Raw genomic sequence first — 57,228 nt, 5'->3', positions numbered from 1 at the left:
ATTACTTATTTTTTGAGCAGCTTTTTGACATTGCCTTGATACTGTCTTGTCTGACATCAGAATTTTATTTTCCACTTAGTCCTTTTGGGGTGGTTATTTGTATATACCTAGGGTGGGGGTTTGGGGGGTTGTTTCTTGCCCTATTACCTTTTCTAAACAATATGTCATGTTCATGACATAGCAGTCCATACAATTATATAAAATAAAACTTTTTTGTCAACTGTATAGATGCTCTAAGCTCTTTTTTGAAATGATATTTTAAGAAAATAAATTCCTGGGCTGGCCGTGTGGTGGTCAGGTTCAACACACTCAGCTTCAGTGGCCTGGGTTCGCTTCCTGGGCACAGACTTACACCACTTGTTAGTGGCCATGCAGTGGCGGCAACCCACCTAGTTCAGGGCAAATCTGTCTCAGCAAAAAAAGAAAGGAAGGAAGGAAGAAATTAAATTCCTAAACCAAAGTGTTTATAAGACCATGAAGACTTTAATTCCAGTGCTGTACAAGATTAGAAATATAATGTTGACTATTTAACACAACCAGAGGAAGATGAGTTTTTCTACAATTTGACTTCGGCTGCAGAGGGCTCAGGGCATCATCCTCCTCAGTTCACATCACATTATCATCACTGGCCTTTGGTACGTTATAAATAAGTAATTGGACTTTTTACAAAAAAGCATATTCTTCACATTTTTCACTTTTTTGCTCTATATGGAAAGGATTAAATGAATGATACGTAGATACTAAAAACAGTAAGCAACATTTTTCCCCCTGTAAAGATCGGTCGAGAGTAATGATTGTATTACTCTGACTTAGGTGAAACCCCTGAAATTATAAATAACACCAGAAACATGTGAAAAGTCTGCATGTTTAATAAATGCCAGTTTTCAGAAAGAGCAGGGATTGTAGTTATTCAAGAAGTTAAAAAATAATCTGATAGATTAGTAATAATTTACTATGTGTGTATCTTGCTTTTAAAGTTAAGTGAGAATCATGTAAAAAAATACTATGTTAGATTCTCTCATTTTACAAGCAATGAAAAGTATTTCCTCAGGAGGTCAGTAAGGTCGTCACTGGGTTTTTGTCCCAGCAACATATGAATTCTACCTTGTAAGCCTCATGGAAGAAATGGTCCCATTGGTACTGCTTAGAACTAATCTGCAAAACTATCGAAGTTTTAAGACTGATTGAAGGTTCTGGGTTTATTCTCTTACCTCGCATGCTGAGAATAACATATACAATAATCTGTTTCCTTTATGACTTCTGGCTTTATAAATGTCAGGTATACATGTACATATATGTACAAATTATTCTATTCCCAGCTGCGTGGTTTTTATAAAAATAAATAAGTACATGCAGGCTTGTATGCTAAATTGCTCATTCAGCAGTGATAAACTGCAAAGCATTTCTAAATTTAATTGAAAAATAAAGCACTATAAGATAGGAGGAAAGTATATTTTCTTCATTAGTTTGTATGTCATTAACGTATATCACTATTTAGAATAAACGTTTATTTGAAGGTAAGATATTTGTTTACTAAAATGTTGATGACAAAAGTAGTGAATGATGCATCTTTCTAAAGGAAAATTCTTTTATCTTAACTTCTATGACTATGGAAAAGAAGGATTGTTACCTTTATAATTGTATTCTTTTGATCCATAGGCCTCTTTAAATAAATGAAGCAATACGAATTCAAAGATTCTTATAGCATTGAACCTGCTTTATACAAAATTGTCTAGACCAAAAAATTAATGGATTCTCTGTGTATCTAAAAGATATTATTACACATTTTTGTCTTTTTCTTCCTTACAAAATATTTTTAAATTGAGGAATAAAATTTTAATTGTCTATGGGAATGTAATTTTTAAAAATATTTTTGGTTATTTGGTTATTTAAAAATAACCAAGGCTTGGTGGCATAGTGGTTAAGTTTGTGTGCTCCACTTTGCCAGCCGGGGATTCACAGGTTTGGATCCCAGGCACAGACCTAGCATCACTCATCAAGCCATGCTGTGGTGGCATCCTGCATGAAATAGACGGAGATTGGCACAGATGTTAGCTCAGCAACAATCTTCCTCAAGCAAAAAAAAAAAAAAAAAGAGGAAGATTGGCAACAGGTGTTAGCTCAGGGCCAATCTTCCTCACCAAAAAGAAAAAAAAAATCAGTAAAAATGGAAAAATCTTAGCGATAAAACCTTCTCTTTTCCCTGATTACTCACTTTTCTTCGTGGCTTTACTTCTAATCTCATTTTCCACACCTTGACATTATAACAGTCAGAGCGAGGCTAACTGGTAGGCTCATAAATGTGGATAATATGAAAACATCCTTGAATAAGGATGCATTCTTGCAGACCACAAAAACTAGTCAGTACATTGACAAACAATGTGGAGAAAAATTCCTTCCTGTGGTCCCAACTAACGTGAAACCCGGTCAATTATGGCATTGATACACCCCTAGAGTCTACTTCGGTGTGTATTTTTTTCCTGTTTTAACCAGAATGGCCAAGTGACTAAAGTGGTGGGACACATCAGCCTGGAGATGGCTTGGACCCAAAAAGCAGATGTCCCACAGAGTTAGGGAAATGATGCTCACAGAGAACAATAATCCTGACTAACATTTACTATGCGTTAGGAATTAAGTTCAGCCTCTAATACTAGAGACACAAAATAAAATTGTTTTCAACAAGATGGTTTTTTCCCACACGTGAAGGAGCACAGAGGTAAGCTGGCATGGTACCTCCACGGTCACCTGAGCTCCTGCTAAGTCTCCCCACCTCCATCATTGCAGAGCGTGCACCCTCAGGCTCGCCACATGATCCAAGATGGTTGCTCCAGCTCCAGCACCATATCCGCAAGAAGGAGAGAGAGGGAACCAGCGTGGGGGTGAGCCTCCCGTCTAAGGCAGCCACTGTAAAGAGCTTTCCCGCCAGCCCAATGAAACAACTTGGCCTGCAGCTCATTGGCCAACCTATCTGCAAGGCAGCAGGGAACTGTAGCTCTATGGTGGGTACGTTATCAGACCCAAGAATAAGGGCTTTCTTTGAAGAAGCGGTGAAAGAATATTGCGAATCAAATGAGGTCGCAATCCTGGCCATAAGGCGCTAAACATTTAGCACATCATCCCATTGTAATATTCACAATATACTCTTCAGGCAAGTTTAGAGAACTTATAAACACTTGTCCCATGTCACCCCAATGCCAAAGCATTTGAACCACTATACTACTCTGCCTCCTCAGTAACAAGCAATAGGAAAGTGTCGAAGGCGGCGTCAGTCATTGTCAAGGAGGCCTCAAGATGGGTACAGACTGAGATAAGAAGTGACAGAAGCTGCAGGATGGCAGTGGAGGCAGGACCCCAGGGCCAGTGGAAATGGTATATCATGTGAGGAAAAACCAGAGCTTGGGATAGGGGTGATAAGGAACAAGCTTGGTTTCTGGACTTAGGTTCTGGTAAGGGTGTATTCGGTCACAGGGTGAAGAAATAAAGTTCCCACTTACTAGAGCTGAAGCCAACAGGCTAGTAGCTGTACTCTCTAAGGCTGCAGTGGAGAGCATGCCCAGCTACTCTCAGGAACAGGGGGGCAGCGCTAGAATTTTAGAGAATTTAAGGTGGCCTGCAATATCACCTCTTTCACAGCCATAGTCATTCTGGCTTTCCGAACAGCCAAGCCTAGCCTGTACACAGCAGTTGTGTAGAACAGGAAAAGCATCGTTGTTGGGGATTCAGCCTGAGTTCAAGAGGCCCACCTCTGGATGCATTCATACTTGCCAAGAGTGGAAATCTGTTGGATTGGTGTTTAAGCCATCCATCACTGCCTAACAAACCACCTCAAAGCTTAGTAGCTTAAAGCAGCAACAGTCGTTTATTTTGCTCATGAGTCTGCAGTTTGGGTGGGGCTCAGTGGGAATAGGTCATCTCTGTTCCACATGGCATCAGCTAGGCAGCCCAACTGGGGCTGGAGGATCCACTTTCAGAAGTGTCACTCACATGGCTGGCAAGTTGGTGCTGGCTGGTGGATTAAAGCCCAGTCCGGTCTATGGGCCAGGGCCCTTGGTTTCTACCATGTGGCCTTCCTCATGGACTCTTGCGCTTCCTCACAACATGGTAGCTGGGTTCCAAGAGCAAGTGTCCCAAGAGAACAAATTGGAAGCGTGTGGCCTTTTTATAAGCTAGACTCGGGAGTCACATACCATCACATCTGCCGTACTCTGTTGAGGCAGTCACAAAGTTCAAGGGGGAGAGGACATAAACTCCACCAATCAATGGGACCAGTGTCAAGGTCACATTGTGGGAAGAGCGAGTGGGACAGGAGATTTGTTGCAGGCATGTGTGGAAAATCTGATTTGCCAAAATTTATGTGGCCCCATGCAATACAGAAGAAGTATATTAGGCAACCTCACATCAAGTGTCCTCAGGAATAGGTGAGCTCCCTTGAGCTTGGTGCCACTGCGGCTGTCTTTGCTCTTGGACATAGATCCCTGGTCCAATAATTTGTGGTAGGTAGAACTGGTTTCACCCACTACATGAGGCACGAGCTACGACACAGAAAAGATTGTGGGTGGGTCAGACACAGAGAAGCTTATGACTACTCTCAGTACTCAAGGTTAAAATGGGAGCAGATTAGATTGTCAGCACCTTGAGGGTAGGGATCAAGTCTCACGTATCTCTGTATCCTGAGCAGTACTTGGCACTGTAGATGCTCAATCATCATGGAAAAACCAATCATCTACTGAGCTAAGAGTCCCTGTACTCCCCTGACTCAAGTGTCTCATCAGTCTTTGTCGTCAGTGAGAACACAACCCAAAGAAAGAACTGTCCATTTTTCCATCACCATTTTCTTCCCAAGTTTCCTGGCTTAATTGTGTTTTTCTCGCCTTCCATCTAATGGATTCCGATAGCATTTTTAATCTTTATTTGAAATCGTCCTATTGTTTGAGTGTTTTATTTTTTAGCTACTTTAAATCCAGCCTGGAAGCAGGCAGAGAGCAATCATAATTGAACCAATAAGCTAGTGGAGGCAGAGGAAAGTGGCCCCGATCTGGAGGGTGAAGGAAGGGTGCGGAAGGAGCCCAGCAGGTCACTAAAATCCTCCCGGCAGCTCCTTCTGCCTCAGTTCCGGGCTTCTCCTCTTTGACCTCTGGAGAGTCCATGGAGAAAAGAAATACAAGTGTTATTAATAAAAAGAGTAAATAATCTATTTTAGGTCATGATCGAAGCCCAAGATACGGATTGTTTCTTCTCTGGACAGGAAGACAGATTAACAAAATAAGAGGTGCCGTAAATTCTTCCCGAAACGTTCCCCAACCAGCACTGAATGTAGATGAAGCCAACCAAGCCAGTTAATTGGGCAAGATAGGAAACTTTGAGACCCTTTCATTTCTCACCTCCATGAATCAGGACAGAAATTCCTCCATCTTGTTACAAGTGGCTACAGATGAATTTTTACCTCATGTGAATATACCTTTCTTTTCAAAACCCACCCCTGTTCCACTCCGGATGGACCTCTAACCTTCCTCTTTGCTCATACTGCCCAACCCTCTGCCTTCAGGGAGCTGGGTTAGATATATCTGGGGAAGCAGCCAAATGAATTAATGTCAAGATTTATGTTTTGCGTGGGGCTGGAGCATGACCAAAGAGAACACAGTGAGTTGGGGGTGGGGAGAATGTGAAGAAAAGCTCTTAGGGAGTTCTCTGGTTAAACAGGAGAAACCAGATTAGTTGTGAAGACTCAAGGGGCAGGAGAGGAGTCAAAATCTGGGACACAAGTGAGAAGCAGGTGTTGGGCAGAAGAGGACTGGAAAGGTTTGGGAGTGAGGTAAGGAGCATTCTGGGTGATTTCCACACTGTTGCCGAGCTATCCAAAGGCTATCCTTTATTGGCCACATACACAAGGAATGGTGATCAGCCTGGCCTAATGGTGGAAAGGTGGAAAGGACATTAGATAATCAATACCTTCTCTTTGTCAGAGTTGCCCGTCCTCCCTTCTCTCTGGAAACCCAGTTCCAGAGAGACAGCATGAATAACAGACCTAGGACTCGTGCTCCCACAGCATCGGGGCACATACCCTGACTCCTGTCAGAGCTATGGGAGTGGCAGGAGCTAGCTGGCTTACCTGGGTAGGGCCAGGCCATCTACATCTCTGGCCAAGTCCAGAGCAAGTGACATGAAGCGTGGACAGGGCAGAGCTCAATACTGTCCTTCAAATAAATTTTTAAAAATTTATCCTAAATAAATACACTTCTCCTAATTTTCTCTCCTTAAATGCAACGTTGGTGTGTTTGTTTAAACAAGACTCTCGGTTTCAGTGAGAAAACACTCCTGGGCTCATGTAAACTGGGCAAGGGCAGGAAGTGGCTTCTCTCAGGGGCAACCAGAATCGGGTACAGCTAGAACGAGGGACAGCCAGACTAGGGATTCAAACGCAATACAGCTTTTTGTCTTTCCTTCATTCTCTAAGACAACTTTCCCTATCGGGCAGTAACTACTGCAGCTAGTGGCTCCAGGGAGCTCGTCTTTCTGTCTTTCCCACCAGAGGAGAGGAATCTCTTTCCTTGCATCTGGTTAAGAAAGGTCTCCCAGAAGGAACCAGATTAGACTGTCTGGGGTTTATGCCTAACCCTGTGAAAATGGGGATTGGGACTGACTAGGATCGACACTTCCCTCTACTACCTCTGGTTGAAGTGCATGTGCCTGTGCGTGTTACATGCATAGGTTGGTTGGTTGGTGGGGTGGGTGGGTAGTTGATTAGTTGGTTCATTGGCTGGTTGGTTATTTGGTTGGTTGGTTGTGGGGAAGAGAACGCAGGGGGAAGCAGTTTCTAAAGGGAATCAGAGTGCTATGACCAGAGGCAGGGTCTTGGGGACCAGCCAAGCACCCTGATATCCGCCATTACACACCTTCCTCTTTCTCCTTCCACTTCCTTCTTTACGTTCAGAACTCAGGATGGGGAGTTTACCAATGTCTTTCAGTTCCTTCTTTGTGCATTTTTAATATTTTCTAAGTGTTCTACAGTAAATATTTAGTACCTTTGTAATACATGTTTAAAAAAAAGAATAGAGTGGGTAGGTTTTCAGTAACCAAGGCAGAAATACTAAGAACTAAAAGATAGAAAAATCCTAATTTTAATTCTAATATTCTTAGAGCATAAATGTCTTTGGAAACTTAGTTGCAAAGCTGAGTGGATATTTTTAGGTGTGTGTGACCAGGACCATTTTTGTAGGAGGGAGAAAGGATTCCAAAAGGAGAAGGAAGAAGCGCCTAGAGGCTTGCTCCATGGTGTGGAATAATCCACATGCCCACCTGTAACCCAGGCTGGACTCAGGCACACTTTTCCCATTTCCCTTTGGGGACCAGGGGAGAATCAGGGCAGTTTCTAGAAGTCTGAATTTACCTTGTGAATCAAGTCACCTTTTAGGCCAGGAGCAGACAGCAGTAAGGCTGTTGTCAAGACCCTGACAGGCCAAATGAGAACAAGGCAGAACTGGAAAGATTTTCTCTCCCCATAATGCATAATATCTAACCACTTGGGTTCTTCTCATTTTCTTACCGTAAGGACCACTTAACATTAAAGAATATTTTAAATAAAGGGCAAAACTATCTTCCGTTTTAAATTCTCTTCCTTGTGCACTTCTGTAGTTGCCAAAGTTTCTACAATTAATATGTACATCTTTCATAGAGTAAAACAGTTATTGAAAATAAAATCCACGGGGCCAGCTCCGTGGCCGAGTAGTTAAGTTCGGGCGCTTCACTGAGGCGGCCCAGGGTTCGGATCCTGGGCGTGGACATGGCACCGCTTGTCAGGCCACGTTGAGACGGCGTCCCACATCCCACAACTAGAAGGACATGCAACTAAGATATACAACTATGTATGGGGGCGGTTTGGGGAGATAAAGCAGAAAAAAAAAACAGATTGGCAACAGTTGTTAGCCCAGGTGCCAATCTTTAAAAAAAAATAAAAAATAAAATAAAATCCAGTTAAAATCTCCCCCCTGCAAAATTATTCTTAATTCTACCTGCCTAACAAAGCAATTTTTATTTTTAGAAGTGTTTTAGAGTCTCCATCTATCTCTCTCTAAGAAAGGGAAAGTAAGAAGAGGGCTGGGAGTGGACCACAGTGTGGGGCCACCCAGGGTCACTTCCTCAAGCAGCCCGTGGGAGCATCGTTTCCTGAACAGAGCAGAAGCACTTTCTGCCCCTATTGGAGGGTTTAGAAGGGTCAACAGGAGAGGAAGCCAGTCAGAAATCCTGGATAGAGGAGATACTAGAAGCCTTCCCTGAAGATGCCACTGGGATCTATTCACTCAGCAAACATTTATTGAGTGCCTACTATGCACTAGGTGTTAAAAATACAGAGGGGAGGGGATAGTGTAGAAAAGCCCATAGTCCCTGCAGCCAGACTGGCTGGCTTTAAATGCTGGCTGTGTGCCTCTGGGCCCTAACCTCTCTGTGCCCTAATTTCCTCAGAGGATTTCTGGGAAAACCACATGAATTGATCCAAGTGAATGCTCTGAACACTGAGTGCCTAGTGTGTGGTAAGGATTGTATAGTGCTGAGTGTTACTATTATGGTCTCTGCCCTTAAGGAGTTTCACAGGTCAGAGGCTGAAACAGCACAAACCGGAAGTCTGTGCAACAAGATGAAGGGCCTGCCGGGTTCATCGTGTTAAGATGTGGAGTGGCTGGGAGGCTCCTTGGTTGAACAGCTTGCAGGAAATCATCCTGCCCAGGACTCTGGCCCCAAGCACCATTTTGTAGGTAACTGGGTCACAGACGGCATACTCACCTAGTGAGGGTCATTCTGAGTGGGAATGAGAAGATGATGATGAAGACTTTTATTGCGTACTTACTCTGTAACAGGCACATTTCTAAGTACTCCATGTGAATTAACTGGCTTAACTCCCCGGGTAGGTATATTATTACCCTCATTTTACAGATGAGGAAACTGAGGCATAGAGAGATGAGATAACTTGCTCATGGCCACACAGGCAGTATGTGGTAGAGCTGGGATTTGAACCCAGGTAGTCTGTTTCCAAAATCAGCCTGCATATTACCAGGGTCACCATGCAGATGTGCCATTTTCACTGACAACCAAGAAATTGTGCAAATTGCTATCTGCCTACTTATTTGAGCATCATTCATTTGCTCCTTCAGCTGACATTTACTGAGCCCCTCGCTCTAAGTAGGGCACAGTGGGACCTGTCAGGTGCAGAAAGGAAGCCAGGATCCTCCCATCAAGCTGTTTCAGGAGATAAGGCTTATGCCCAAATGCAGAAAATGACAAGTTCCCAGTGAGGAGCAGCAATAGGGTTCAGAGACACAGAGGAGGAAGGATGACTGGGTTGGGCAGAGCAGGCGAAGCCTCAGGGAGAGAGTTGCCTTAGAGCAGAGTCTGAGAGGACAGAAAGTTTTGACAAATGGTCAATCAAGAAAATGGCATTCTAGTTCCTAGGGAAGAGCATGAGGAAAGGCCCAGAAACAGGGGAGCCCAGTACAGTATAGTTTGCCTGGGGCACATAGGTATGTGAGGGACAACAGTAGGTGATGCGGGCTGCACTGGGAGGCCAGGGCCTTCAACTCTGCCTTGGAAGCTGGATTTCATTTAGCAGGAAATGCGGAGCTCTTGAGGACTTTTTTTTTCCTTGAGGAAGGTTGGCCCTGAGCTAATTTCTGTGCTAATCTTCCTCTATTTTGTATGTGGGTTGCCCCCACAGCATGGCTGCTGATGAGTGGTGTAGGTCTGCACCTGGGATCTGAACCCACGAACCCCAGGCCGCCAAAGTGGAGAGCACCAAACCCAACCACTAGGCCATGGGACCTGCCCCTCTTGAGGACTTTTGAGAATGAGAGCAGAATGATCAGCGCTGGGATTTGGAAGAATGATCCTCAGTTTTGGAGGGTGAGTTTCAGGAAGAGAAGCAGGTAATAGGGCACGAGCATAGCAGCAGAGGGAATTAAGAAAAGAAAAGAAAAGAAATAGGAAGGACACTGCAAATATGATCAGGTCACTGCCCGTCCTCCCTTTGCCACTTAAAACTCTTCAAATGTCTTCCCACCGATCTTAAAATGAAGCTCAAAGTCCTCAACATGGTATGAACCCTTCCTTTGGCTCTTGGATCCCTCATGGCTCCTAGTGCTTCAGCCAGCAGCCTCCTTTCAACTCGAGGAGTAGACCCTGCCCCTTCCTCCCTCGGCTTCTCACCTTCTGCTTCCTCTGCCTGAAATGCTACCCTACCACCCCCCAGCCCTCCGTATGCTTTGCCACATTCGGTCCCACGCATCCTTCAGTTGTCAGGTCAGCCCAGCCTTCCCCAGCCCCCGCTGTAGGTTCTCAGTACCTTTTGTTTGTAACACTTGCTGCCGTTGCAATTTGACATTTGTTTGTGTGATTATCCAACTAATGCCTGTCTTGATTATAAGCTTCAAGAGAACAGATAAATGCCTTCCCTTGATTGCCAGCATCATGAGAACAGATAAATATCTGTTTGGCTGACCCTTGTACCCCAGCCCCAATCATCTTGTGAGATAATATGCCCTCAAAATGTTAGATCAATGAATGGAGAATCTATAGAGTTTGGTAACTAATTGAATAAGAGAAATGAAAGGTAACACCAGGCTTTTGAACACAAGTGACAGGAAAAGTGGTGTTGCCACTTACTGAAACAGGGAACAGAGAAGAAACCATTTTCCAGGGGCGATTATGAATCCAGTATTGTACATATTGATTCAGAGGTACCAGCAGGTCATCAATTTATCCAGCAATTCGCAGCAAACTTAACACTACAATTTAAGGGAAATATTACAGCCAGAGGAAGAAAGAGTGCAGAGTTTGTAGGTATATCAGTGAGGACTGGTTTGCCTGCATCTAGCAAAAAATCCAAAAGAACAGAGGCTTAAATTTGCAAGTGTTTCTTCTTCTCTCACCCAAAAGAAGTTTGGAGGTGGGAGGTCCAGGGTTGGTACGGTGGCTCCATGGTCATCAGAGAACCATGTTCTCTCTGCCTCTCTGTGCCACCATTCTTAGCATCTGGATTCCATCTTCAAAGTCACCTTTGGTTCCAGATGGCTGCTGGAGCACCAGTCATCAAACCTATTTTTCCTACAGCAGGAAGGAAGAAGGGGGAAGGTGAAATGGACTCCCCAGAAAGCCTGATCCACTTACATCTCACTGGCCAAAACTGGACAAGGAGAGCATCTTGCTTTAAATAAGGTTGGAGACGTAGCCTTTTAGATGGGTACTTGCTACCTTGAAGAAAGTCAAGGATTCTTCTACTAAGAAGAATGTACATCAGGTGGGCAACAGCTGATTCTACCACAGGAAGCAACAGCCTAGATGAGACAGCCGAGGCCATGAAAAAAATGTGAAGTTTCATAAATGGTCCCCCAGCTAAGAGGAATGAATACCCAGTAACAGACATGTGGAATTTTAAAGCAGCAAGGAATTTCAGTAATCACCCAGTCCAGCATTTTGCTGATAAAGTAACTTGACCCATAGACATGAAAGACTTGGCTAATGTCACATAGCAAGAGAGTGGCGGGGGGATGGGGTGCAGAACCAGATTCCTCGGATGAAGTGATGGAACAGTGTGGGGTGAATTTGTCACAGGTCCATCTGAACATGACTGAATAAGGGCTTACTTTATGCAACGTTACAGTGACTCAAAGTGCAGTTTGGCGTGGAGCAGGCTCGCATTTGAATCCCAGCAGTGTGACCTTGGACACATTACCCAGACTCTCTGAGCCTCAGCTCCTCATCCGTGTAATGGGGTAAAGGCACAGAGTACGTACTCCATAAATGGTAGTCATTATTATCATTATTATTAGAAAGCAACAAATATTTTTGGGATCACTGTATGAACCAATGAAATTAGAACAGACAGCTATCCACCTCAGATGGTTTAGCTGTTTGTTTGCTAAGAAATATAAAGTTGGATAAGTAGGTTCTTATACGCCTGAGTCTTAAATTCTATCACTCTACCTTTCTGCATGTGCCCTACCAGCACCGTGCTTCCTTGAACTCACTGTGGCCTGCCTGCCAAACCACGCCACTCTCCGTGACACCTGACCCCCTTCTAAAAACACCAATCCTACGAAGGAACAGTTGGACACAGGCTTCCTCCACCTTTGACTTCATTTTCCTCTCTCACCCTCCCACAGCCCCTCTCTCGCCATTTCGTCTTCTCCTCCACTTCCTCTCCCATTCATCAGGCAACGTATTTTGAGAGTTTACATAAGACTGAGCTGGGTGTTGTGCGACAGTATAAAGACGACAATAGTCAGACACTGACTTTGAATTACCTACAATATGATGACAAATGCATGAGCCATAATGACATTTTCTAAGACATCACTACTTTGAGGTAAAGTACAGATATCTGTGCTGTAGCTATATTTTTCCCACCTTCCTCTTTATCACTGACATTTTTCCCAACTCTGTCATTATCTACTCTCTGCTACTTTACATAGTTTTGTGTTATTATTAGTAATTCTTGTAGAATTGAAAAGGCTGGGAAATAGTTGTACTTATGGTCTTTTCTTTCCTATATAGAAAAAAAAAACCACTTCATCAATTCCATATCAATACTCAAGGTAAAATGCATTAAATGACCAAATGAAATATGCAGAATCCGTGAATGCTCTAAGTGAGATCCTCATTAAAATTAACTTCTTTTCATGGGGCATATACTGGATTCTAGTTTTATTTGGAAATGCTGAATTTATGTCTGTTGTAAAATATGGCAATAAGGCCCACATTGCTGCGGCCAGGACTGTTCGCCGGCTGGAGAGGAAACGGAACTCAGCATTAGCTTTCCTCGGAAGGTTTGCATCCAGAGAGCCTGAAGCCCTCTCTGCAGCACAAACACTCCTGCATTTCCTCTCCTAGGGTTCTGCTTCTACCACTAGCTAGCTAGGTGACTTGGGGAAGCTGCTTCACTTTCCCAGGGCCTCAGTTTCCCCATCTGCAAAATAAAGTAGCTAGATGTAATCATTTCCAAGGCAGCAGTTCTCACACCAAATTGCGCATAATAAGCATCTGATTAGCTTCTTGAAAATGCAAAGTCCTGGGTCACCATCCCGGAGACTAATTCAGTAGCTTGGGGTTTGGCCCAGGAATCAGCAGTTTTAATGAGTACCCTGAAAAACTCTCAAGCAGGGAATCTGAGGACCACACTTTGAGAAATCCACTCTAAGCTCTTCTCCAGCCTCGACATGCTGTTATCCTCTGAAACATATTGCAAATAAATTCTCAAAGAAGGAAGAGGAGGAAGCAGAAAAAGAATAAGAGAGAACCCTATTATCCCTGAGAAAAGACATGTGAGGGATAAGTGGTGACCTGGTTGCCCGGGCTGAGCTGTTCGCATGGCCTCTACCCTGAGCCCCTGAACTCTCCCTTCTCCACCGCACACTGGGGAAGCCTGGCCAGAGCTGCCTTTTTCTATTATCTAACTGTTCCCTGTGAATGAATGCCTTATCTCCTTGAAAGAGTGAGTCCTCCAGTGGGTGCCGAGTCTGCTTTGACGTCCTGGGCGCCTTTCGCAGCCCCAGCACAGCGCCAAGGGAGCCCCCCTAAGGCTTGAAGATCTACCCACACACGTGACGCATGCCCCACTTCGAGTCCAGGAGCAGGAGGTCTTTGCAGTTCTTCGCCCACGGAAAAAACTTCCGCAAGCATTTCTCCCTGAGCCCCAGGGTGCCGTGACCTTCAAGGACCACTACTTCATTACGGATCCTAGAGGGAGAGGCGGAGAAGCTTAATTTCCCCTGACGAGGTCCTCTTTTTCCTAGTTTAGGGTAACAGGTACAATGGAGCATTTTGGGGCATTTACATCAGGGACTGCTTAGTACAGGAAGTTGAAATGATAACAACAGTGGCGAAAACTTACTTTGTGCCAGGCAACGTTCTAAGTAATTTACCTGCACGAACTCATTTAAACCTCCCAACAAACCCCTGAGAGAGGAATTCTGAATGTATTCATTAAGCCACTTGGTGAGGGTCGCGCGTCTAGTAAGCAGGAGACCCCAGATTCCAGACAGGGCAGTCTGACTCTGCGACCGAAGTTCTTAACCACTTGGCACTCCTGCCTCTCCTATGTTTTGAGGAGCCTCAGCCGTGCCCTGTGGCCCCAGAGAGCTCCTTATCCATCCCTTTCCCAATTTTCCATTTGCATCTTTGCTCTGCAGGAGGGCTGTGAGGAGGGAAAGCCAAGCCAGGAGGAATAAATGTGGTTAACAGAGGGCAGCCTCGGTGCCCTATTTCACAGTAAACATTTAGGAAGCTGGAGAAAGCAGGGAGCCTGGTGGGCTCAGCGGTGATGATCAGACCCTTGGGGGTCCTGCTATAAACATACACGCAATTGCAAGAGAGGCGGGAACAACCACAAGACCCTCTCCTCCTTGGCCCTGTATCTTTTAAGAGGAAGGTCTGGTGCATTTTCCTTTGAGGTTTTGGGTTTTTTTTTTTTTTTTTTTTTTTTTTTGTCTCAGTAAGTTTGCTGCTCTTATCCTTCAGGTGATTAGATGAAAAGGATAAAACGCCTTGCGCATATCAAGTTCCCTCCTGCAGGAGGTGAGGGGATGGGAGAGAGTCGCTGCAGCCATGAGTCACCGGCTGGATCTGAAACACACCCACGAAGATACACAGAGTGTAGACTCAGTAAATAACCAGCTGACTGGCCCTTCTGAGACCAATTTCTACCACTGCTTTGTTTTCCTAATTTTTTTTCTCTCCATTTCTCCCCTGCTTTGGAGCTGTGTGAAGCAGCAGCCTGCTTATTCTCTCCATTAAAATGCAAAGCTCTCCTTCCTCCTCTACCTTCAGAGTCCTGGGAACCAGACTCAGTACAGAGGGGAGAAATGAGGGCAGGGCTAAAGAGGAACATATAAAAAATAAATGAGCCATTCATAAAAATGCATATTATTACCAGAAGGAGCGTCTGCCAACAGCTCGGCGTATATGTTAACTCAGCTGCTGAGCTCTGGAACAACACGGAAGGAAGCCAACACATCATCTTTCTCGCGGTTGCTCAGTTGATCCACTATTAACTTGAAACAACCAATTGTGAAATGAGTGCTTCACTTTGCTGTAATGATGATGAGGCGTCGCCCAGGATTGTTTTTTATAAAGTAAGCTTGAAATTTGGTAAAATAAATTCAGCTGTGCTTAGCACCGTCTTACAGCTCTCCAAAGAACCCAGATATCCAGGTGGGGGGAGACTGCTTGACTCAACCAGCTTCGTGAAGTCATTTGCACAAATTCTAAAAACGGACTGATTTTTCTTCAACTTAGCATCTCTTTCCCTGAAAACCCGAAATGCCAAGATGTTGGGCTTTTTGCTGTCTGCCTGAGCAACAGCAGTTGGCTGCTTTCTCTTCACACGGAAAGACGTTGCTATTGATGGCTGTCTTTTCCTCTGAGGCCTGCGAGTGTATCTAGGTGACAGTACGAAAGAGGCCCACAAGGAGCCTTCACATTGATGGCGCGGTCCCGGAGACAGGGAGCACCTGTTTCTTGTTTCTTGCTTGGCGTTTGGCTGGGTGGCAGGAGTCTTTCTGTTCTTCGCTTCTCGCAGTCAGTGTTGTGCTCTGGGCCCTGGTGTAAGATGCGCCTCTAAAGAAAAGTGACTGATTTCCACACGTGGCTTGTAGAATCAGTGTCATTACTTTGCAGCCACACCTTGTAAATCTCTCCAGGCTACAAGCCTTGTGTCTGTCCCCTGCGGTTCCCAGAACAACCCGCAGCAAATGCTGACAGGAAGGGCCATTATGGTCTCTGACGTTCTCGCCATCTGGAATGGTTACAGTTGTCAGGATGGGAGATGACTCACTGTGCCAAGGAATCATTTCTCTAATGGCAGCAGTAATCAGGAGGGGTGAAGCCGTTGCTAAGTGCCGCAGCGTGAAGAAAATACCCCGCCAGATGAAACGGAAGGGCTGGTGACTTGCTCTTGCCCATTTGAAAATAAAGTGGCATGGAATGTCATCCTCGGTTCCATCTAATAACAGCCATCCTTCATGTCAGGAGCCAGCACCCGGGGCCAGCCTTCAGGAGTCTTGGCTGTTTCCATGGGCAGAGGACCTGCACCGAGCTCTCTGTCCTTCATCTCATGGCCAGTTGTGCCCTGAGGAGACTGGGCAATTCTCTGACAGAGGCTTAGCAGTGCGGTGTGGAAAGGGCAGCATAAACAGATGTGAATCTGGTTTTTTATGCAATGCTCTCCCCCCAGCATTTCCTAGTGCTGTTCTGGGTAAACCTTGACCTCGCTGCAGGTACCCCACTACACAGTCAGCCCCTGTGGAAATTCTCACCAGCAGCTGGCAGCTCCAAGGGGGTCACCAGGCTCATCCTGACCCTTACCTGTCGCCTCCAGAAGGAACCAACCCTGACAACCTCTTGACTTTGGATTCCAGCCTCTGGAACTGTGAGGGGATAAATTTCTTTTGTTTTGTGCCACTCAATCTGTGGTAATTTGTTATGGCAGCCCTAGGAAGCTAATACAGTGGGGGACCAGCAGACCTTCTGTATCACAAGAAGAAGATGCCAGATGGGAGCCAAACAGGCTCCCCTTATGACTAAGGGTTTTCATCAGCTTCTTTGACTTGCTGCAAAGGAAGTATCCTTTACAGTCTGTGCTTAAGGTCACTGTATTGTAAAATATAGAAAGTTTTCGTTCCTTAGGGGGTTGATTTGTTTGAATCCACTCCTTTTTTTTTCACCATCAAGCAGTCCTGAGTCCAAGCTGAAAGCTCACCCCTGCTTTTTTCTCCTCTGGGCAGAAACAAGGATACCATGACAATTTCCCCTGAAGGTGACACTTCAGGATGTCCTTATTTATTTATTTATTTATTTATTTTTAGGAAGATTACCCCTGAGCTAACTGCTGCCAATCCTCCTCTTTTTGCTGAGGAAGACTGGCCCTGAGCTAACATCCATGCCCATCTTCCTCTACTTTATACGTGGGATGCCTGCCACAGCATGGCTTGCCAAGCGGTGCCATGTCCACACCCGGGATCCAAACCAGCAAACCCTGGGCCGGCAAAGCGGAACGTGCGAACTTAACTGCTGTGCCACCAGGTCGGCCCCAGGGTGTCCTTTTTAACCATTTCACATCCATTGCCATGTGGTGACCACCTCTTCCTTTTCTCTGATCTTTCCCCCATCCTTTCTTTTCTCCTGGGCCTTGCCTTACACAGCCACTCACCCATTTCACCAGTGTTCTTAAGAATCCTGTTGTCAGGAAATCCACCAGCATCCTTTATCTTAAGATAAAAGCTAACACTTAAATAGCATTTACATGTTACCAAATGAATGTGTTTAATCCTTACAACCAAACTGTTACTGTCTTCCTTTCACAGATAATAACATTGAGTCCTAGAAAGACTATGAAACTTGCCCAAGGTCAACAACCAATCAGTGACAAGACTGAGACATAAACCCACAGAGTCTGGCTCAAAAGTCCTGTGTATAACCACAATGTAAATTGCCTCCAAGGTTGGCAACAGAGGAAGAAACGCCACTGGGGCCAGCAGCCAGATGCCATCTTCTGCCATCGCTTTGGGACTATCCCACTTGAGACTGAAGCTCCCCCTCATACCACGCTGACCTAGGCAAAAGCTCACAACTCCTTTAATTCCTCATGGTACAAACCGCAGAGAGTAACAACATGCTACAATGTTCACCAGCTCTGGGATGTGCCTCCGTGTTGCTCCCAGGCTCTCTCCACAATGGAGGCCATCTTATTCCCTCCCCCAGGGGGATGGGGTTGGAAAATTACCTCTAAATCCTGGTCCAAGGGCAGGGGGAACCATGACAAAAAAGGGTTGCCCTTCCTGTCTGCCTGCCCTGCCCTCCCACTTCTAGCTGCCTACTGAGGACCAGCCTCCTTCCCTGGGAGTGACCACACACACACACTTCAACAGGGAAATTCCTCCCTCTACCCACAGGGATGTGGTTTGACCCTCTGCTCTCAACAGAACCCCCGTATCCTAGTACAACACAAAAAACCTGCCATCATACCCTGAGCTCTGCAGGTCCTGGAGCAGAAGGAGGGAGTGTCCTTTGCATCCTCTCTACAATGGTGGGGGCAGTTTCTGGCCATGAGCATCATTTCATCCCGCTGCAACTTATCCACATAGACTCATTATTATCTCTATTAGCCATTTACTCATTGCTATAATCTAAAAGCCATTCTGTGAAAAAAGGGAACAAGAATAAAGGTACTGAATTTACTGAGAAATATGAGGAATGTCTGCTTCTTGTTTCATGTTTTCACTGTGGTGTGAAGGTGTTGTGGCCACTGTGGATTCACGATGTTGTTCAATTAGCCCAAAACACTTAGAAAATGAAGCTGATAATGACACTGCAGTAAAAGGCGACGCCTGCCTTCCAGGAAGCTGTGCTGAGCCTACCGTGCTTTATTTTATCTGGTCCAGACTTCCAGAAACATTAGGGCTTTGCAGGCGCTGCCTTCTGAGTTCTGCCTGTGCCGGTGACTCTGACAGTTCACCCAATGCCAGAGTGTAGTGTGTTAGAACAGTATTTCAAATCCAGTGACCTTTCAGCGCTAGTCGAAGGCTGTGCACACTGCAGAAGTGAAAGTATGGGTTTTCCTTTTGGGACAATCTGCAGTACACTTTCTTAAACCACTGCCTGATGAGAAAAAGAAGGGTGTGTTTTTTTCCTCCCTAGTAGAAACCTATTTTTGATTTTGAAGTAAACACAAGTTGTATGTTACCTGCTGAAAATGAAGTTATCTATTTTTTTTTAACCACTTCTGGTTCAAAACAGCAACTTGCTGTAGTGATTATGAGAGTGTTTTAGGATCAAGTTCTTCAAAAGACAAATAAGATCTTCCCCAAATGTTATTATATTAAAATATTAAACATTCAAAGCTCAATTTACCAGCAGTTCCTCGTCGGAGATGTTATGAAAGCAGTTGAGTCAACCACAGGGCAGCCTGCCGCAGAATCTAGAAAGATGCTTAGAAAATGGTTACTGGTTTTTTGAGTTAAGGAGCAAGAAGGAAACTTAGTGATTCAACTTCTTACCTTCGAGATGAGGGGAGAAAAAAGAGGTTTGCAGATCAGTTTGGAAAAATTCATCAGCCCTGAGAAGGGACACTTGTTAGCCCTGTGCAGCCATCACGTCTGGGGTGCCTGTGCTGCCTGCAGGGCCTTATTTTTAGCGGCCAACCCGAACTGAATGCCACCATGAACCAGACAACGGCCTCGTCGTCGTTTTTAACACCTCCCTTGCGCTTAGCTCCTGTCCAGCTCACTTAAGATTGGAGCTATTTCACATTTTGAAACCTCAGGGCTGACGGGTTGCACTAACCATGGAGGCCACACTCCGGCTCAGTCTCATCAGTGGCGAAAGTCTAGTATTTACAGCATCCGTTCTTGTTTGCTTTCTCTCTCTTTCTGTTTTTGTTTTGTTTTGTTGCTAATTCAATTCCTCTTAATCTCCTGCCTGGCTTCCTCGTGGCCTATCTCCTAAACTGAGAACCAGGAGGCCTGCTTCTGAAGCTTAATCCCGCTGCCACACAGAGGTTTGAATTTAGAGCTGTCATTGAAACGCCTCTGCAGCACATCTCCTCATTTGTAACACAGAACTCGGGGACCAAAGAATTTTTAATCCGATGAGATGTAGGTGCTTTTCAGTACAGCAAAATCTTTTCTCTCTCTTTCTTTTTCGCAGGTGAAGAAATTGAAGATCAGGGAAGTTAAATGATTTGCCTGAAAACTGCCACCTCACAGGATTGAGAATAAAAATGAGGTAACAAGCAAAGAATGTTATAGTAACTCATTTAATACTCTGAATTCATAATTGCCTTTGGCAAAATATTGGGGCAGATAAAGCCTGTTTTCTTATCTTGCCTTTCAGCTCCCCGCTTATCTGTGAGTACCACTTAAATTTGCAGCCGTGGGTTGCCGGGAGGGACCGGTAAGGCAATCATAGCCTGTCCAGGTGGCTTTTAATGTTACACTTAAGGACAGCTGTATTTGTATACTTCAGGAAATGTATTACGAGAAGTATTGTTAGTTAAGCTACTTTTAGGAATATGAAGGGACATGCTGGTAGCCTCCCTGTCTTAGCCTGTTATTACTGCTACGGAATCGAACATAAAAAGATTAGTGTGCGATGAGACAGTGCCTGGCGAAAAATGGACAAGACGTTGGCAGCTTAGAAGCCAATTTCTGGGTACGAAAATCATTTTCTGTTCTTCCTTCCTGAAAGCTTGATCGTTTGGAAGGCAACCCATTGTGAGACAAAGTTAATTTAGAATTGGATGTGAATGAAATGTGATTAACTTTCAAATACCTTCATTTCAATATACTTCGGCTATTTTAGTTCCCAAACGTTGGCCTAAATTCCTAAAGCAGACCTAGAGCTACATCTTGGTTCAGAGCCGCAAACGAGAATCCCAGTGCCGGGCGTTCGGGTTAGACCTTGTACCGACTGCATTAGAATCACTGGGGAGCGTCTTTAAAATGAAGAGTTTCTGGGTCCTCACTAGATATTTTGAATCAATTGAAGTGGAATGGAGCCTGGGTGTCTGCATTATTTTACATTTCCAGATGCTTGTCAGTGTCTACTGGGGGCATGCATGGACACATGCCCAGGTGCCCAGAGAGGTATTCAGCTGTTTGAGGCCTAATGTGGAGACAGTTTATAACAAAGGTTCAGTGAAAGTCAAAATCCTGGCAGGGAATAGATGGCACACTCAAGCTGGGTCATTTGAAGAAAGATTAATCAAGAAGAATTACAAAGACATGGTTAGGGTGTAGGGAAACCCAGTACTGAAAGATTAGCAGCAGGAGGGATCCACTAACTCCCTAAGCCCAAAGGGCCAAGGAAGGGCATGGTTACTGGAACAAACAGAGGAGAGCCAATGGAAAGAGCCACTTGACAGAATTTATGGCCTTGAAAAAGGACACGACCACTGTACACCAATGTTCATAGCAGCTTTGTTCACAACAGCCAAAAGGTGGAAACACCCCAAACGTCCGTCAACAGATGAACGGATAAACAAAACGTGGCATGTACATACAACGGAATATTATTCAGCCTTAAAAAGGAATGAAATTCTGATACGTGCTACAATGTGGATGAACCATGAAAGCATTTTGCTAAGTAAAATAAGCCAGACACAAAAGGACAAATATTATATGATTGTCCTTATAAGACGTGCCTAGAATAGGCAAGTTTATCAATACAGAAAGCAGAATAGAGGTTACCTGGTGTCAAGGGGAGGGGATAATCAAAAGTTATTGTTTAATGGGTGCGGAATTTGAAACGCTGAAAAAGTTCTTGCAAAGGCTTAGTAGTGACGGCTGCACACCACTGCAAATGTACACAACACCACTGAATTGTATACCTAAAAATGGCTAAAATGGTAAATTTTATGTTAGGTATATTTTACCACAATTTAAAAAATGCAGATAAGGGGGGAAAAAAGAACAGGATGCAGCCAACCCACAGCATTCTTCAGGGAGCTTCTGGGGCATAAAGCCCTGACTTCTTTGTGTTTCTACCCTCCAGTCCTTGGCCAGAATCTCTCATTGGTTGAACCAAGCTGAAATCCACAGAGCGAGGGAACCCAATGGCGTAGTTCGTGAAGATTAATCATTGAGAGCGCAAAACAGGGTGAAGAGAAGCAGATCTGAAGGGACAAAGGAAGCTGGACAGCATGGGTCCCGTCATTCAGTCATCTGTTCTCTAGGGGAAGCATCAAACCTACTACCACAACAACATCAAAAGAGTGCTGGAATGAGAAAAGCTGACGGCAGGTGTTTTTTCTTTACCCGGAAACAGCCGTACACAACCAGTAAACACAGTGGTGTGTTTTCCAATTAACCCAGAAAATCCTTGTTTAAATGCCATGATGTTCATTTACGGCTTTGAATCTGGAAATCCCACTTCTAGGAACCTTCTATCTTAAGGATACAATCAGAAATGTAGACTAAAAATTATATACAAGGAGATTCTCTGAAACATCATTTATAATCACAAAGAAGAAGCAACTCCAGTCCGATGTGCACAGTATAATGTTAAGTGAGAATTACGCGCTGAATACATGGTGTAATGCCCAACGTGTAAGAGGCCGAAAAGTACACAAAAACGTTAGATTATCTGTGAATGATTGAATTAAGAATGATTTTTTTTGAAGCTTTCTTATTTTTCCACATTTCTGTCTTGAACACAGTTTACTTTGATAATCAGGAAAAAACAACACATTATTTTTCAAAACCTTGTGTCTGCCTCATATGATAAATACTTCCAATACAGAGACCTACAGAATCTTCTCTGCCAGCCTGTATAAAAGGCATTGATTAGATGCTGGCTGCCTATTAATTTGAAGAGAAGCAGGCAGGGGAAGGGCAGCCACCTCCCTCGAAACAGACAGCGCGTGTGGCTGAGGGTGCAGCTTCCTTTGATGGAATATTGCTAAATGATGAAATTCTATCTCCTGCAAGAAATGATTTCTGCTGGCTGTGCAAACGTCAGGCTGGAGCCTGCCCTTGGAGAGGCGGCTGCATTACTATGTATTTGTAAAATCAGCAGAGCCTATGCATGGACGGTCACAGTGGCTGACTTTACAAGCTCCTCACGACAGGCATCTGCACATAGAAAACCATTGCTCAGAGCAGATTTAACCTGTTATGATCCCTTCTTATTTCATGTTTTGCCATTTTGAAGGGGTGCCGTTTTAACCATGAGAAAATACTCTTTGTGTAAAATGACTTTATAGACGTATGAAAACACAATATATTAGTCTAAACTTGGTACAGTCTAGCCTGCCTTTTATGCCTGGTTTAACCCCTTCTCACCCTTGTGCCACTCACGCTCTGAAGAAGCAACCTGTTCATCAGCAATGCCAGGGGTGTGCAGGAACGTGTGCGTCCGGAAGGAATTGAGTGCTGCTCCGAAATGACACCTTTGGGAGTCCTGCTCCCTGGATGTTCAGCCCAGTTCTCCCCAAGGTATCAGGGGTCCTCCCCAGGAAAGGGGACACCTACACAGATCAGAGGCCCTGCTAGGTCTGCTCAGTGCTGGGAATCTATGCCTAAGACTTCAGATTAGTGACAATGGCCACACCGGTATTTGGTGGCACAGAGACACCTGTCTGCTGCTGGCTTGACACCAAGTCATTGCATAGAGTCAGCAGATGGTGGGAATTTTAACCCACATGCAGACTGTTTCCTTCAAACTGAAAGTTGGTGAACTCCCTAAGCTTCCCACCCCATCTCCCTTCCCCCAAGTGTCATTTGCTGTCGACTTTACCCTTCAAAGCATCTCTGAAAGTTGTGATATTTTAACCAGGGAAATTCATTTTGTCATCAGTAAAATCAACAAGACATTACAAAAAGTTATAAAAGTGCTTTAAATTTTAGAATAAGAATTAGAATATTTAAAAATCTTTAAATTTTAGAAAAAATCAGAATACAAAAAGGAGCCATTGAGAAAAGTCATTCTTAGCCAATTAGGGGAGGCACCGCAAAAAACTTGTGGAGCCTTCTTAACACATTGGGTCACATCCCCAAAGATTTTGACCTGGTAGCTCTCGGGTGGAGACTGTACGTCTATATACTGAAGATGCTGCACTTAAGAGCGATTGCATTAGAAAAATTACTAAAAGAAATGAGGCAATTCTAACAGCATTTATTGGTTAGTAGAATATCTTCTGACGGCTGCTATATATCTTTTGCTTTTACACTTGGTCGCATCCAGAAAGAAGATGGTTACCCACTGCTTATTGTTGCCCAGATTACTCACTTAAGATTTGAGTGGGATCCAAGAAAATAGCCACCTTAATACAAAGCAGAAGGATTGTCTTCCTGTAGTAATAATGTCTCTCATAACTGAGCAGCTCACTTTCCCCACAGTTTTCTAAGTTATGGCTAAGAGCTCCCTGATCTCAAGCCAGAGCAAGAGGGAATTCATATTTCTTAATGACTAGGATGGCATTATTTCTAGAGAAAAATTAAGTGTGAGCATAAATAACTTTGCCAAGTGTATAAAGGATGAAAGCAGACATATCTGAAGATGCCCAGAGATGCAGAACATAATGTTGTGGCTGCATTTGACTCTAAATATAATGGCATCTATTCGCAAAGAGGAAGATAGAATTGTTTTTTATCTTAATTGGGCAAAACCTTAATTCTTTATTTTTTCTTCTATCTTACATAAATGTCTCACACTCTTGAAGTTATCAAGACACTATCAGACAAAGCCAGAAAGGGAGGCAAGTGTGCCTAGGTTTTTTATGCACGTGACCAGAATTCTGAAATAGTTGTTAAACTACCATGTCAGGTAGCAAAAGTTCACTTAACACAAAGGAAAGTGTTGCAATCAAAGAATCATTTCTTTATTAACTTAAAAACACAGAGCGGTAATTGTATGTTACTATTACTTCATGGCCAATTATTCCATCTGTCTGGTTGGAGACCTCGGAAAAGGTCTTGCTAACGCCTGCTGTGAAGGAGAGGACATAGATTCGTTTTCAAGCGGCGATGTTTTCCAAAACAATGACGCTTTGTGGGCTCTCCGCAAATACAAAGTAATCCATACAGAGGAAGTCAGGGATTTGTACTCTCAGAAAAAGAGAGACTAACAGCTTGAAGGAATCCTTCAAAATTTCTCAGGTGGTGTAGGATTTTTATCCCCTGTCTTATTAGGGGTAAGTCAGAAGGACAGCCTTCCTAACAATATCAGGGATGAAATAATAGTAATAGCTGGACAAGAAATGTCCTTAAAGATGAGACTAATTGAGATGAATTCATGACCAGACCTGCGCTGCAGCTCCCATTCTGAGGGCTTCCCTGTAAGCGTGCCTCTGTTCTCTGGGAGTTTATGTTTAAAGTTCTGCAGCGTCTGCCCTAGATCTTTCCAGAGAAAGGCTTGCTAAGCAAGAGCAGAATGATCACATCATTCACACTTGAACTCAACGCGATGAGCACATCTGTTTGTCCTCATTAAGTGCAGCGTAGCGGGCGCTAACCGACGTGCACAGGCAGCGGGCTGGGGCAGGGCCAGGGAGCCAGGAACAGGGCAGGAGAGCTGAGCTCTGCCCGCAGCCGCCCAAGAGGAGCTCTGCAGCCTGGGGAGATCAGCTGCCTGCCTCTCTGAGACCACTGGTAACTTGTCAATTAAAAAAGGCGTTTAGGTAGAGGTTTTTGAGAAGCCCCTGGGGTCCCAGGAAATGCCTAAGGCCACCTCAGGGATCCAGAGGAAGGCCAGACAGGGGCAATGCCTACAGGCCCTTCCCCCATTCAAATAGGGCATCTCTGATTGGATCCTCTCTATATACTGAATTCTAAGTCAAACTGATTTTAAAGGTGTGAAAACCACAGGACTAGCTAACTTTCATATTCTTTACTTAGAAAAAGGCAAATTGAGGAGTCTCAGCATCTTCTTTTGTGATTGTAATGGTGGTTAGAAGCATGGGCTCTGGAGCCAGCTTGCTTGGGTTCAACTCTCATCTCTTTTTTTTTTTTGTCTAGAGCTGTGTGACCTTGCTCAAGTTTCTTAACTTCTCTGTGCCTCAGTTTCCTCATCTGTAACATGAATGTAGTAACAATGCTTGCCTTATAGTATTCTCCTGAGGATTTGATGAGGTAATATATGTGAAGCCCTCGGAACAGTGCCTGGCACATAAACAAGCATTTCTTATTGTTATTGGCCCCAGCTAACAGCGAGCTTCTGGGCCAGCATCATTAATAAAGCCACAAAAGGAAATGCAGAAGAGTGCACTCATTCTGTGTAAAGGTGTTTGGGAGCATAATTGGATTTGCTGAAAGTGCCTTTTTAAACGGTACTGTTGGTTTCTGATTCACATTTGGGAAGAAAGCAGAACAGAAGGTGATAAATTCCTTTATGAGAGAGCTTGGCAGAAAGGCAGATGCGACTGTAAAGTTAATTGGTGGATGGGAGGTGGGACTCCTGGGCAAAGGCAGACTCAGGGCACGAGCACGTTCTCCCCTCCTGCTCTGGTTTATGGTGATTAATTCATTAGGGATTCTGAGAGGCCATTCTTGGGTGGCTGCTGGTCCCGTCTTTGCCTAGACAGGGATGAAGTCAGCCTATAGTTTACGGAGTTCTGCAATCCTCTGGAGGGTTCCAGGGACTTATAGAGCGTCTCCAGGCTGCTGGCCAGCACTCTGAAAACTGAATCCCACTTGAATCTTGTGTATCCCAACTTGCTCCTCTCTCTCATGGTTTTTGTTGTTGTCGTTCTCTGTGCAACCTCTGGAGCATGCGAAGTAACCAAAAAAATTCCTTACTTGAGACTCATTTTTCTGGCCCTGCTGGTTTGAGTCTCTGAGAATTCAGTTCCACTCCTCAGCCTCTTCTCTAATTCACAAAGAGCATGGAATGAGATAACACACCAGGGATATACCGAGTTTAAGATGCAGAATTTAAGATTATAAAATGTATCATTATTTTATGTGTCACTAAGAAAGAAACGAATGCCTGCTAATTAAACTCTAACCACAAGCTTTTAAAAAAAATCCATTTGAAAATGCTCCTTCAGGCTGACTTAGACACAGATTTTTAAAAAATCACATATCACTTTTGTGCGTATGTAAAAAGGAAAATATCAAGTTAGGGTATTTCTAGAACTTCTTTGCATGCAGAGTCTGAGTCTTCTGAATCACTTTTAACCCTCGGTCAACAATATCTCTGTGTTTCTTCACGTAATGTCATCCTCTGTGCCGTCAGGAGCAATGGGTATGTAGGATGTCAACGTCAAATCATAGTGTACACTTGCTGAAGACGTTGTCAGGGGCCTGGGGGCTCAGCACAGGTGGAGGCAACCATGCACGCCTCTCAGCTGAAATGTCCTATGAACAGCTGTGACAGGTCTGTGCTTGTGCCAGCGATGACATCTCCTTCATGACGGCCACCGGGCCAGCAGTGACTGTAAGAGGCATCCCGATTGAAGGAACATTGAAATGTGAAAAAATGTGCATCTTAGGATCCACAAATTGGTAATAGAGATTTAAACTTGTTTCTTTAAGAGGATGGGTTTAATTCTTAGGAAACATTTCAAGGATTGTTGAAAAACTGCACCTCGTCCTATCAGTGAGAAGGTGCAGAGTGAATTTTTGCCCTTTTCTAAGGACTTGACAATTCCTCCAATTGAGGGATGCTGGAGGATCAGAAGATTCTAGAGGTGAGAGCCAGCCTTGGGAGAGGACAATTGCTCCTGTGATGTGTTTTACATTCACCCAAAGCATCCTCCTCTTAAATAAGAGTCATTTATTTGTGTGATGGCATTGTTATTCGCTGTTAAAATATAAATACCCTTAAAAAGGTCACTCAGTGTTCCTCCGCCTGATTAATGATTTCTCCCTTCCAGAGTGGATTTTACCACAGATTTATTTAAAGGAGCCAACCTTTTAAAAATAAAAAAAATCTCTGAATGTTTCAACAGCGTAAAGCTTAGATCACAAAAGAACACATATTGTATGATTCCATTTACATAAAATGTCCAGAATAGGCAAACCTATAGAGACAGAAAATAGAGTAATAGTTGCCAGGGGCCAGGGTGAGGGGGAAATGGGAGTGACTGTTAATGGGTACAGGGTTTCTTTTTGGAGAGACAAATTGTTCTAAAATTAGATTGTGGTGATGGTTGCACAACCCTGTGAATATACTAAAAACATTGACCTGTGTACTTTAAATGGGTGAACTCTGTAGTATGCGAATTACGTCTCAACAAAGGAGTTTTTAAAAAACACTTAGAATGAGTCGTGTGTGTTTTAAATAACCTAAACAGACGTTCTTTTTACGCTTATCTCAGTAATATTTATTTAATAAAAACTTAGAATTATTTTGTTCAAAGCAATTCCACAGACTCAATAAAGCGAAATGCTAGGGGATGTGACAAAGAAGAGTTGAGCTCTGCTTGGAGGAACCCACAATCAAGGAGCAGCAGGAGAGAGAGACATAGACATAAACAGCTCCGGAGGACGTTGGAAATATTCTGAGAGGCTTTGACAATGTTTCTTGAACTCAGGATTTGACTTGGCCTTGAAGGCGTTGGACTTTGATAGGTAGGAGTCAGGGGATAGGACAGGGTACAAATGTGAAACAAAGAAATGTCTCAGATCCTTTGCAAGCTGAGAGAGGCTTTCTTGGAAAGAGGCCCCAGTCCAGGTGAGTTCATGGGTCCAAACCGCCGAGAGCTTCTCCAGGCAGAGTTGAGGAATCCATGAGCCAGGGAGAGTGAGGGCGGGTGGAGTCAAGACAGAGGAGGTTCCGCGGCTGAGGGGGAGAATGTTGTCAGCAGGATGGACCAGGAAACGATGTGAAAGGACTGGGGGACTTGAGCCGGGTCACTCAGCCAGTTGCTGGTGCAGATCGTGAACTCAAATCCAGCTTCCTAACTCTCAGCTCAAACACCACTCCTCCAGGATGAATGTCATAGTACGTTCCAGGCCATCCCCAGCAATGGCCACCGGTGGTCTTGGGAGATTGCACCCCAGTGGACAAATGCAGCCTTTGGAAGGCTGAAAGACAAAAGACACGGAGATGGCAAAGTTAGAAGCTTCCATTGGTCCTTTTGTTTCTTGCTTCAACCTCTTCCCTTAGGATCAGAAGCACTCATATTACATTAACATCCATTCCTGTGAGTGTAGAGTAAAACCCACTTTGGCAGGAGCAAACCTCCACGCCCCTGTTCTCCGAGGGATGCTGCTCACCTGGTCTGTCCGCTCCGGAACCTTGACTGCAATTAACAGTTGGATCCATGGAGGACAGCTTCCTTTCTTTAACAAAACCTCTAGATTTGTTTAAAATTTCAGGTCTTTATAAAGACCCTCAGAATAAGTTGAGATTTATTGAATCCATACTCTGGCAACCAACAACATAGGGTTAACCAAATAGTTTATGCAATCAAAAGTATGTGTACTAAATATACGAAAATATAGAGAACAGTTCTGGCGCTAACTTTTAATCCCTCCGCACTGAGCATTTAATCGGATTCTTAACCAGATTTCAGTGAGGTTGCTGTGGCCGTGTTGGCCTGTCAGGATCTTTTCTTTCCCTGAATGTTTGCAAGTAATCCCCTCCTAGGCGGCATGCTGTTCCTCATCCACGATTGTAGTCGTCAAAATGGTTATTTCCTTGCATGAAGTCTTTTCATTAATTTTCTTTCTCCATCTGCAGTTGCCCAAGGTGCTGCCTTTAAGAAGGGAATCTTCATCAACTGTGTTTCTGTTGGGGGCCAGATATGTACGTATGTAGAGCAGAAGGCAAGTGTTTCCTCCGTCAATACACACGCTGCGAGGGCCTCCAGCAGCCACCTGTTATCCGGGAAATTCTCCCTCCGCCCCCTCTCTCTCAATAGATTCTTTGCTCTGTGTTGAGCTGTCCCTGTAAGCTCTTGGAGAAGTAGAGAGGATGTTTATAACTTCTAGTTTTAGTACTACCTAAAAAAAAAATTGCCTATCCTTCCCAGAAGTTATCAGCTGATATAAACACCCTGGTTTTGCTGTTGAACCTTCTCTGTGTAGGTTCTGCTCAGCTTCTGTTCCTCGTGCGGACATCTTTGCTTCCTGGGGCGGTAACCCTGCATACACATGCAGGCACACGTGCCACTTCTGCTGTGGGGATTATTCCTTTTAAATGAAAAGCTGGAAGGCCCGCTTGGCCTCTCAGCCCAGCAGTCGGCCCTGATTTTGTATCTGAGTTATTTCCTTCCTTGATAAATTGACATATGCTAATATAATGCTATAACCAAAGATACATAATTAATTCAAACAATAAATATTCCTGTCCTTCTCTACTGTCATGGTGGATAATAAAAAATTCACACACATCTTTATAGGTAAAAATAATAAAAGAATAGTATAAATTAACTTGCTTTCTAGTCCCCTAATGTCACTCACTGAAGACACCTTTCCTTCAAAATATTTGAATAGACTGGCTAATTCACACTATGCAAATTTTAGACTGCTTACCAGATTAACGAAGGGGAAGGAATTTGAACCAGATGTTTTTCAAAAATGCTTTCTTCATAAACCAGGAAAGGATCCCAACTGTGAGAGAATCCCAGATGTTTGAAGGTTTTATCTGAACCAGTTCCGCGATGATAAAGACCCTCTTGTCACTCATTTTGTCAGATCAAATGACTTCTATACTGTGACTGATAATTGAACAAGAGTGGCTTTGGCTAACACCGTTATTGACATTATCCTTCCCACAAACACCAGGAGAGGAAATTTTTGAATTCTTAAGAATGGTCACGCTCTATGACTCTTCTTTGATTATTACTGTCAGCATCTTCAGTTAAACATTTCCAACAAATGTACAAATTAACGCCTCTCTTTCCTTGTAGGCCAGTTAGTGGAGAGCACTCTTGCTTAAAATCCTCTTAGTGGCCTGTATTCTCAAATGGTTATAAACCTAAAGACTTCCACACCCTGGAAATACCTTTTAAATCTTGAAAGTTTAAATAGTTCCCCCCCTCTTTTAAAGCCAATTATCTTGTGTTCAGAGTTTGTAAATTATTCATTCAACAAATATTAATGTATTATTAACTAGTGAAAGGATAAGTGGCAGAAGCAGTTGATGGTCAATAAACAGATAAAGAAAAATACGTAATTAAGTATGTGATAAATGCTATAAATGAAAAGATGCAGTGGGATATTAATGGTGCGTGCATGTGAGTAGTTAGGTAGAGGGACGCCTTTTGGAGGAGGTCGCACTGAAGCTGAGGTCTGAAGAATGAACAGAATGTTGGCAAGCAAGGAGTAGGGGAGGAGGGTCCCGAACAGAAGGAGCAGTAAGTACAAGGCTTTGAGGCACAAAAGGCGTTGGTGTACTCAGTCAGAGAGAGGAGTTCAGTGTGGCTGAGAGGTACAGAGCAAGGAAACAAGTGGGACAAGATAGGAAAAGGGGACGAGGGCAGATCAAGTGGGCCATGAAAGAAGTTTAGATTGTATTGAAAGAATAATTCATTTAAGGCTGTCAAACAGTGGTGTGTCATGATTCTATTCGTGTCTTAAAAAAATTGCTCTGGCTGTCTTTCGGCAGGAAGCAAGAGTGTGAACAGGGAAGTCAGTCGGGCCACGACTGCAGTGATCCAGGACAGGGTGGAGAATGGCTTACAGCTGGGGAAAAACTACCGAAGATGAGAAGTATTCAGGGAACCTGAAATGGCTGTATTCACTGAACTCGAGAGAAAAGAGGAAGGGAGGAATTAAGAATGACAGGGCTTTTTAAACTTAGCCATGGGATGGAAGATGGTACCACTCACTGAGATGGAGGGAAACTAGGAGAGGGAATGTTCTGGGGTGGGGACTGGGTTGGATCAAGAGTTTTATTGTGGAGATACTGAGTTTGAGGTGCCTATGTGGAAAGTTCTGATTTCTTAAGGATGGTCCTGCTTTCCACCAGCATCTTCAATCTTCAGTTAAACAGGGAAAAGGTGAGGAGGCAGTTTAAGCAGGGTGAATATAGGGGGTAGATGAGCCTAAAGGAGAAGTTCGGGGAAGTATTTAAAATCATGGGACTAGATGAACTAGGGAGAGCATGTTGTGAGAGAAGAAATGAGGGCTCCAGTTTGAACCCTGGAAAACTCCAACGTTTAAAGACTGTTGAGGAGAAGAAATCAACAAAGAAGCCTGAGGAGAGGCTGGAGAAGTCGGAGGGGCACCAGGAGAATGTGGAGTCAGGAAAGCAGACAGGAGAGGGTTTTAAGAAGGCAGAGATGGTCTTTCATTTCAAGAGGAGAAATTTTAATTGCGTGGTAGAAGCGGAAGCCATATGGGATCTTGGGAGAACCCAAAGTTCACGGTGGTTTTAAATGCTCTGTTTAGTCCAACTGTGTATGAAGTTTAGTTTACAAACTAAGATCCCACTGACAGGCACGAATCCAAAAGTCAAGCAAAATATCTAATGTCCTGCAGGATCCTTCATTCCTGGAAGGAAAGAGGAATAAAAGAACTTAAGCAGAACTTATAACATGAAAGATTTGGCAATGTATATAGTAAATTTCAGTAAACAGATCAAAGAACAAGTTTTTGTTAAAGTGGGTGGATTTATTTACTGCTAAATATTTCTGCATAAAATGAGTGCAACTATATTTGAACCATGCATGTGGGAGGTAACATGAAAAAATGAAGTTTCATTAGTTATGATATTTACATTTTTTAAAAAAGTATTTTTATATTGCTACTATATTATCTTTTTCTAAAAGAATGAAAAAAAATTTATTCCACGTGACATGGAAAGAAAGTAACTCAGGTTTCTGTAGTTTCTGTACATTTTTTGACAGATGAGAACTCCCCAGACCAGATAGGTATGGAGCGACCCTAGGTCACTGAGTGAGACGGTGTGGGAGGACCAGTAACCGGTCTTTCCCATTAGTGTGTATAATTCTTTTGCCACTGTTTCTTTAGAATTACAAAGTAACCAACCCCCATTACTCTACAATCTATTTCTCATCTTAGTCCCTAACTTCTTTGTGACAAGATCAGAGTTGGCTGTCAAAGCAGCACTATTTATCTGCATAATTTCCCACTTTGACTTTTACACCTAAACGTGTTTCCCTGGGTTTGTTTCTCCTGGTGACTGAACCATCATGGCTTCCCTGGCCTCTGTCCAAGCCCCAGCTGTACTGGCTGAGGATGGAAATCAAGGGAGGCAGTTGCCTTACTGTTATCAGCTAATACTTTGTTACTTAATTCTTGGCACCTGCCCACCATGAGCCAGCAGAAAGAATCTCAGTTAAGTTCCTGAGGTCAAAATTGAAATTGGACAAAGGAAAAGAGGGAGGGAGAGGAACGCGCATGCATCTTCACCGACCTCTTAGCCCATTGCTTGCTTAGGTCAATCTTAACATCAGTTTTTACTTAGTAAGCATTTATTGAGTGCTTTGGGGTGGGGATCACTGTGTTTGTTGCTGGCCAGATTCTTAAAGGGGCTCACTATGACTATAAATTATGAGAAATGAAATAATGTCAGGATATGTGTCCTTTTGAAATAACTCTAAGAAAAGTAATAAAAATTGCCACTGCTTTTGTAAAATTCAGAAAACTCCCACTATGCTCCTTGGAGCCCGGTCTAACCCCTTTTGCACTCTCTACCCACTCAAATAGAGGAAATTGACAAGATGAGAGGCACAGAGCTTTCAGATTCAAGTATGTTTCCAGAACCCTTTGCATGATCTGAGGTAGAAGTTATTCAAAGGATTATAGAAAAACAAAATCTCCCTCTTTTAACTTTAAAAAACTGTTTAGAATATCTTTTGTTTTTTAGTATAGTAATTATTTCTTATTCCTCATTTTTAAATATATTTTAGAAACAGTTACTTCTCCTCTTAGTTACTGTGACATCCATTTATATTTGAAAGAATATCATCCAAGATCGACAGTAATGATGCTGTTGAAAGGTTGGTCATTCACTTGCATTGAGAAAAGACAAATTTTTAAATGGCATGTTCAAAATGTGTGTAAACATCTTAAAGAAGGCCGTCCATTATGACGTTACATATTCTCTTTTGGAATAACCTGATTTTAAAGCTCATTTCTCTTCTATGCCATTTCTTATTGCTCCCTTTGCACAAAAGATTCTCAAAAGGATGGAGGGAAAAAAAATCTTTTTTAAAATGATAACAAGATGTTTTATAGAAGTTTAGTATAAAGGCAAAATGGCTTAGAATCTAGACACTTAGATTAAGCCTGCCCGAGCCTCAATTTCCTCTTCTGTATAATGGGGGATAATAAAGGTACCTACCTCCTAGAGTTATTGTGAGGTGTGGAATAGATAGCAGCTAGCATTAATAGAAAGCTACATTTGGGGTTGGATGCTGATGTGTTTTGGAGGGATGATACCCCAATTGGAATGCTAAAGATAGCTCAAACCTGTAGGGCTGTACGTGTATTTTTTGATCCAGTGACCAATTCACATTCAGTATTCTAGTTTGTAAGACGTGAGAGACAGTGCAAAGCATTTGTGGAAAAAGAAATCTTACTGAAGTCTTCTTAATTCATTTATTTATTCAGCAAATACTTATTGAAACCTACTAGTGTATATCAAGCATTGCGCTAGGTGCTGGGGAGTGAGCTAAATTGTTTCTGATCTCATTGAACTTGGTCTAATGGAGGAGACTGTGATTAATCAAATAACCACAAATAATTAATACAATCAATAAAAAAGGTATGAAGAAAATTTTGACTGTATTTAATCTTGGAGACTAGAGCAGGCATTGACAAATATACTTGGGCAGTCTAATTGCCATTTCTCAATCTCAATCTCTTTCGTAATTGATAGTTTGATGTTGGTACTTGGGCTCACTTGTTTGCATGTGGTGGTGTTTGTTAAAATAAGCTGTACCAAATACATCTCGAATTTTCAAAGTTGGATTAAAACATGGACTCATTAAATGGCAAACTGATGAATCTCTGAAGCTATAATTTCATGTCATGGCCATGCACACATTTTCGAGGGGCAGGAAAGTCCGGACAGGAAGCCTGGGGTGGAGCTGGAAGAGTGAAGGCCTAAAGAAGGCAGGACAAGGTTCCCAAAGCAGCTATCAAGCCCCCTGGATCATGACACCCTGAATCAGAGTGACAAAAGGAGAGAGGCAGGACCACAAAGATTAGGTCATGGCACCCTGGAAAGCAAGTCCTCATAAAATGGTGCCCATTTTGGTGTTTTCATTTGTATTCGAAGAATTTATCCAGAACACCTTCTCCGAGAAGTACTTTTCAAAGAGTAGATCATGACCCATTCGTGAGTCACAAAATAAATGTAGTGAGTACCCACCAGCATTTTTGTAATGAAATAGAAAAACTTAAAATAGAAAATGTCAGTGTCCGTTGTCTGTAGTAGGGGTGACATCAGATATGTTTGGGGGTGTATATGTGTACTGAGTGATTCTCTGGGGCCCAGAGCCTGTTCAGAGGTGGAAATTCCCTGAGAAACATGCTGCCCGCTAGTTTTCTCAGAATGTGGACCTTCTAAAGTTAAAACCCTCTACCAAGCAAGTTGGGCAGGGATGGGGCCACAGAGCAGAGCTCCTATGCAGGCTGAAGCTCAAGGATCAGTTTGAGCTAAAGATGGCGTCTGAACGTGGGGGCTAGTGCTGCAAAGGAATAATCCAGAAGAGATGTCCGTTGAAAGTGAATGAGGTGGAGACCGAATCAAGGCACCCACCTACTGTGATGGGAAGGAAATGTGTAGGTTGGAATTGCTGGTATTTGGCCGTTTTTGACCTGCAAAAATGTCAGTCGATTATATTGAACTAGTAGGTGGGTGGCCTTGGAGAGGTGGTCTCCTTTAGGACTTCACCTGTGAGTGGGAAAGCCGCTGATAACGGAGACAATTGGGAGTGGGATTAAACCAAGGGCTTACATCCCTATTTTCCTTGCTGGGCTCTTTGCCCTTGAGCAACTGCTCTCCGCACCTGTCAGCTGTCTGTAACTGAAGCCATTGTCTCTTAAACAAGGTGTGCTTAGAGGTAGTTTCCTTCTCTCCTTAGCACCTTTATGACTAAGACTGTTTTCCAAATACTGTAAATGTTTTCAATTTTATTTCCCCACTTGATAAGATACTTCTTTTACTGAGTTAAAAAAAATTAAGTTAGCACAACTAGGACCTGAAAGTAGAATATACAACTATGTACTGGAGGGCACTGGGCAGAAGAAGCAGAAGAAAAAAATTAATTTATATGAGGACATTTTCGGAAGGATCAAGGGCTTGATAATTTTATTTGCACACACAATTTCTAACTTCAGATCGCCCCACATTGTTTTTGGACGACAGAGTGGATTCTCCAGGTAAAGGAATGGATAGTTGGTCTTCCTTAGAGTTCTTTTTTTTTTTTTAAAGATTTTATTTTTTCCTTTTTCTCCCCAAAGCCCTGTGGTACATAGTTGTATATTCTTCGTTGTGGGTCCTTCTAGTTGTGGCATGTGGGACACTGCCTCAGCGTGGTTTGATGAGCAGTGCCATGTCCGTGCCCAGGATTCGAACCAACGAAACACTGGGCTGCCTGCAGTGGAGTGCACGAACTTAACCACTCGGCCATGGGGCCAGCCCCTTCCTTAGAGTTCTTAGAGCATTCCAAAGAGGATATCTTCTTCTTCTTCTTTTTTTTTTTTGGTGAGGAAGATTGGCCCTGAGCAAACATCTGTGCCAATCTTCCTCTATTTTATATGTGGCAACCCTGCTACAGCACGGCTTGATGAGCTGTGTGTAGGTCTGCACCTGGGATCGGAACCCATGAACCCCGGGCCACCAAAGCGGAGTGCGCAAACTCAACCACTACACGACTGGGCCAGACCCCAAAGAGGACTTGTTAATGTTGAAAGAGGAGGAAAAGTCAAGGGGCGACTTTGTACAAGTTTGGCAAAACTGTGGTCACTTTTTGCTGAAAGTTTAACGGTTGGTGGAGAGGGCAGTGAGAGAATAGGCTCTTAGCTGGGGATATGCACAGAGAAGCTGTGAGGGAAGAAAAACTACTAGTCATGAATGCTGCCAGCTTTTAACCTGGGCGTGAGTGGTGAGGAGCAGGGTGGTTATCTGAGGAGGTGGAGGAAGAGTCTAACCCAGGGACCCCAGAATGTGGCCTAAACTGTCAAGACACAGATGGCTGATCTCGAGGATAACCACTTGAGTCTCTGTCCTACTCTTCAAGAACTTGAGTTCTTCCAAAAGTTTTTCATGGTCAAGTCCAAAGGCCTCTTTATTTCACGTGTGGAGAGAGAGATATTTCTTTAAAACACTTACATAAAATTTTTATGTTGTAGAAAAAGCACATGCTTAGAAATGAGACAGACCTGGGTAGCATTTTCTTAAATGCTCACCACAGACTGTGAGCCCTTGAGTAAGATAGTTAACAAGTTAGGAAACTCAAAAAGCTGCAGTTTCTTAACCTGAACATAGGGGAAATAATACCTCTTTTGTAGGGTTGTTGTAAGGATTACATAAGATAAGGTTTATAAAGTGCAAGGCCATTGCAGGACACTTAATAAATGAATTTAGTATGTATGGTATCATCTTTCCATTCCAACAGGCAGTTAAAGGACAACCACAGCAGAATTTGCAATTCTTTTAGAAGCTAGTGTTGATCACAACATAAACATTTAGGGCACATTTACAGAGTTTATAATTTAAGATGGGATTTTTTAAAGGCTTTTATGAAAGTGTTGCATGAAGTTGCTTAGACAGTTATGTGAAAATTCTATGTCAAAATCAAGGGAAACGGATCCAGTTTTAATTCTTGAGTGATTAATCAAGTCTATGAATTACCCAAGTGCTTTGCTTTTCTTCCTTTCCACTTCTGCTGTTTAACTTTCTCTGTTTTATTTCATTTTGGCTTCTCTTTTATGGTTCATGTGAGCAAGCTTTGGAAGAAAGGCTTAAAAATTATAGACATTTTAGACTTAGCGCTAACCCATACCTTAGGGATTATCTAGTCTAGTATTTTCCAGCTGTTACTCATTCAAAAATAACATGTCAACATTTTGTCATATCCTCATATCATTTACTTAATATTTGTTTTTATGTTGACTGGCTTTTAAAAAACGTAACACCCACTTTATTTCTAAGCAGGAATATCATAAACATCACAGGTTTGATAGGCTAGTAAAATAAATACATAACTTAAAGCAGTGGTCCATGTGCCACCTGAAATCATCTCAGGTGCTACCAGTGGTATGGGTACCACACTTGGGTAAACGCTGACCACATACACCTCTCGTTTGATAGATGAGGACCCCGAGATCCAAGGAACGGGAGTGAGTTGCCCTCTCCTGAGTCCCTTGTGATTGCATTCCAATAAAAGTTTTGATATGTTGAAGAATTTGGTCATTAAAAACCATTCAGTGTTTCAGATGTTCCAACTCTCTCTTTCCACACTTCCCGTATGGTCCCCAAGATCCAAGAGAATGGGCAAAACAAGGACTGGCCTTAGCGAAAGAGAAAGCACTACTTATTTATTATATATAGCCCCTTCAATAAAATATCGAGATGGGTCCAGGGACAAAGAACTAGATTTCGTAATTGTTGCTCTCTTAAAACAATTTTAATAATCGTCTAAACAGATCCAAAAGCTGAAGTGTGTTTACGTTTTTGCTTATACCTGTTTATGGGGTTTATTCTGACTGACCAGATTAAGGTCGGCAACACTGGCCTTCTCCTGACCCTGAATCCTTGTTCATTGAAACCCGAGTGTTAGTTCCTGTTTGCACCATTGTACCTTGTTAGAGAAGGTATTTCTATTCTCCAGAGAGTGAACAATAAGCTACTGTATGTTTGGTCTCTAGAGTTCATTTCTTCATGTTTTCATTAGTTTTATTCATAAGATTCTATTAGAGTCAATTGTTAAATTGCTGGAAACGTCCCCAACAAAGGACAAAAAGGTTCTTCTATAAAACAAGAACAGCCCATCCCCTGCCCAGACTTGAAGGACCATAAATTAGGGTAATAAATTGCAGACTATAAGCAAGTAAGTTTTCTTCCTACTCTCCTAGGGGCCTGGGATTCGTGAGTCCATGTCTAAAACTAGGTCAGCAGCATAGTAAAAAAATCCTACTAGGTACAAGTTTTGGAAAATTGCAGTCCCATCTAGTTAAATCAGTGTCCATTACATTCACTTTGATATATTCAGGTTATCATGTGTAACGTAAAATAATGGAAATAATTGTTATAATTGTTAACAATATCTCATTTGAGAGATTCCTCTTTTTAGAAAATTCTCGTTCCTGGTAAAAAGAACAATTTCTCAGTTTTTCCTGGAGGTTTCATTTGACACAATTCCATTGCAGAGTCACATTTCCCTAGTGTTTTGAAAATCCTAGAATCCCTTTCTCTCTATTTTGAATTCAAGGAAGCATTTGAATATAAATCTATTTTGATTCATTGTTACAAAAAGGACATAATCCAAAAAGATGCAAAATTTGAGGGTAGGCCTGGTCATGTAATTTCTAGCCAACAACATAAAAGCAAATACATCACTTAATATTTACTAAGAATTATGTACCCAGAGGGGGTTAGTCACTAACAAAGACAGGAGCACATGCAATTCTATGTCAAATGAGAAATTTGAGCATATTCATTGGAGCAAGCCTTAATCTTTCATCAATTGTACAATTTTAAATAAAGCGGCATGGGGGAAATTATAATAGAGTGAAGAAAAGAGGCAATTTGGGGGAATTATAATGTATTGAAAACACATGCCAAATTCTCCCCTCAATACTGATGAATGGGTTGGAGTCCCACACTATCTGAGCTTCCCGTTGGTTTTCCATCCTACATCCTAGCAAAGTCTGAAAACAGCAACGTAAGGAAGCTGGGATGAAAACACTGCAAAAATATTTGTTTTACACTACACTGGATGTTTATCTTATTTTAAATTAAATGTTCTCTAACAGACAGCTGCTTAATGGCCCTCATGCGCTCCCCCTCCCCCTCCTGTGATTTTTGCCACAGCATTTCCCTAAACGGCCAGAGTGGCTTTTGCTATTCTTTGAATTCTTTAAAACAAATGGCCAACCATCTCTCTAACACACTAGTAGAGCCTTCCCAGACAGTTATAAGCCCCTCTATTACACATTAATGCCTCAATCATTCCATGAGCTTCAAGACAATTTCCCAACTACTTATTTACATTGAGTACTTTTCTGTGCAAACGCAGAAACCAGCTGCCATTCCCTTTATACCCTTGTAATGAGGCAGGAGTGTGTAAAACAATGCATGATATAAGGAAAGGGCCCCTTTCCTTCCCATTGCACCTGTGGAAGAACTCATTCAAGAACTGAGGGACCCTCCAGGGGACACAGCCCCCTGCCTGGGCTGCAGCCCCAGCCAATGGCACCTGCACAGTCCTTTCTTGCTGTGGATAAGAACACTCCTGCCAGGCTATGCCAGCTCTCATCACTTGCATTTAAAAACAAGAGAGAGGATGAGACCTCTGACTTAGAACCAAGAGTTGTGCTCTGACAGCATCTTTGTGAATTGTGTAATTTTAAATAAGCAATATGGGGACATTAAAATAAAGTGAAGAAAAAATGCAATTTGGGGGAATTATAATGTATTGAAAACACATGACAAATACTTCCCTCAATGCTGATGTATGGAATTAAACCTCTCTGGTTAGCCTTCTGGTCCTTTGAACTGGACATGTTTTTCATCCACTCCTTGGACCCTCATCTGGACACTTGGACTCTAAGCCTACCTTTGCCTTCTTGCCCACACAGAACCCTTAGTGTCTGTCAGTAGCTAGCTTGCCTGCTCAGAGGTCACAATTTGTCATTTCCTCTAGGTCGGTCAGATGCCTCCCATCTTATATCGGCTGGTTCCTCGCTCTCCCTCCTCCTGCCTGTGGCCTCCTTCACAGTCAGCTAAGCCGAGTCAGCCAGGATGGTGTCAACTAGGGACATCCTTGGTCCTGGTTCTCTCTAGCCTACCCTTCTGCCCACTTCCTGCCATCTTATGCTGACTCCTGTCCAATTCCCCAATTCATGAATTAAGGAATCCAAATGTAGGTTAAAATTCTAGCCCCAATTAAAAAAGAACCATGTAATTTTGTTTAAAATGTGAAAAATGTAAAGTATTTAGATAATCAATATCCTTGAAAGCTATCATTTACTCAGAGGAATTAATAGTTAAAGCCGATGAGTATTTCTTAATATTGTATTCTGTAGGGAAAGTGTTCAGATCATCTGTCTGAGGGGGGAAAGTAGAGAGAGGGTGGCAAAGACCAGAAAAATGCAAAAAGGGCTGGAAAATGGGACCAATACGAAAGATGAGAGGATGTGGGATATTTATCTGTGAGAAGAAATTAATTTGCAACTTCACAACTCCCTTGAGAATGTGATGTTACTACATGGGCATTGGATTGTATTGTCCTCTCATTTCCTCTGTTCAATAAATACTACTGAAGGGACCAAAAAAAAAAAAAAAAGAATAGAAAAGAATATATTCATTCTAGTGCTTACTGAGGGTGGATCAGGCAATGACTTAAAAGGCATACCATGGAGATAAGGAAGAGTTTCTTGAGAGTTGCCAGACCAGTATTTCCCAACACCCTTATTTCCTCTCCTGTGTCAGCAGGGCCTAACCCACATTGTCTAAGGATAAGTCATGAACTGTTCCCACCCTGAGACCCAGTAATTCCACTTTGAAGAACATACTCCAAGGACAAAGCAAAAAAATAACATCCACAAATCTGTTTATAGCAGCATTGTTCAAATTGTGGTGACATCTTTTAGGGGTCAGCCCAGCCCGTGAGCCATCCCCTCTTCTCTAGGAACTTCTCCTACGCACCATCCACAGGGATGGGGCCCTGGCAGCCATATTTGTATTGGAGAATCCCATCTTCTGATGTACAACTCCACTGGAGACAGGCCTATTGCAAGCTAGGATGTGGAACTGCAACAGAGAATTACAGGTTTATCTCTGCACGTGGTCAGGGTAGTAAAATAAACTCGACTTGAGGGTAACTCTATTCCCCTACAAGGGGAGACAATCAGGGTAAGAGAAAGAAGAATGAAATAGATTCACCAAGAGAAACAGAGATAAACAAAGAATGGACTGACAACCTTCTGGCTCCTTCCAGATGCCCAATTGCATTTCTACCCTTTGACTCCATGACACACACCTCTATCTTTATAATACATTACATTTCAACTTAAAGTAACTTGAGTCACTTTTGGTTGCTTATAACCAGAGTCTTAACTGAGATGCAATAATAAAAAATCAGACGCAACTCAACCCAAAGAAAGAAAATGATTAAATAAATTATTGTATGTTAGCATGATTAAATATGTTTTAAAGTGATGAAGTTTCAAATTGTCTGCATGGAAAAATGCAAGCCATAAGGCAGAATGAACATATTGCTTGCAACTTTTAAATTGTAGATTTAGGAGGCAGGCCCCGTGGCTGAGTGGTCAAAGTTCCTAGTGCTACTTTGGCTGCCTGGGTTTGTGGGTTCAGATCCTGGGTGCAGACCTACTCTACTCATCAGCCACATTGTGGAGGCATCCTGCATACAAAGTAGAGGAAGACTGGCACAGATGTTAGCTCAGGGCTAATCTTCCTCAAGCAAAAAAAGAGAATTATTGGCAACAGATGTTAGCTCAGGGCGAATCTTCCTCACCAAAAAAAAGAAAAGAAGAAAAGAAAAAGAAGAATTGTAGATTTAGTTAACAAGGACTGGAAGAGTATACAAAGTAATGTAAACAGTTACTAAGTGTATGGGATTTTTGGAAACATTATTTGTATAATATCTTTAAAATAAAATTTAGACCACTGGCATTTTGAAATAGACTCATTTGAAGTAGATTCATTTAGACCACTTCAAATCTTTCCCAAAATATTCATCATCCTGATATTGATATTCCCCATCAGTCTTCACTCAAAACTTAGAAGTTGTCCTTGATTCTTTCTTTTCTCCAAGGAGCTTTTTATTGGGGAGCAGTATTTGGAAGTCACAATTCCGGGTGTGATTTTAAAATCATCCTTGCTTTTATGCGTAGAATGAAATAAAAGCAAGTTGAATGGAATCGGAGAAAGCAGTTAGGTGGCATGGTAGTCTACCTGGACTACCAATAAAAGGAATCAGGACTCCTTAGAGATTAAGCTGATTACAAGTCTGGGGCAAGAAATGTAAAAGACTAGCCTGGAACATCTTGCCATACCAGGTAGCAGTGATGCAATCCAGGACTGCTGAGGTCATGTCCAAAGGATTCAAGAGGTAACTTGAAGAGACTCCCACTGGCCCAAGATGGGATAATTAAGTACTGATAAAAATAATAGTTGAAGAGATTGAAATAAATCAAGGTGTTTAAATTCATGAATTCATAATGATATATATTTTTAAAAAACCTTTGAGGGATATTACATGGTTATCTATGTAGATAATCTCAGGGAATCATTAAAAAAAACTCTAGAATTAGTGATTATAGCAAGGTTGCAGGATGCAAGATTAATATAAAAAAGTTAATTGCTTTCTTACATACCAGCAATGAATTTAAAATTAAAAACACAATGTCATTTACATTAGCACCAAAATAAAATACTTAGGTATAAATCTAATAAAATATATTCAAGATCTATATAAGGGAAACTATAAAACTGTAATAAGAGAAAGCAAAGATCTAAATAAATGGAGAGAGATTCCATGTTCATGGATAGGAAGACTCAATATTGTCAAGATGTCTGTTCTTTCCAATTTAATCTGTAGATTCAATACAACTATAATCAAAATCCCAGACCAGTTATTTTCTGATTATCAACAAATTGATTATAAAATTTATATCCTTTTGATACTAAGGAGCCCATCCATTATTTTCAAAACTGGTAAATAAAGGAAAAGAATGAAGCAAAATAAAAGTAAGTCAGATATGTCATTTTCCAGATTTAGACCTTTCAGCTGTTTCAAATTGCACTTTAAGGCCATGCTTAATCTGGCATCTCATCTTATTTCATGCCACTTAGCCCCTTGTTTACAATGTTCCAGCCATATAAACCTTCAAATAAGCTCTGTTTTTTCCTACCCTAGGCTACTCCTTCTCATGCTTCAGATCTCAACTTAACTTTTCAGAAGGACCCTCCCTGACCATCCCAGCAGGAAATCCTATTTGCTTCCTTCCTAGAAGTTACCAAAATTTGTATTTATTTTGTTTGATCACTTGTTTTTCGTTGTTTCTCCCAGTAAACTGCAAGTTCCAAGAGGGCAAGGATGCCTTGTTTATGCCCAGAATCTACCACATACATATACTCCATAACTATTTGTGGAAAGAGTGAATGAAGTTATCCATCAAGTTGAGACTGGGTGATTTAAAAACAGGTAAAACCCTCAAATAAACCAGCAAGGGTGCTTGTGGGATCTCTGGGAAGGCAGAGATGCCAAGGTCCATGTGGGTGAAAGAACCAGAAGACTAGGAATAAGGAGAAATTGATTTCAAGGAGGAAGAAGGTTATTGTGGAGTTTAAGAAACAGGTGTGATCACCTGGGGATATTTGGGACTTTGGGAATACTTTTATGGAGGGTGAAATTTCAAAAGTTGTAAATATCAGTTTAAAAATAAAAACTGTAGAATTTCTAGGCTTTAGCCTTTTTGTTCTCAATTTACAACTCTCAGCTTGCAGATAATAAATAACAGACATTTCATTATGCAGTTGGCTATGGCATTGGGCCAAATAATTCTAAGAACTTTTATTATTGTATCTGATCTCTCATATGTCATGATGTGAGCTTAGGTGTATGTATAGAAAACCCATCACAGCTGTATTTTGTGCTTTGACAGCTTTGACAATGACCCAATGCAAGTTTATCCCTTATGATTAGGAGCACCATAATAAACTAACATACCAAACGCTCCTTCTAATATTTTTCTTTCTTCTTTTTTTAACCAAGAGATTTCCTGAGGCTAGTTATCAGCAAAACCTGTGATTATAGTTTCTGAAAATTAAGACTATGGTAATTGAAATTCTTCATAAGAATGCAAGGAAGCTAGTGGGTTCTGAAGAGCATATAAGGTTTTTCTATCTGTCTTAATCAATCAAATAGTATAAAGACGTTACAGAAAATTTGGAAAATCAAAAAAAAGATGAAGGAGGGGCTGGCCCTGTGGCCAAGTGGTTAAGTTTACACGCTGTGCTTTGAAGGCCCAGCGTTTCACAGATTCTGATCCTGGGCACCGACATGGCACCGCTCATTAAGCCATGCTGAGGCGGCGTCCTACATAGCACAACTAGAAGGACCTGCAACTAGAATATACAGCTATGTACTGGGGAGCTTTGGGGAGAAGAAGAAGAAAAAAAAAAAGGAGAAGAAGATCGGTAACAGATGTTAGCTCTTTAAAAAAAGATACAGGAAATCAGACATAATCAATCCCCATCATCCCAATATTATAAATCCGATATATATTTGCTCATATGCTTACTGTTTCCTAGTTGTAATCTCAGTGTACATATAAGTTTTTATCTTGAATTTTTCCTTCATTCTAAAGCAGAAGGCAGATAATACACATGCAAATAAATAAGATAATTTAAGATAGATATAGTTAATGTGAACTAAATAAAGGAGAGGAATGTGGCATAAGAAGTCAGGGAAGTTCTCACAAAAGTGTCATTTGAGATGGGACCTGATTGACAAGAACAAGGCAACCTTGTGAAGGTCTGGGCCAGGGCATTCCTTGCACATGAGGTAGTAGGCTCAAGGACCCAGGACAGGCATGAACTTTGAGGAACAGAAAGATGGTCAATGTGGGTAGAGTAAATGAGCAAGAGGAGCATGGAGGGAAAGCAGTTAAGGGAAGGAGAGTGTGCGTGAGAGAGAGAAGAGAGGATCCTGTGGGACCACGTAGGGCACGGTAAGGAGATTATTTCTTGGTCTAAGAGCAATGTGAAGCTGTTGTAAGATTTTAAACAGAGCAATGACGTGTCTGATCTAGATTTTCGAGTACTCTGGTCACCAAAGACATTGTACAGAAATCGTTTCTGCATGAGTGACGACACAAATGCCAACGGCTGAATACCAACTCACACTGGCTTGAACATTCCTAACTGTGTGTCAAGAATGCTCGTGTAAGTGGAAAATATAAGGGCTTTAGGTAGGGCTGTATCCAGGGGTCCAGAGGATGTCCTCAGACCTTTATTTTCTCTCTCATTAATTCTGCTTCTCTTTGTTGCCTTCATGCTCTCCTTCCGCACTTCTGAACCCAGCCAGCAGGGGGTACAGCTGCCAATAGCCCAAGATCATCCAAACGAAAGAGAGAACCTCTGTCTATCTTACATTTGGAGAAATCTGGGAAAGGATTCAAACTGGTCAGGCAAGTAAAATGTATCCTTCCTTTGACCAATTACCATGTACAGGGGGATGTTACATTATCAATAGTCCAAGCCGGGTCATAATAGCAGTTAGCAGAGATGTGGTTGGGCCATCATGATGTACATCCCCACCAGGATCACACAAGATTGGGGAGGATTCTCCAAAAGAAAGAGATGCTGTTGTCAGAAGGAGATTGGTAAGCATGCTGGACAGAGGAGGGGAAAAAAATTAAAACAGTAGCTGCTCTGCATGGTCATTGTAGTTACGTAGTAATCTTATTTTTTGCTGAATAATATTCTACCATATGTATGTTTCATTCATTCATTTTTTTGTTGTTCAAACTACCATTTGCCAAGATCTATACTTTATTGAACCAATTTTTGATTGTTATATAATTTGGTTGATTCCAGTCTTTTATAATCATAAATAATATTCTATGACTGTCCTAGGGCATATGGCTTTTTCCGTACTTGCATTTTCTTCATCTCCAGAATAGGGACCCTGGGAAAAAAGGGCATGAGATTTTTTTTTCTTCTTGATATATTTTGTCAAATGTATTACTTTCTAAAAGGTTGTGTCCATGTGAAATGCCACTAGAAGTGCATAAGCATATCCATTTTTCTGTCCTTTCTACATTAATGAGTATCATCGCTCTTTAATTTTGCCAGTTTAATAGGTGAAAATGACGTATCTTTGTTTCATTTGTTGCTTTTTAAAATCACACTGCAGGTGAAAATTTTATGTTTAAGACTAGTTGTAGTAGCTCTTCCATAAATGTTTTGAACACGCCCTTTGCTGATTCATCTATTAAAATCTTAGTAATTTTTATATCTATTTATCTGAACTTTTTAGACTTATTAGTCCCTTCCCATGAAGGATGGAGTTTCCTAGTTTGTTGTTCACTTTTTTATTTTAACTTTAAATTATTTGTTCTTATGTTGTCAAATTTTTGTTCCTTCTATTGTTCTCAAGCTCAGAAATTCATACTTTTCCAGAGGCTTGAAAGTATTTAACTCTCTTTTCTTTTGGCTCATCTAAATCTTGATTTTTCTTTTTCATCTCTTTACATATTCTAAAATTTATTTTTTTAGTTATGCTGTGAGGTTAAGATATGAATTGATTTTTCTCCCAACTGCTAGCTCTTCAGCCCATTAGTATTTGTGGAATGATCTTTCCTTCCCAATAGATTTGTGATACAACTTTTAGCATGATTTTATACATACTAGAAGCCATTTACAGGTTATTGTGTTCTATTGAGAGATTTGTCAATTCAGTCTCCATACCAGTACCACAGAGTTTTAATTCTTATTGCTTTATAATTGGTTTTAGTATCTGGTAGGGTTAGCTCCCTATCTCATTTTTCTTTAAAATATCCATGTCATTTTCCTTCTTTCATTCTTCCAAATGAAGGTTAGAATAACTTCCAAGTTAAAAAAAAAAAAAATCCTACCAAGCTGTTGATTGGAACTGCACAAACTTTAAGAGAGAAAACGTCTAGAACATAGCCAAATGCTAGGATCAGCATTTCCTGCCATCAAAGTTGATCAGGGTTCTGGTACTTTGCTCTCTGTCCAGTTCATTCTTTCTCTTTTTGTGAGCAAAATTCATTTGCATGAGGAAGAAACTTCCTGTTCTCATAGAGCTGTTATTTAAAATTTGTATTTTCGGACACACTTCTGTTGTGACTGAACTCGGAATTGAAGGTAGGACTTAAATAACAAGTGAGTTTTTGGCCGAAATTCCTACACTTCTTGTTGTCTCTTTTTAGTTTTAGTATTTGTTTCTATCCTTTGTCACTTAGAAAAAAAGACTTAGACCCTCAGAATGGGAATTCCTTTCATTCATTAAATTTATTGTATTTCTCAAATTTACTTGAAAATATGGGTCCATGTGCCACTTGTATGGATAGCAAGCTATTTGGTTTGCTTCATCATTTGTGAGTTTGTTATAGAAAGAGGGATCTAAAATCTCTACCTGCTAATCCTCAGTCCAGCTGCAGGTCTTGAATTATATGAATGGTGCTCCCCGGAGTTGTGCAGTGCATCATTTGCACAGCCATATGCTACAGCTCTGGTGATAACAGTCTGCTGAACTTGAAAGCAAGTCTATGTATTTCCAGTCTTCCAAGGTCACACCAGGGGTTGAATCACACCCTGAAAACATTCAGGCAGTTTCCTGGGTACTTCTTGGACAACTTGCATTTTTCTGTTGAGGGAAAAAATAATGATGACGATGATGATAGTGTACCAATAACTTTTGCTTTCATTCTCTCATTTTATCTTCATTACAACTATCTGTTGTAAAGGATAAGTATTATTAAACCCCTATATTAGAGATGGGGAAAAGAGGTGCAGACAGATTATGTGGCTTTCTAGTCTAGTAAGTAGTAGAACTGAGCCTTCTGACCATAAAGCCCGACCTCCACGTTACCTCCTCTTTTAGGGGTATTCAAGGAATGGCCCTAATCCATTGTAGTCCAAACCTGTAAGATACTTTTCCAATGTTTGGAATCTTGGGGGATTGTGTGTGGGTTTTTAAAAAATCTATCTTGAGTAGGTTATAGGTCCAAAATGCTGTATTCAAGTTTGGACTCTCCTTGTGTGGGCTAGGATATAGGGAAAATCACATTGCTTTCCTTTTGTCACCTGTCTTTATCACTTGATGCATTGCAATTGATGTACAGATAAAACCAGCTTAAAATACACACCCAGGCCAGAGTTGAAGAATAAAGGCAATGACGAAACGTCAGCCAGAGGAGTGGGTGTGGAAGCAGGAATGGGCAGTACTGTTTCTCTGCCTTTTGGGTGATGAGAAAGATGTCCTAATTGTATAAGCCTGTGTTTTGCTTTGTTTTGTTTTAAGCATCAAATGACACATTTTCTTGCCTACCTCCCATGGCTGCATTCAACTGTCTATAACTTGGAGAGCCTCAGAAAGAGTATAGCTAGTGTGTGTGTGTGTGTGTGTGTGTGTGTGTGTGTGTGTGTGCGCGTGTGTGTGCGTGCCCGCGGGGTTGGGGGGAGAGAGAGAGAGAGAAAAAAAAAAAAAGAGATTGAGATTCTAGGTGATTATAGCATGTCTCAGATGACTTATAAAGTCATACACAAGCTTTCCGACTGCTTGTTGATATTGTAATTCTTACATCCATTTACTTGCAACGTTGACTGTTTTACCTTTACTACACTTTTATTGAAATATTTTCCCTGTCTTCATACTTTTACCTAGTCTTTGAAACTTTTTGTCCCAATCAATTTTGTTTAAATTCCTACTTAATTGTCACACTCCCTAAAGTTTTTCTTTTTTCTTCTTTGGCAGGTAAACATTTTCTCTCCTGAAGAGTCTTGTGGTCAAGAGAATAAAAAGTCTTCCTTGTAGTTCTCAGAATAAGGAGCAATTTCTTTTCCTTCTATACTGTACACTGCCCAGCACTGCTTTAGTTGGCACTCGATGGATATTTGTTTACTCAAAATAAAATAGATTCTAAAGAACGTTACCTCAAATACCACATTCATTCCTTTACCTAGTTTCTGGTAGCTCCTTTTATATTATCGTGGAGTGGAAGTAAGGGGCACAATAAAGCTCCATAAACTTTTTTCTAAATTAATAAATTTTATTTTTTTAGAGCAGCTTTAGATTTATAGAAAAATGAGCAGAAAGTACAGAATTCCCATAAACCCTCTTCTCTCTCTCCAGTCTCCCCAATTACTAAGCTCGTGTGTTAGTGTGATACACTTGTTACAATTGATGGGCCAATGTTGATACATTATTATTAACTAAACTCCATAGTTTACATTAGGGCTCAATCTTTGTATTGTACATACAGAATAGTTTCACTGACCAAAAAAATCCTCTGTGCTCCACTAATTCATCCCTTCCTTCCTTCTTCCCTCCCGTTGAACCCTGTCACTCATCGATCCTGCTGTTGCTATAGTTTTCCCTTTTCCAGAATATCATAGTGGAAATCATACAATATGTAGCCTTTTCAAACTGGCTTCTTTCCCTTAGCAATATGGATTTAAGTTTTCTCCATGTATTTTCAAGTCTATGGACTTTTAAAAATTCATCAACAACATGTGTTAAACACTTACTGTGTGCCAGGCAGGGTGCTAGGTGCTGAGTATACTGTAGCAGACAAGACAGGAAAATTGCTGTCCTTGATCTAAGCTTCGAAACTGTCAGAGACTCAGCACCCAGCAACTCCAGATTTCCCAGGGCAACAAGTACTGGGCCTGTTATGTTGGAGGTTCTCTCTTTTTTTCCCTGAGGAAATAATTTGCTTACATCATCAACTATAAGGAGACCAATGTACCCACAAGTGATTTACCGTATTCCTGACTAACCAGTTCCTTCTCCTTCGTGTAGCTGGAATGAGCCCTTCTGGCTCACAATGCAGATCCTGTTCTAATGCAGATCCTGTGCTAATCCTTGACTACAACATTTGATGAAGCAAGAGAAAGGCAACTGCTCCAAAAGGTGGTCTCCACCTGTTTTTTTCCGCCTGGAGTATATCTGGATCTTCCTCCCCACCAAATAACTAACATATATAAATTTATTTCTGCCTGCAGTCAGTAATAAAACCTAAAATTGTAGTTAAAATTTCAAAAGATAATTTATGAATAACCAACAATATTGATGCAAATGAAAAATATAAGCATCCTCTTAGTTATTAGCTGTTTCTTCCCTTGAGATAGGCAAGACACATGCATCCTGTATCTGCTGGGATTCATTGGATTAACAAAATGAGGAATCTAGTCCCAAGCTGTTTCACTTAAAAATATTTCTTGTTTTAAGGATCTTTTTTTGGTTGCTGCTGTTGTTTATTGTTCACTCTGAAGATGGAACTAAAGAGATGGATCTCCATTACAATTAATAGCAGTTTTAAGTTTTCAGTGAATGTAGGGCATATTTTACCCTAATTTAAGGAGCAAGAATTTATCTTTTTACACAGGGAGTGCTTATCTTAAGCCATTTGGACTCTGCTTGTATTTGTCTTCTGATAAGACCAGATAACGTTAAAAATAGAATATATTACCAAACAAAGCAGTATTACATATACAGTTAGAAACAACACTGCTAAGAACATGAAAATGCACAGCAGATCAGTAAGTTACTTTAGGTTATTTTTTTCTCTTTAAGCCTTGAGGTTTTCTGTGCTATAACGTGTATTTATAGAGTCACGAGAACCAAACCGCTTTTAACCAGAATAGAAAATATCATGATGCCTGAAGAAATGAATTGAATAATTAAATCTTTCATTAATACACAAACACAATGACAATACTGAGATACTCTACTTGTCACTGAATACTTTCATAGATTTTATTTTGAAGTCTTGGGCCCACAAAAGAGGACTGTCAAAATGGTTATGAAATCACAAAAAGCGTGAATGCCCACAAACAGACAATTCTTTTCATCCCCACAGCAAGCAAGAACTCTATAACCGAAAGATAGGAAAATCTGGGAAGGGGCTTTATATAATATATTAATTTTATATCAAGAATGTGCATCCGTTTAGGACAAAAAAATTTCTACCCCAAGGATAAGAAGGGGGCATGATGATTTCAGTTATTCAAAGTGATTATTATTGGGGTAAAAAAGAGCATTTTAAATTGAGAACTATTTACGATCCTGGCTGGTTTTTTTTCCTTGTCGTCTATTTTCACGTGCAGGATGCAGCTGAAGTTCTTTGTCTTAGAGACAACCTGGATTCTCTTTGATTACAAACCTGTTATAGATTTTTTTCCTTTATCTGTTCTCTATGCTTAGATGCCCTAATCACAGCTGCTGTTTTCTTTTCTTCCTTTAATAAGGGAAGCAACACGTGGAAGGAGCAGAAAATCGTGGTCAGATGAACAGTGCCCAGGACTGGCCGGGCCCCAGGACAGGTGCTGCATGGGATGTAGGATGAGTCAGCCCTTTCGTCCAGGCAGTGTGGGAACAGGCCAGTGTGGCCTGGGGCCATATTGACGTCGGAGGGTCAGGAAAAATCAGTCATACGGATCTCGTCTTTATTTAAAAGTTTGATATCATTTCTATATTTTGCATTCATTTTTATTTAAAAAATGTTTATGTAAAATATTATATACTATAAATATAATAAAATGGAGCTATTCCATATTACTGAATATGGTACATTCTATAAGCTACATTTTTTAAAAAGTGGGAGGAATGTTCTAGATTTAAAAAGACTAAAGAGATAACAACCAAATGCAAAGAGTGAACCTTGATTACTGATTTGAAGGTACTTGATCACTGAGGTTTTTGGTGGCCTCTTAAAATTTTCATTTCAGGTGAGTGTCTTTGTGCCTCGCCCTGTCCCAGATTCTTTGGAAAGGACAACAGGCTAAGCAGTCTAAGGGGAGGAAGACACATCTGGTGAGGGTGAGAGTAATCAGCAGTTTCCAGAAGAAGTCTTAAAGGATGAGTTGGATTTCCACCTGTCAGAGACAGTTGTAGGGAGAAGGGAGCCCATGTGAAAAGAACAACATGGACAAAGGCATCAGCAGTGCAGGCATGAGGGCTGAAACAGCAGGCAGGCCAATCAATCTGGGAATGAGATGTGTATGAGGGAGTAATGGGAGAAAAAGCTGAAGAGCGAGATTTAAATCCTTTTGTGAACTGCCTTTATGTTTAATTTAGGAGGCAAGGGGGAGCTACGGAAAATCTTTTCTTTTTCTTTTGGTTTTCAAATTAAAATGCATTTTCAATGTTTTCTTAAATTATTTCCAAGCGCTTTCATAGAAGTAGTTTAAAACTTAAAATGTGTTTTTGCTATTGCTTAAGATACATGCCTCCTCTAAATCCAGTATAAAGTGATGTGAGTGAAAATAGGATATCAGAGAGAAATTTAGAAGCAGGTAGAATAAAGACCTGGTGATTGATAATAAGCTAAATTCCTATACAGCCTAGATATTCCAGGACAGTCTCAATTTAAAATTTTCTGTTCTATTATTTTCACTAGTACATTCTGTCCTCCTCTAACTTTTTACAGCTTTGTGGAGTTGTAATTAAGTACAATAATTGACACATATTTAAAACGTACTGTTTATCAGTTTTTGCTTTTGTGTTGTTTTGAGGAAGATTAGTCCTGAGCTAACTGCTGCCAATCCTCCTCTTTTTGCTGAGGAAGACTGACCCTGAGCTAACATCCATGCCCATCTTCCTCTACTTTATATGTGGGACGCCTGCCACAGCATGGCTTGCCAAGCAGTGCCATGTCCGCACCCGGGATCCAAACTGGCAAACCCCGGGCCGCTGGAACATGCACACTTAACTGCTGCACCACGGGCCAGCCCCTGTTTATCAGTTTTGACATATGTATACGACTGTGAAACCATCACCACAATCAAATAATGTACATATCATAACCCCGAAAGTTTCCTCAGAACCCTTTGCAATTCATTCCTCTTTTCTCTCATCCTCTTCCCTCATCCTCAGGTAACCATTGATCTGCCTTCCATCACCATAGATTAGTTTGCATTCTTCAGAATTTTACGTAAATGGCGTTATGCAATATGTACTGAATATGGTACATTCTATGAGACATATTTTTAAAAGGTGGAGGAATGTTCTAGATTATGTTGAAGCATTTAGGTATAAGGTGTCATGGTTCTGCAATTTACATTCAAGGGGTTCAGAAAGATAGTTAAATAAACCAATATGGAAACAATTTAACAACCGTTGAACCTACTTGGTGGGTATGGAGTGGTTATAAAAGCTCCTTTCAAACTTCTCTGTATGTTTGAACTTTTTAAATAATAAAACATGGGTAGGAGGGGAAAGGACAGAAAATTAAAAATTGGGACTCTTCTGGAAAATCTAGGCTATAATCAATCACCAAATCTTTTGCCTACTTTTAATTCTCTCACTGATATCCTCTCTATAGTCAATCTCATCACCCCATACCTGATTTAGAATGTGTACGTCTTAAATAAGAGCAATAATGAATCTTGACCTTCACCTCACATCATATATAAAAATTAACTTAATTTGATTATAGACCTAATTGCAAGGGAGCTAAAACTATAAAATTTCTAAAAGAAGATGGAGGATAAAATTATAGTTTCCTTGGGTTTAGCAAAGATTTCTTAAGTACAACACAAAAAGCATGAATTATAAAATGAAAAAAATCAATAAATTGGACTTCAAAAAAATTAAAATGCAAATTAAAACCACAATGAGATACCACTACACACCTGAAAAAAATGGATGAGATTAAAAAGACTGATGATACCAACTGTTGGGGAGGATGTGGAGCAACTGGAACTCTCATGTGCTATTAGTGGGAATGTTAAGTGATATAACCACTTTGGAAAATAGTTGAACCATTTCTTAAAAAGTTAAACATATACCAACCAAATGACTCAGCAATTCAACCTTTAGAAAGTGACCCAAGAGAAATGGAGCATATATCTAAATAAAAACTTGTTCACAAATATTCATAGTAGCTTTAGTGTAATAGCCAAAAGTTGGAAACAACTCAAACATCTATCAACCAGTGAGTAGATAAACAAATTGTGGAATATCCACACAATGGAACTCAGCAATGAAAAAAACCCATATTGTTGTTATGGGAGAGGGGAAAAACTCTCAAAATAATTATGCAGGAGAAGACCTAGATAAACTTGGGTATAGTGATAACTTTTTTTAAATACGACACCAAAGGCATAATGGGTGAAAGAAATAAATGATAACCTGAACTCCATCAAAATCAACAACTTCTACTCTGCAAAAGACAATGTTACGAGAATAAGAAGACAAGTCACAGACTGGGAAAAAATATTTGCAAAAGACATCTCTTAAGGGGCCCATTGAAAATTTACAAAGAACTCATAAAACTTTCAAACAACCCAATTAAAAAATGGTCCAAAGACCTTAATAGACATCTCATCAAAAAAGATATACAGATGGCAAATAAGCATATGAAAGGATGCTCCACATCATATGTCATTAGGAAATGCAAATTAAAACAATGAGATACCACTACACACCTATTGGAATGGCCAAAATCTGGTACACTGACAACACCATATGCTGGTGAGGATGTGGAGCAACAGGAACTCTCATTTATTGCTGGTGCGAATGTAAAAAGGTACAGCCACTTTGGAAGACTTCGATGGTTTCTTACAAAACAAAATATACTCTTGCCATATCATCCAGCAATTGTGTTCCTTGGTATTTACCCAAAGGAGTTGAAAACTTATGTTCACACAAAAAACCTGCACATGGATGTTTATAGCAGCTTTATTCATAATTGCCAAAACCTGAAAGCAACCGAGATGCCCTTGAGTAGGTGATTGGATAAATAAACTGTGATACATTCAGACAACGAAATATTATTCAGAGCTAAAAAGAAATGAGCTATCAAGCCATTAAAAGACATAGAAGAAGCTTAAATGCATATTGCCAAGTGAAAGAAGACAATCTGAACAGGCTACATACTGTATGATTCCAACTATAAGACATTCTGAAAAAGGTAAGACTCTGGAGACAGTAAAAAGATCAGTGGTTGTCAGGGGTTGTGGGGGAGAGAGGGATGAACAGGTGGAGCATAGAGGATTTTCAGGGCAGTGAGATGACCAACTCTATATGATATTATAATGATGGATACATGGCATAATACATTTGTCCAAACCCATAGAATTTACAACACCAACAGTGAACCCTGATGTAATCTATGGACTTTGAGTGATTATGATGTGTCAATGCAGATCCATCAATTGTAATAATGTACCACTCTGATGGGAGATGTTGATAATAGGGGAGGCTATGCATGTGTGGGAGCAGGGAGTATATGGGAACTCTCTGTACTTTCCTCTCAATTTTGCTGTGAACCTAAAACTGCTTTAAAACATAAGGTCTATTTAAAAATTATGCTAAGTGAAAGAAGCCAGACAAAAAAGACTTCTCTGATTATTTCCTTGTGGTGGTGTTTAACTTATACCTAATGCTTTGGAAGTTAAATCTAAAGGCTTGATTTATTTTTGGCAAGAATACTTTATAGTTCATGCTGTGTATTTCATATTGCATCACATGGGGAGGTAAATAGACTGTTCCACTGTGTGATCCTAAATTTGATCATTTGGTTACGGGGGTGATTGCCAGATCTCTTCTCTATGAAAGTCTATGTTTTTTCCTTTGCAATTAGCAAGTGATATGTGGCTTATCTATTAGCAACAAGGGAATATCTTCTCTGATATTAACCTTCTCCTAACAATTTTAGCATCCATTGATAATCCTTGCCTGAATTGATTATTTCATAAGGTTTTTTTTTAAGCATTGATTTTTAAAAGTTTGGTCATTCTTCCTCAATGAATTAGCTCGGTTTTTTCTTAATCAACTGAGACTGAAAATTTTTGAATGGAACAACTTTCCCATGTTTGTTTCCCTTGACAAATCACGCTCATCCTTCATGGCTCTGCTCAGTGAGCCCTCTTCCGAAACCCTAACCACTTTCTCCTTCCTAACTTCCTAACCACATAGCTTAAGTGTTTTTAAGCCATATTGCAAATATTACTTTTTTTCAGCTCTTCATTCATTCAAAAATATTTATTGTGTCTTTGCCACGTTTTAGGCACTGTTCTAGGCATGGAGCATATAGCAGTGAATAAATTGGATGAAATCTCTGGTCTCTATTCAAGTGTATGTGTGCAGGACAGACTACAAATAAATATATATAAATATAATAGAATGCCAGGTAGAAATACTACTGTGAAGAAAAAGAAAGAAGTGGAGAGGAAAGGGTGAGGATGGGGTGTGTGTTATTTTAGATGGGATGTCAAGGAAGGTTTAACTGACAGCCATGGTGCCATGCTCACATGCCCTGGGCACTCTGGAATGATCCAGTACAAGCCAACCTTACTGAAAGCACTTGTGACTCCCTGCCTGTGGCCTGAGGGCTTCTCCCTATCTGCATGTGGCGCAGGCCCAAGCTTGGGGGACAGCCCTCAGCCAATGGCACATGGGAGTTGAAGGACTACCATCCCAGCTTCCCAGCCCCCTGGGGTGACAACTGTGAAGTGTATTCCACATGTTTCCCAGAGATTCCCTGTGGGAGTGAGCCCTAGTTGTCCTCAGTAGTACCCTGCTCATTAAAGTGCTCTGTACTGTTTCCTTCCTACTGCTGTCTCACTTCTCCACTCCTTTACCAGTACTTCCTGGTATCACATTTTACATTTCAAACATACCACTTGCACTCAGATCCTTAGTTTTGGAGGAACCCAGCCTAAGTCAGTAGGTCCTGGAAGTGATGCAAGGAAGGAGACCCTCAGGATGGGATTCTAGAATTGGATCGCTTGCTGGTCAGATGGCAACAATGACCCTGTTACTGTGGGTGAATGGGGCCATGATAATTTCTGGCATGCTGGAGCATCACTATGTCTAAGAGTCTTACCTGTGATGAATTAGGATGGTGTGCGGGTGCAAGAAAATGCACTGGCCTATAGAGT

At 41.5% G+C, this 57,228-nt stretch overlaps 1 long non-coding RNA gene across 1 annotated transcript; it reads left to right on the top strand.

Moving 5' to 3' along the window:
- The first annotated feature begins 23,543 nt into the window (after positions 1-23,543).
- On the top strand, positions 23,544-51,800 carry LOC123284507 (uncharacterized). The gene is made up of 3 exons (XR_006525551.2): positions 23,544-25,127; positions 43,661-43,795; positions 45,676-51,800. It is a non-coding gene; the product is annotated as an uncharacterized lncRNA (long non-coding RNA).
- The last annotated feature ends 5,428 nt before the right edge of the window (positions 51,801-57,228 follow it).

Source organism: Equus asinus, chromosome 3 (genome assembly GCF_041296235.1).
Source record: "Equus asinus isolate D_3611 breed Donkey chromosome 3, EquAss-T2T_v2, whole genome shotgun sequence".
NCBI classification, from domain to species: domain Eukaryota; kingdom Metazoa; phylum Chordata; class Mammalia; order Perissodactyla; family Equidae; genus Equus; species Equus asinus.
This window is presented reverse-complemented; position numbering and strand designations above follow the sequence as displayed.